The sequence below is a fragment of the Bufo bufo genome, chromosome 11 (assembly GCF_905171765.1).
Source record: "Bufo bufo chromosome 11, aBufBuf1.1, whole genome shotgun sequence".
Taxonomy (NCBI): Eukaryota; Metazoa; Chordata; class Amphibia; order Anura; family Bufonidae; genus Bufo; species Bufo bufo.
Window position 1 is genome coordinate 78482717 of NC_053399.1, and position 72089 is coordinate 78554805.

At 45.6% G+C, this 72089-nt stretch overlaps 2 protein-coding genes across 2 annotated transcripts in view; both read left to right on the forward strand.

Annotated features, from left to right (window-relative positions):
* The first annotated feature begins 9137 nt into the window (after positions 1-9137).
* Positions 9138-24526, forward strand: LOC120981468 (zinc finger FYVE domain-containing protein 26-like). Its single transcript, XM_040411008.1, has 4 exons — positions 9138-9179; positions 21694-21876; positions 22469-22513; positions 22793-24526. Exons 1-4 carry the CDS (start codon positions 9138-9140, stop codon positions 23000-23002), a joined length of 480 nt encoding a protein of 159 aa, XP_040266942.1. The 3' UTR covers positions 23003-24526.
* Positions 24527-66734: 42208 nt separating this feature from the next.
* LOC120981469 (galectin-related protein-like) overlaps positions 66735-72089 on the forward strand; it is a 6282-nt gene continuing 927 nt past the window's right edge. Inside the window, exons 1-2 of the mRNA XM_040411009.1 lie at positions 66735-66789; positions 70342-70430. Coding sequence (XP_040266943.1) covers positions 66769-66789; positions 70342-70430 — 110 coding nt within the window. The 5' untranslated portion in view covers positions 66735-66768. The remainder of the gene's footprint in view (positions 66790-70341; positions 70431-72089) is intronic.

Here is a 72089-nt window from a genome sequence, read left to right on the forward strand (position 1 = left end):
TATATATGTCAATAGCAGACATCTTATGTAATTATAGCTTATAATATAAATGGCATATAATATGAAAGATATGTCACATGAAATAAAAGATAAAACATTCCATATATCAGTGTTAAATTAAATTAAAATTAAATATAACCATTGAGTACTAATATTATGCAATATATCAAAAGCTACTAATATAAAAACGCTATTTGCGTAACATGTAAATAATACGGCACAACCCTTGCGAAGATATAAATACAAGTGGTTAAAAAAAAATTTTTTTTTTATAAAACATATACTTCCGCATTGGTCTCTTACTTTTTCGTTTTTTATTTATTTTTCAGTTATTATTTCAATAGTTATTTTAAGTAAATGTTTTTCTATGAGTCATCCGAATATTTATCCAATGACTTTTTTGAGAGCTATTTCTGAGGAAAAAGCCCAGAGGAGAATAAGGTTGGGAGCCTTGCTCCCAACGAAAAAGTCATTGGATAAATATTCGGATGACTCATAGAAAAACATTTACTTAAAATAACTATTGAAATAATAACTGAAAAATATAATCGAAAATTTCAGTTTGGACAATCATCCGAAAATTTTCATATTTATTCGAATATATATCTTCTTATAGTCGAAAATTTATTCTCATAGTGTCGAATAATCCATTATCGATCCTCTTGTTTTTTCCAATTAGGACACATCCTTTTTATTCAAGTTGTATATGTTACCCTTTTGTATACCACCGCAATCATAAAATTTTATGCTTTTTATCTGAACAACAATTTTAATATTATTCTTAATGTGTAATTTTATTGTGGAATTTGTTTCATTGTGATTTTGTTTTTAGATCTATATATTGGTGTAATAAATCTAATAATTTTTGAATAGTCTTTGTGTGGTCCATTGGGAGAGTGCTCAGCCTCTCTGTATACAATAGGAACATTTATCTACCGACTCCACAGGCCTGCTCAAAACGTCAGTGTTTATTCACAGTTGAGGCAATTGCACAAAACATCACAAAACTTTGCAGTCTGGGTGTTAATTCACACACAATGGAAAGTTCATATAACACAAGTCACCTTGCTGGCAGTTCTGCCTCCATAGTCCACAGCAGGCTTTAGGTGGCCTGTTTCCCCAGCGTGCAGCTCTGTCACCAGGCGGAACTTTCTCCCCAACAAATAGTAGCGGAGAGACTCGAGTGCCTACTTGATAGCCAGGCACTCTCTCTCCACTATACTGTACCTGGTTTCGGCTGGGGTGAGCTTAGGAAGACAATGGGATGCTCTTCCCCATTGATTTCTGAGACAATACAGCACCGAGGCCTACTTCGGAGGCATCCGTTTGTACCACAAACTCGCTCTTGAAGTCGGGCGTCACCAAAACCGGTGACCCACACAGGGCCAACTTCAAAGCAGCAAAACCTTCTTCCGCCTGATCATCCCAGCGAACCATCACTGATTTTCGTCCATGCAATAGTCCTGTCAAGGGCACAGCTAAAGTAGCAAAGTGGGGAACAAACCTCATGTAATAGCCAATCATTCCCAGGAATGACTTTATTTGCCCAGTGGTGACAAGTCGGGGCCAATTCCGTATCGCCTCTATTTTGTTCACTTGGGGTTTTATGACTCCGCGCCCAATGAAATACCCCAGGTACTTAGTCTCTTCTAACCCTATCGCACATTTTTTTGGGTTAGCGGTTAGGCCAGGTTACCGAAGGGAGTCCACTACAGCCTGCACTTTGGGTAGGTGACTTTCCAAGTCGGTACTGTGGATGACAATATCGTCCAGGAAGCCGAAGCGTACCGACGATGTGGACGAAGCACAATGTCCATTAGTCGCTGAAAAATGGAGGGGGCGCCATGCAGACCAAAGGGTAAGACCTTATATTGATACAGCCCCTCAGGCGTGATGAAGGCAGTTTTCTTTTTGGCAGCCTCCATTAAGGGCACCTGCCAGTACCCTTTTGTGAAGTCCAAAACAGAAAAATACCGGGCTTGTCCTAACCTCTTGATGAGCCGGGGCATAGGATACGCATTGAATTTGGAAACCTCATTAAGTTTTCAAAAGTCGTTATAAAACCGCAACGTCCCATCCGGCTTGGGTATCAATACTATAGGACTGGCCCACTCACTTTTTGACTCCTCAATGACGTCTAGCTGCAACATTAGCTACACCTCCTCTAATATGGCCAGTCGCCGAGCCTCGGGTACCTGGTATGGTTTTAATCAGACTTTTGCCTGAGGCTCAGTGACAATGTCATGCTGGACTATGGAAGTGCATCCAGGGAGGTCCGAGAACACATCCGTGTTCTGACTAATGAACTCCCTAGACTCCTGAGTCTGTTTAGAGGAGAGGCTGTCAGCAATTTTAACTGTGGCAGCCGCCTTTCTTGCATCAGTCAGAGGGGCCGGTACCCGAGCCTGCCGATTATAGACCCGACTCTGGGATTGCTGAGGTGCCTCCATATGCTCCCTAACAAGAGGCAACACTGTCTCTATCCGATCTTGCATCTGGGTAACGTACTCAATGACACTTATGTGTAGTGGGTTGTTGTTCCCACGCCTCTTTGGCCACGTCCAAGAGACAGCGAGAGTGTCTGCCATATAGCAGTTTGAAGGGCGAGAACCCAGAAGAGGCCTGGGGTACCTCTCGCACTGTGAACATGAGATAGGGCAGAAGGAGGTCCCAGTCCTTCCCATCTTTAGACACTACCTTTTTCAACATTTTATTTTAATGTTTAGTTAAACCGTTCTACCAGACCGTCCGTTTGCGGATGGTAAACGGACGTCCGTAGTTGTTTTATGTGCAGCAACTTATAGAGTTCTCTCATCACCTTGGACATAAAAGGGGTCCCTTGCTCGGTCAAAACCTCTTTTGGCAGTCCTACTCGGGAAAACATCTCCATTAACTTCTAAGCTATGAGTTTGGCCGAGGTATGTCGCAGTGGCACCGCCTCCGGTACCGAGTGGCGTAGTCTAGAATGACTAAGATGTGTTGATGCCCTCTGGCGGACTTCGGTACTAGGCCTATGAGGTCCATAGCTATTTGGTCAAACGGTACTTCGATAATCAGGAGAGGTACTAGGGGACTACGGAAATGTGGCTGTGGCTAGTTATCTGGCAGGTCGGGCAAGACTTACAAAACTCTTCCACTTCTTTGACTATGCTGAGCCAGAAAACCGCTGTAGAATACGAGTTTTCTGCAGCCCCAGGTGACCCCCGAGAATGTGTTGGTGGGCTAGATCTAACACAAGGTTGTGACAAGCCTTGGGGACCACCAACTGTTCAACAGGCTCATCCCATAGTTGGTTTACCTAATGCAACATATCCTGATAAACCACAAAACAGGGAAACACTGATTCTGCCCCAGGTTGTTGTGGCTCACCATCTACTAATAACACATTTTCCCAGGCGCGGGATAGGGTTGGGTCCCGACATTGGGCGGTACCAAAATGATCCCCGAGACATTGAGGTATGCCAATTCAAGACCCGGCAGCAGGTCCTCCACGTGTCCCACCATCACACTTAGCGGGGTTGTCTCCCCCTCTTCCACCGAAGTGGCGGTCACTCCTACCGCTGGCCCTTCGGTCTCAGGTTCCCAGGGTTCTGGTCTCCCCCTGAGCCGGATCACTCTGCTAGGGTTACCCCTGTCTCATGGGTATCAGTCACTCTCATAGCAGGCCACAGTGCCGGGAAGCCTCTCTCTATTATAAGTTCGTAGTGTAAATTTGGGGCAACTGCCACTTCGTGAGTACATCTGTCAGCCCCTGTGGGTAGAGACACCAGGGCGGTGGGATAGTCTTTTAAGTCTCCATGGATGCACATGACCCCGTCTTTCTAGCCAGTATTCTCAGCGGACCGTACCAGGGGAGCCCTTACTAGGAACACCAGACTCCCTGAGTTCAGCAGAGCCTCCGCTGGAGTGTCTCCTACCTCCACCCGACACAGGTGGTTTAGAGTTTTTGGAGTACCTGCTGTACACAGCTTCCTGGCATATAGGGACTGACGGTAGCCATAGTTAGTATCCATGGGTTCCACCTGACGGGGACAGTCAGCTCTTACATGGCCCGGCTCCTGACACCGCCAGCAGACTATCAGAGCCAGGTCCGTAGATGGTACACCCCGGGTGGGTTTGGTTGGTACAAGTCGCCGGGTCTGGGATGGATATTTACGGGGGATGACTGCCCCCCCTCCCAAAAGAACCTCATATAAGATTCTTAGTAGCCTTGTAGCGCTTCATAATTTCTGGGGTGTTGCCAGGAGACACCTGGCCGATCCAGTGTTGGAGAGGAGGTGGCAGAGACCTCCAGAACATATCAGCCAATAGTCTATCCAGCATAGCTGTGGGACTCAGCACATCAGGCTGTAGCCACTTTTGCAAGAGGTGGAGTAAGTCATAATACTGGGTCCTCGCAGGCTCAGCCGACTTAAACCCCCACTGATGTACCCACTGGGCCCGGACCAACACATTCACCCCCAGTCTTGCCAAAATCTCACCCTTTTACTTTTTGGTAGTCGGCCGCCTTGATCGTCCGGCAAGTCGAAATGCACCCGCTGGGAATCGGATGCCAGGAACGGAGTGACGACCTCAGCCCACTGGTCACGGGATAGCTTTTCCCTGATGGTCACTTTCTCAAACATCGCCAGGTAGATTTCGATGTTGTCTGCGGGAGTCATCTTAGCAATCGCTTTACGGAGTGCTTTTCCGGGCATCGTGGACACTCGGGGTTGCTCCGCAGATACCAAAAACAGAGATTTCTCTGCTGAACCCAGCTGCCAGGTGCTGCCAAAACCCGGACCGACACTTAAACTCTGGTCGGGTATTTGACCCCACCTGGCTGGAAACCAGCACAGCCGCACATGCTGGGAGGAAAATACCTGCCTTGCCAGACACAACCCCCACTGTGTCACTAATATATATATATATATATATATCGTAATATGGAGGAAGATCGCTCCAATAAACCAGGTGCATGAGCCAGCCCAGGGTTAAAGAAAACAGATGTTTATTTTCCAAAACAAAAATAGGTACAGCTTCCAGCAGCTAAGGGGAAAACAAATCAAACTTAAAGTCTGCTTAGTTCAGCATAACGAACATTAGAACAGTCCGTTCAAAAATAAAGGTATTTTTACCCTGGGTTCTTTTTAGTCTGTGGTAGATTTCAGTCGGCTTTCCTGCCAAACTTTCCACATGTCCTCAGTTTCCAGCTCTGTTCACAGCCAGCCACAGCAGTGTGTCCACCACACCACACCCTCACTCACTTCCTTTTCCTCTTATCAGGAGAGTGAGTTAAATCTGTGGGTACCGGATCCTAGGTAGTGCTTTCTTAAAGGCACCACAACCCAAATAATGGTGATACATATCTGTCACTGAGGACCCAACCTTGGCGTCCTCTATATATCCCCCCCTCTGCCCTGACGCGGGGGCGGCGTAGGCACTTGTGGATAACATGCAATGCACCCGGGAGAGAGCATCAGCATTCTGATGTTGACTCCCTGACCTATGTTCAACCGCAAAGTTGAAATCCTGCAGAGAGAGGAACCATCCTGTGACCCTGGCATTGGTCTGTTTGTGCTGTCTCATCCAGGTCAATGGGGCATGGTCGGACACCAGGCGGAATTTCCTACCCAGCAGGAAATATCGCAGAGAGTCCAGAGCCCACTTGATGGCCAGACAGTCTCGCTCTACCACAGCGTAGTTCCTCTCTGCCACAGTCAGCTTCCTGCTGAGAAAGACCACGGTGTGTTCCTCCCCATTGACCACCTAAGACAGGACGGCACCTAGACCTGCACTTGAAGCGTCCGTCTGGACCACAAATTCTTTTGAGAAGTCCGATGTGACAAGCACCGGAGACTCGCATAAGGCCCTTTTAAGTTTCTGAAAAGCCTCCTCAGCCTCTCTACTCCATTTGATCATGACGGATTTCTTTCCTTTTGCTAAGTTCATCAAAGGGGCCGCAATAGTGGCAAAGTTAGGGACAAATCTCCTGTAGTAGCCCACTATCCCCAAGAACGCCCGAACCTGCTTCTTGGTAAAAGGACGAGGCCAGTTCTGTATGGCTTCTACCTTGCTCATATGTGGCTTTACTAGCCCTCTGCCTACGGTGTATCCCAGGTACTTTGCTTCCTCCATCCCAATGGCGGACTTTTCCGGGTTCACTGTAAACTCTGCCCCTTTCAAAGAGTCTAGGACTGCCTGGACCCGGGGGAGGTGGGATTCCCAATCGGTACTGAAAATGACAATGTCATCGAGGTAGACTGATGCGTACCGTCCATGGGGCCGCAATATCTTGTCAATAGCTCTTTGAAAAGTGGCAGGGGCAGAGTGTAAGCCGAAGGGCATCCTTTTGTATTGCCAGTGGCCCTCTGGAGTGGAGAATGCCGTCTTTTCTCTGGCTTCCCGGGTGAGAGGAATTTGCCAGTACCCTTTCGTGAGATGCAGCATAGTAATATATCGGACAGGCCCTAATCTCTCGATTAATTTGTCTACCCGGGGCATCGGGTAGGCATCAAACTTTGAAACCTCATTTAGTTTTCTGAAGTCATTGCAGAATCGCAGTGTGCCGTTGGGCTTCGGTACCAACAGAATCGGACTTGACCATTCACTCTGCGATTCTTCAATGACATCCAGCTCAAGCATTCTTTTTACTTCTTCAGATACCACTTTCCTCTGGGACTCTGGAACTCTGTATGGCTTCAGCCGGATTATCACATTGGGCTCTGTGACAATGTCATGTTTAACGACATTCGTGAGCCCTGGCAAACCTGAGAATTTATCTCTGTTTCTCTGAAGAAACTCCATTGTTTGTTGCCTTTGGGACTTGGACAGTGTGTCAGCCACAAATACCTGGTCGGCTCCTACAGGGTCCTCTACCATGACCCTTGCCATAGCGGTCACTTGCTCCCGATCATTCCAGAATTTCAACAGGTTTACGTGGTAGATCTGGTAGGGTTTCCTCTTCCCAGGCTGGTGTATCTTTATACTTCTCCCCACGTACCCTTTCTACCACCTCAAATGGACCCTGCCACCTGGCTAAGAACTTGCTTTCCACAGTGGGAATCAGAACCGCTACTCGGTCTCCTATTGAAAACTGCCTTAATATAGCTGACCGGTTATATACCCGCCTCTGGGCATCCTGGGCCTTCTGGAGATGTTCCTTAACCAGCGGCATCACTTTAGCCACTCTCTCTATCTCATTTGGGAGATGTGTTCTACCAGGGTCTGGTGCGGTGAGGACTCACCTTCCCAGGTTTCCTTTACCAAATCCAGAAGTCCACGGGGTCTCCGCCCATACAGGAGTTCAAATGGCGAGAATCCCGTAGAGGCCTGCGGGACCTCCCGTATGGCTAACAACAAGGCTGGTAGCCACATGTCCCAATCTTTTCCGTCCTTCTGGACTACTCTTTTTAACATGAGCTCTAATGTTTTGTTGAACTGCTCTACAAGGCCATCCGTCTGTGGGTGATAGACGGACGTCCGCAACTGTCGGATCTGAAACAGCTTGCAGAGGTCCGCCATGACCTTCGACATAAACGGGGTGCCCTGGTCCGTTAAGATCTCCTTGGGCAGCCCTGTGCGGGAGAACATCTGAAACAATTCCCGCGCTATGGCCTTAGAGGAGGTGTTCCTTAATGGGACCGCCTCTGGTACCTGGTTGCGTAATCTACCACAACTAGTATGTGCTGATGTGCCCGTGCTGATTTTACCAACGGCCCCACCAGGTCCATGGCAATCCGCTCAAACGGTACCTCGATTATGGGCAAAGGTACCAGGGGGTTCCGATAGTGTGACACTGGGGCTGTTAGCTGGCACGTGGGGCAGGACGCACAATACTTCTTCACCTCTGCCTTTACTCCAGGCCAGTAGAACCTGTCTGTTATCCTGGCCTCTGTCTTCTCTGCTCCCAGGTGTCCTCCTAATGCATCATTATGCGCCAAATCGAGGATATGTCTCCGATACGAGTGGGGCACCAGTAGTTCAGTAATTTCCCCTCGGATTTCCGCCACTCGGTACAGCAAGTCCCCGTTTAGCGCAAAACGAGGGAACCTGAGTTCTGCCTCGGGAATCTGTGAGACTCCGTTTATAACCACCACCTGCTCTCTAGCATGTGTTAAGGAGGGATCCTGTAACTGGGCGGAGCCAAACGCACCGTTGGGTACATTCAGGTCTGGGTACGTTGGTTCGGGTAAGGTCTCCCCCTTGTCTTCTTCAAATGGGGTCTGTGGTGGGGAGAATTCCTCCTCATCCTCCCTCAACATCACTTGCAACAGGGAGCCTCCCCCCCCCCTCAGTGGTCAGCTCAGCTCTGGACCCTAAATCATGCACATCCTTAACATTACTCCCATTAAAAATGTTACATTACCATTCTTATTGCCACTAGGCATGTCCTTATTGGGGAGAAGTGTCCTGGGCAGTTCGGGACCACTACCCTCCTGATTTGACCCATCAGACGTCAAAGTCTCTAGTCTCTTTGACTGTTCAGGGAACCTACTTTGCACCTGTTTCCACAGGTCTATAAATATCGGTCAGTCTCGCCCCACAAAATAACATCAAGGATAAGGTTGTTCACTATCCCACGGTCACGGAAGTACAGCCATGGGCAATAGTATTAAGGGGAGTATTAAGGGGTATTCCCTAGTGTCCCCATGAATACAAACAACACGAAGAGTCTTACTTACGGGGCCGAGTTTCCCGATCATTGTGGCGTGGACTAGCGTCACCATGCTGCCGGAGTCCAAGAGGGCTTTGGCCGGGAGATGGTTCACCCAAATTTCACACTCAAACTGATTGGCAGTTAGGTCAAGATGTGTGACGCATGCTCGCTGTGCCTACAGGGAGACTCTCCGTCCTGTCCCGCATTCCATGGGCTCGTCCTAAAGAGGGCATTGGGTCCGGGTATGGCCATAGGCTCGACAACACCAACACTGTATGTCCCCATCTTTCTTTCTTACAGTAGTTAGCCTCTGCGGTTCGGAGGGCACTGTTGTAGGGACCTCTGGTCCAGAATCCGGGATGGCTCCCCTCCTGGGTGCGGTAACTGGTCGTACTGCTCTCGACGTGGGTTCCCGGTGGTTGGCAGATCCGAGCAAGTCCTCCATTACAGTGTACCACTCTACCAGTTCCACCAACTGATTCGCCGTTGCAGGGTCCCCATGGCTTACCCAGCACTGCAGGTCATGCGGCAGCGAGTGCAGGTACCGGTCCATGGCCACCCGTTCCACAATTTGCGTGCCAGTACAATTTCTCAGGCTGCAGCCACTTTTTTACTAGTTGCACCAGGTCATGCATTTGGGCTCTTGGTGGACAGCCAGCCTGGTAACCCCAGTGGTGCACTCTTTGGGCCCGAACATCCGTAGTTACCCCCAGTCGAGCCAGGATCTCCGCCTTTAGCTGCTCACAGTTTTTAACGAGTTCGACTAGGCCTGTTAAGGGTCACCCGTAAGAAAGGGCGCGATGATGCTGGCCCATTGGTCCTGAGGCCACTCTTCTCTCTCTGCTACTCTCTCGAAAGTCAACAGGAAGGCCTCGACGTCATCACCGGATGTCAGTTTTTGTAATAGGTGGCAACTTGGGGCCCAGGGGCATTGTTCGCTTGCACTTGTCCTTGAGCCAACTGTTGTACAGCATCTTTTAACGCAGCTACCTGAGCTTGTGTAGCTTCCTGATGTGCCGTAAGCTGAGCAATCAGCACACGGTTTGTCTCTTGCTGCTCCGCCATTGCTTCCTAATGGCGGCAGATTGCCTCTGCTGTGGCCATTGTGGGGGTTTGCTCTGGTAGGCAGATGGTAGCGGTGGCAGTACAGAGGCTCAGGAGACAGGCTTTGTGTCCAAACCATGCTTTTTTATTCACTCCAGTGCATCACATCAAAACGGTGCAATTCATACCACAGCAATGTTTATAAACCCCACCTCCCACAATGGATCCCCAAACACTGCAGGCGTCTTGGTGCCTGTTCACACAGTGTCTCACATCCGTGATCAGTACTACACCTTGTCGTGAGGCGGGTTTTTCCAAGTTCGTGCAAGTTAGACAGGCCACGTGTCGGCCTGGACAAGGGATCGGCTCCGGCCACCGGATCCCTTCTTTTGGTCCTTCGCTGAGCTTGCAGCAATAGGGCAGTCTTTGTTAGACGAGCGGACTACAGAGCTCAGCCCGACCGTGCGATCAGCCTCCCGTACAGCTTCCTGCAGTGAGACAGGAGACCACACTTCATCAGCCCCACAGTCAGTGAGCATCAAACCTATATTCACATCCCTGGGTGTAGCAGGCAGACCACACCCACCGAGCATAGTGAAGGATTAACTCCTTCCCTACCCAACTAAGGCCAGAGATAACCAACCTGCCAGGATCAGTGTAGACTGACACCAACAACCGAAACCCGTCCACCCGTGGTGGTCCGTGGGGAACAGACAACCCCCCTGTTCTTTGCCTGTTCCCAGTAAGAGCCGGCCCGGACCGCTGTGTGACAGCACTCACTGCTGACAAAACCCAAAAGACCCGGCTCTTACTCCACCAGGGCCACGACCCCCGTTGGCACGTATCTTCTATCCACTACCACTCCAGACACACTCTTACACCTGCTGCTCAGCCACTGAAGCTTGCTGCTGAGTTGCAGTGGCTTGCAGCAGGGCTTTCATAACCTCCTCCATGTCTTTTCCTGCAGCTTGCAGAGATTTCACCCAAGACATGCCAAACAGGGTACTGTCTCTTTAAATGTCACTTTTTATGATTTAAAAGGCTTTTGTGGCTTTCTTGCCCTGCCCGCATCCGACACCAATTGTAATATGGGGGAAGATCGCTCCAATAAAGCAGGTGCATGAGCCAGCCCAGGGTTAAAGAAAACAAAAACGAAAATAGGTACAGCTTCCAGCAGCCAAGGGGAAAACAAACCAAACTTAGTCTGCTTAGTTTAGCATAACATACACATTAGAACAGTCCATTTAAAAATAAAGGTATTTTTACCCTGGGTTCTTTTTAGTCCGTGGTAGATTTCAGTCGGCTTTCCTGCCAAACTTTCCACATGTCCTCAGTTTCCAGCTCTGTTCACAGCCAGCCACAGCAGTGTGTCCACCACACCACACCACCTCACTCACTTCTTTTTCCTCTTATCAGGAGAGTAAATTTACCCTGTGGGTACCGGATCCCAGGAAGCGCTTTCTTAAAGGCGCCACAACCCAAATAATGGTGATACATATCTGTCACTGAGGACCCAACCTTGGCGTCCTCTACAATATATACACTCACCTAAAGAATTATTAGGAACACCTGTTCTATTTCTCATTAATGCAATTATCTAGTCAACCAATCACATGGCAGTTGCTTCAATGCATTTAGGGGGGTGGTCCTGGTCAAGACAATCTCCTGAACTCCAAACTGAATGTCAGAATGGGAAAGAAAGGTGATTTAAGCAATTTTGAGCATGGCATGGTTGTTGGTGCCAGACGGGCCGGTCTGAGTATTTCACAATCTGCTCAATTACTGGGATTTTCACGCACAACCATTTCTAGGGTTTATAAAGAATGGTGTGAAAAGGGAAAAACATCCAGTATGCGGGAGTCCTGTGGGCAAAAATGCCTTGTGGATGCTAGAGGTCAGAGGAGAATGGGCCGACTGATTCAAGCTGATAGAAGAGCAACGTTGACTGAAATAACCACTCGTTACAACCGAGGTATGCAGCAAAGCATTTGTGAAGCCACAACACGCACAACCTTGAGGCGGATGGGCTACAACAGCAGAAGACACCACCGGGTACCACTTATCTCCACTACAAATAGGAAAAAGAGGCTACAATTTGCACGAGCTCACCAAAATTGGACTGTTAAAGACTGGAAAAATGTTGCCTGGTCTGATGAGTCTCCATTTCTGTTGAGACATTCAAATGGTAGAGTCCGAATTTGGCGTAAACAGAATGAGAACATGTATCCATCCTCTGATGGCTACTTCCAGCAGGATAATGCACCATGTCACAAAGCTCAAATCATTTCAAATTGGTTTCTTGAACATGACAATGAGTTCACTGTACTAAAATGGCCCCCACAGTCACCAGATCTCAACCCAATAGAGCATCTGTGGGATGTGGTGGAACGGGAGCTTCGTGCCCTGGATGTGCATTCCTCAAATCTCCATCAACTGCAAGATGCTATCCTATCAATATGGGCCAACATTTCTAAAGAATGCTATCAGCACCTTGTTGAATCAATGCCACGTAGAATTAAGGCAGTTCTGAAGGCAAAAGGGGGTCCAACACCGTATTAGTATGGTGTTCCTAATAATTCTTTAGGTGAGTGTATATATAATATACTAGCAGAAGGACCCGGCTTCGCACGGGTATATTTTATCTATTTCATTTTATGCTTCTTGTGTCGTAAAAAGATATCGACAGTTTCTCCCATAACAGTGACCTCTACAGTACCCGCCCCTTTAACAATGACCTCCACAGTGCCCGCTCCTTTAACATTAACCTCCACAGTGGCTGCCCCTATAACATTGACCTCCACAGTGCCCGCCCCTTTAACAATGACCTTCACAGTGCCCGCCCCTTTAACAGTGACTTTAACAGTGCCCCCCCTTTAACAGTGAATTTCACAGTCATCGCCCCTTTAACAGTGACCTCCCCTTTAACAGTGACTTTCACAATGACTGCCCCTTTAACAGTGACTTTCACAATGACTGCCCCTTTAACAGTGACTTTCACAGTGACTGCCCCTTTAACAGTAACGGCCCATTTAACAGTGACTTTCACAGTGACCGCCCCTTAACCTCTTCCGGACACATGACGTACCAGTACGGCATGTTGTCCCGGTACTTAAGGACACATGACGTAGCGGTACGTCATGTGTATTTCCGATCACCGCCGCTCAGCGGGCGGTGATCAAAACCCGGTGCCTGCTCAAATCATTGAGCAGGCACCTTGGCTAAATGTGCGGGGGGTCCCGTGACCCCACCATGTCGGCAATCGCCGCAAACCGCAGGTCAATTCAGACCTGCGGTTTGCGGCTTTTCATGTTGCGGGCGGCGGCGGGCAGCGGTGCCATCGGGTCCCCGAGGGGCTGTAGGGGGGACCCGATGACATGGAAGGCAGCGCGATGCCTTCCTGTGACGAGCCTGTGAGATACAGCCCCCTGGATCTCACAGGCCGGAAGCTGTATGAGTAATACTCACTGTATTACTCATATAGCCAATGCATTACAATACAGAAGGATTGGAATGCATTGTAAAGGATTAGACCCCCAAAAGTTGAAGTCCCAAAGTGGGACAAAAATAAAGTAAAAAAAAAAAGTGAAAAAAAAGTTTTCCCCCAAAAAATTTAAAGTTTCAAGTAAAAATAAACAAAAACATCATTTTCCCCAAATAAAGTAAAAATAGTAAAAAATAGGGGGGAAAAAAATATTAGGTATCGCCGCGTCCGTATCGACCGGCTCTATAAACATAACACATGACCTAACCCCTCAGAGGAACACCGTAAAAAATTGAAAAATAAAAACTGTGCTAAATAAACCATTTTTTTTGTCACCTTACATCACAAAAAGTACAACAGCAAGCGATCAAAATAGCGCATGTCCACCAAAATAGTACCAATCTAACCGTCACCTCATCCTGCAAAAAATGAGCCCCTACCTGAGACAATCGCCCAAAAAAAAAAAAAACTATGGCTCAGAATATGGAGACACTAAAACATCTTTTTTTTTGTTTTAAAAAAGCTGTTATTGTGTAAAACTTATATGCACCCCAAAATAGTGCCAATCAAACCGTCCTCTCATCCTGCAAAAAATGAGACCCTACATAAGATAATCGCCCAAAAACTGAAAAACTATGGCTCTCAGAATATGGAGACACTAAAACATGATTTTTTTTTTTGTTTCAAAAATGATATTATTCTGTAAAACTTACATAAATAAATAAAAAGTATACATATTGGGTATCGCCACGTCCGTATCGACCAGCTCTATAAAAATATCACATGACCTAACCCCTCAGATGAACACCGTAAAATGTTTTAAATAAAAACGGTGTATAATAAAGAATTAAAACTGTGCTAAATAAACCATTTTTTGTCACCTTACATCACAAAAAGTGTAATAGCAAGTGATCAAAAAGTCATACGCACCCCAAAATAGTGCCAATCAAACCGTCATCTCATCCCGCAAAAATCATACCCTACTCAAGATAATCGCCTAAAAACTGGAAAAAACTATGGCTCTCAGACTATGGAAACACTAAAACATGATTTTTTTTGTTTCAAAAATGAAAAACGTACATAAATTTAAAAAAAGTATACATATTAGGTATCGCCGCGTCTGTGACAACCTGGTCTATAAAAATACTACATGATCTAACCTGTCAGATGAATGTTGTAAATAACAAAAAATAAAAACGGTGCCAAAACAGCTATTTCTTGTTACCTTGCCTTGCAAAAAGTGTAATATAGACAGTGGCGGATTACAATAGGGACGTTTGGGTCGGCAGCCCCGGGCCCAGCACTGCTGGGGGGCCCAACGCCGACCCGAACGCCCACATACTGCGGCGGGGCACGGGAGCGCATAGTTCCCTGCCCCTCCGCCGTCGGCCGATCACCGCCATAGGCTTCAGGCCTAGTAGGCCTATGCGGTAGTGAAATCGCAGCGCAGGCAGGCGTGATGACATCATGGCACGCCTGTGCCAGGATGCAGCACTGTGACGTGTGCGCACAAGTCTCATCCTGCCTTCCTCTGTGAGCAAGCGCCTGGCCCTGGACATAGGTGATTATTTAGCTTTTAATTTTTTATTTCATGTGCCTACTTTGAAGTGGGGACACACAGGAGGACATATTAAGAGACATGGAGTACATCGGAGGGGAAATTACTATATTGGGGCTTCTGTATGGGGGCAAATTACTATGTGGGGAAAAATTATTATGGACGGATTACTATGTGGGGGCTGTGTGGGGCCAAATTATTATGGGAGGGTTTACTATATGGGGGCAAATTACTATGTGAGGCAGTGTGGGGGCAAATTACTATGTGGGGGCAGTGTGGGGGAAATTACTGTGTGGGGGCAGTGTGGGGGAAATTACTAGTAATTACTAGTAATTAAAAGTAATGGGACAGAATAATAATCATTAAATGCAAGTGTTTAGAGAGGGCTCACCTGAATACTCAAAAATGGAAATGGGTGCTCCTACAAAGAGGATTCACCCAATCCTCTAAAAAAATTGGAATCAAAAAGGAGTATAGTAGGGCACACCAATATCTGGTTCCACACGGACAATTAGTATAATAATATTTATTTTAGCAATATACACTATTAAATACACATACATAAAATATCACACTATAAAATAGTAAAATACATAAAATACATGCAGTAAAAACCATATATCTATATAAATATATAAATATTTCTATTAATTTCTATAGGTTTTCTGCATTTTTAGTACAGTAGTGTCCTTCCAACTAATTGCCACACTCAATGTCCCAAAAATATAGTTATAGAGATGGGAATGACTGTTTAAGTTTTTGAATGCGGTTTTTGAAGTAGTCACTTGTATTGTTGCGACTTAATAGTCGTTGCGTATATATTGTCGCTCCAATCTCGCTGTCTGTTAATAAAGATAAGCCGAAGCTGTTTTACTCACAGTTTGAAGTAGTATCGGCTTTTAGTAAATCACTGGTGGCGTCCCACGTGTGATGAACTTTTTACAGGCTGCGGTTTGTAGAGATGGTGTAACTTCGGGATCCTCGGTGATCATAGGCGGCGGTGCTGTCTTGGAGATCAGTCGGTAATATACTCCTTCTGCGTTTTGGATGTATATCGCAGGAGTGGACTTTGCCAAAAAAACGACTCTCCAGGAAAACAGATGTCCGGCTTGACTTTACTTTTAAAGATAAAGGTTCACCGATCCCTCACTTTTTTCTTTTCTTTCAGCGCTTTCGATCCTCCGGTAATAAACTGTGTTCCATGCGGTAGTTACCAAACGCGTTTCGGAGTGGGCTACGACTCCTTCTTCAGTGGCTAGTTTACCCATGGAATTGACTAACTTTTATACCCCTCAAACAGGTGCGGGCTAATTCATTTAATTTTGAATAGGAAGTGACGTGCATTCCTCTTCAATTAAGGATAGCAACCAGATATTGGTGTGCCCTACTATACTCCTTTTTGAGAATAATAATCATAAATCAAACTTTCACTTTTTAATACTTGGTTGCAAATCCTTTGCAGTCAATTACAGCCTGAAGTCTGGAAGACATAGACATCACCAGACGCTGGGTTTCATCCCTGGTGATGCTCTGCCAGGCCTCTACTGCAACTGTCTTCACTTCAGTTCCTGCTTGTTCTTGGGGCATTTTCCCTTCAGTTTTGTCTTCAGCAAGTGAAATGCATGCTCAATCGGATTCAGGTCGGGTGATTGACTTGGTCATTGCAGAACATTCCACTTCTTTCCCTTAAAAACCTCTTTGGTTGCTTTTGCAGTATGCTTTGGGTCATTGTCCATCTGCACTGTGAAGCGCCGTCCAATGAGTTCTGAATCATTTGGCTGAATATGAGCAGATAATATTGCCCGAAACACTTCAGAATTCATCCTGCTGCTTTTGTCAGCAGTCACCTCATCAATAAATACAAGAGAACCAGTTCCATTGGCAGCCATACATGCCCACGCCATGACACTAACACCACCATGCTTCACTGATGAGGTGGTATGCTTAGGATCATAAGCAGTTCCTTTCCTTCTCCATACTCTTCTCTTCCCATCACTCTGGTACAAGTTGATCTTGGTCTCATCTGTCCATAGGATGTTGTTCCAGAACTGTGAAGGCTTTTTTTTATGTCGTTTGGCAAACTCTAATCTGGCCTTCCTGTTTTTGAGGATCACCAATGGTTTACATCTTGTGGTGAACCCTTTGTATTCACTCTGATGAAGTCTTCTCTTGATTGTTGACTTTGACACACATACACCTACCTCCTGGAGAGTGTTCTTGATCTGGCCAACTGTCGTGAAAGGTGTTTTCTTCACCAGGGAAAGAATTATTTGGTCATCCACCACAGTTGTTTTCCATGGTCTTATGGGTCTTTTGGTGTTGCTGAGCTCACCGATGCGTTCCTTCTTTTTAAGAATGTTCCAAACAGGTTTTTTTTGGCCACGCCTAATGTTTTTGCTATCTCTCTGATGGCTTGCTTCACTGATAGTGACAGCTCTTTGGATCTCATCTTGAGAGTTGAAAGCAACAGATTCCAGATGCAAATAGCACACTTGAAATGAACTCTGGACCTTTTATCTGCTCATTGTAATTGGGATAATGAGGGAATAACACACACCTGTCCATGGAACAACTGAGAAGCCAATTGTCTCATTGCTTTTGGCTCCTTAACACGTGGGAGGCACATATGCAAACTGTTGTAATTCCTACACTGTTCACCTGATTTGGATGTAAATACCCTCAAATTAAAGCTGACAGTCTGCAGCTACAGCACATCTTGTTCGTTTCATTTCAAATCTATTGTGGTGGTGCATAGAGCCAAAAATGTTACAATTGTGTTGATGTCCCAATATTTATGGACCTGACTGTATGTGGTGCTGTATTCTCCTCAATGTCTTTTTTTATTATAATTATATGTATTTTAAATTTGGCGACATTTTTAAATTTGGGGTAATTTGGTGTATTTTTTTTAGTCTGAAGATGTCATATGGCCTAGGAAGAGACTGTGGCACTCATGAAGCATAGCAGCCTCTTCATACAAAAAAAAATAAAAATAAAATGGAGGGAGGGGCCCAAGCTGGGTAGACAGCCCCGGGCCTATCATGTACTTAATCAGCCCCTGAATATAGAGCAACCAAAAATCATATGTACCCTAGAATAGTACCAACAAAACTGCCACCCTATCCCGTAGTTTCTAAAATGGGGTCACTTTTTTGGAGTTTCTACTCTAGGGGCGCATCAGAGGGGCTTCAAATGGAACATTGTGTCAAAAAACCAGTCCAGCAAAATCTGCCTTCCAAAAACCATATGGCATTCCTTTCCTTCTGCGCCCTGCCGTGTGCCCGTACAGTGGTTTACGACCACATATGGAATCAGAGCCATAAATATTGAGTTTTGTTTGGCTGTTAACTCTTGCTTTGTAACTGGAAAAAAATTATTAAAATGGAAAATCTGCCAAAAAAGTGACATTTTTAAATTGTATCTCAATTTTCCATTAATTCTTGTGGAACACCTAAAGGGTTAACAAAGTTTGTAAAATCAGTTTTTAATACCTTGAGGGGTGTAGTTTCTAGAATGGGGTCACTTTTTTGGAGTTTCTACTCTCGGGGTGCATCAGGGGGGCTTCAAATAGGACATGATGTCAAAAAAACAGTCCAGCAAAATCTGCCTTCCAAAAACCGTATGGCATTCCTTTCCTTCTGCGCCCTGCCGTGTGCCTGTACAGTGATTTACGACCACATATGGGGTGTTTCTGTAAACTACAGAATCAGAGCCATAAATATTGAGTTTTGTTTGGCTGTAACGATTAATCAAAGTTATCGATAATATTCGATAACGGGATTCGTTGTCAACTAATCCCATTATCGAATAATCGGCCGATTCGTTGCTATGCGGGGCTGGAGCGGGCGGTCAGGGTCCTTAACCAGCAGTAACTTTTACTTAAACTTTAAATCAGCACATCTTTACTAACTTACAATGAAGCTCCGGTAACAGGCAGAGCGGGCGGCGGCGTTACGTCACTTACTCAAGTGACGCGCCTGCTCCGCCTGCTTCATTCATAAAGTGGGCGAAGCAGGCGCGTCACGTGAGTGAGTGACGTTACGCCGCCGCCTGCTCTGCCTGTTACTGGAGCTTCATTGTATTTTTAAGGTAATAAAGATCATAGAGCTGATTTAAAGTTCAAGTAAAAGAAACTGCCAGTTAAGGAATAGTCTGAATATTGATGTGGCCGGTGTATTGGGAGATCTGTGGATGGCACTGTTATGGAGGGGATCTGTGGATGGCACTGTTATGGGGAGGGGTATCTGTCACGTGGTAGAGTCGTGGGTATAAAGATTGAGCGGAGGTGCACCCTCTGATCTGCCACCCGGTCCCCTGTCCCTGCCTACTTGCACCACCCGCCCTAGGTGACGGGGCGCAGCTGAGCAACAGTCCCTGACCTGAGTAAGTGCAAGCCGAGAGATAGAGACAGCAGGGAAGTGGACAGCCAATGAGAGGTAGCACTAGAGCGGACAGAGAGGTGGATCAAGCAAGATACCACCAAAAACGGAAGGGCGAGGCGGGTCAACTAGCCGGGGTCAGTCCAGAAGGTCACGTCAGTACAAGAGAAGAGGCAAAGACAAAATCCAAAAGCAAGCCAAAGTCAAAATCCGAGAGGTAGCGTCAAGGTTCAGGGAGCAGACGGAAGAGGTGTCAGGAAGCAGATCAAGGGTCAAATCCAAAGGTAAGCTAAATAATAATAATACACAGCCTAAGGGACCAAAATCACAGGCAACCTGTAGCCAGCAGGTTGCCTGTATTTATAGTGGGGAGTGAGGGTCATGTGACGTGGCCAGCGTCACATGACCGACAGACAAACAAGTCGAGAACCGAGTGATCAGCTCGGCGCTCAAGGCAGACCTAGGAGCATGGAGCCTCCCAGCTAGCAAAAGCCGCCCTGGAAACGAGGCTGAACACAGATCCTCGCTCCCGAAGCTAAGCAGCAGGTCACTAGAGTTGAGCGAACCCGAACTGTAAAGTTCGGGTTCGTACTGAACTTTACGGTTTTCGGCACCCAGACCCAAACATTTACGTAAAAGTTCGGGTTCGGTGTTCGGCGATTTTTATGGCGCTTTTGAAAGGCTGCAAAGCAGCCAATCAACAAGCGTCATGCTACTTGCCCCAAAAGGCCATCACAGCCATGCCTACTATTGGCATGGCTGTGATTGGCCAACTGCAGCATGTGACCCAGCCTCTATTTAAGCTGGAGTCACGTAGCGCCGCCCGTCACTCTACTCGGATTAGTGTGGGGAGAGGCTGCAGATGCTGTGAGGGAGAGATCAGGGAGAAATCTTATCAACAACTGGTTTATGTACTCAGCGATCTACAGAAAAAGTGTTTTGTGGGTGCAGTGCACAATTTAGTATTCAATGTGTTCAAGGAGAAATTCATGACTTTCATTCAATACCTCTGTATCTCACGTGTCTACAGGTCCTTCTCAAAAAATTAGCATATTGTGATAAAGTTCATTATTTTCTGTAATGTACTGATAAACATTAGACTTTCATATATTTTAGATTCATTACACACAACTGAAGTAGTTCAAGCCTTTTCTTGTTTTAATATTGATGATTTTGGCATACAGCTCATGAAAACCCAAAATTCCTATCTCAAAAAATTAGCATATTTCATCCGACCAATAAAAGAAAAGTGTTTTTAATACAAAAAAAAGTCAACCTTCAAATAATTAAGTTCAGTTATGCACTCAATACTTGGTCGGGAATCCTTTTGCAGAAATGACTGCTTCAATGCGGCGTGGCATGGAGGCAATCAGCCTGTGGCACTGCTGAGGTGTTATGGAGGCCCAGGTTGTTTCGATAGCGGCCTTAAGCTCATCCAGAGTGTTGGGTCTTGCGTCTCTCAACTTTCTCTTCCCAATATCCCACAGATTCTCTATGGGGTTCAGGTCAGGAGAGTTGGCAGGCCAATTGAGCACAGTAATACCATGGTCAGTAAACCATTTACCAGTGGTTTTGGCACTGTGAGCAGGTGCCAGGTCGTGCTGAAAAATGAAATCTTCATCTCCATAAAGCTTTTCAGCAGATGGAAGCATGAAGTGCTCCAAAATCTCCTGATAGCTAGCTGCATTGACCCTGCCCTTGATAAAACACAGTGGACCATCACTGACTGTGGGTACTTGACACTGGACTTCAGGCATTTTGGCATTTCCCTCTCCCCAGTCTTCCTCCAGACTCTGGCACCTTGATTTCCGAATGACATGCAAAATTTGCTTTCATCCGAAAAAAGTACTTTGGACCACTGAGCAACAGTCCAGTGCTGCTTCTCTGTAGCCCAGGTCAGGCGCTTCTGCCGCTGTTTCTGGTTCAAAAGTGGCTTGACCTGGGGAATGCGGCACCTGTAGCCCATTTCCTGCACACGCCTGTACACGGTGGCTCTGGATGTTTCTACTCCAGACTCAGTCCACTGCTTCCGCAGGTCCCCCAAGGTCTGGAATCGGTCCTTCTCCACAATCTTCCTCAGGGTCCGGTCACCTCTTCTCGTTGTGCAGCGTTTTCTGCCACACTTTTTCCTTCCCACAGACTTCCCACTGAGGTGCCTTGATACAGCATTCTGGGAACAGCCTATTCGTTCAGAAATTTCTTTCTGTGTCTTACCCTCTTGCTTGAGGGTGTCAATGATGGCCTTCTGGACAGCAGTCAGGTCGGCAGTCTTACCCATGATTGCGGTTTTGAGTAATGAACCAGGCTGGGAGTTTTTAAAAGCCTCAGGAATCTTTTGCAGGTGTTTAGAGTTAATTAGTTGATTCAGATGATTAGGTTAATAGCTCGTTTAGAGAACCTTTTCATGATATGCTAATTTTTTGAGATAGGAATTTTGGGTTTTCATGAGCTGTATGATGAATCTAAAATATATGAAAGTCTAATGTTTATCAGTACATTACAGAAAATAATGAACTTTATCACAATATGCAAATTTTTTGAGAAGGACCTGTATATGTATAGTGAATGAACTTCTTTATATCATACATTTCAGGATTTCCAGCTTGACGCCTTCAAGGTGTACAGCAAAGTGTGCAAGCAGCTGGTGCAACAGGAGAATTACTCCGAAATCCTGCAGCTGGTCAAGTGCGTGAGCGAGTCTGGGATCGCGGCAGAGAAGGACTGTGATCAGATTTTACTCAGATGCGTTGAAGAAATGGCAGACATTCCTTCTGATGTAAGATGCTGGTTATTCTGTGGCCTAATCCTGATCAGAATAAGAGGAACAAAACATGGAAGAAATTGGCAGCCGTTCGGGTTTAAAGGGCAGCATCATCTGAAAATGTCAACAAATAGAAGCGTTACCAGATTATTGTGTTAAAGAGCACCTTTCAGCAGGATCAATCCTATGGTGCCTGGTAGAGTTGGCCCTGCTGATTAAAATGATACCTGTCTTGTGTAAATCGGTTGTGGAATTCCCGAGAAAATAGACTTTTATTGTTTACAGCTTCAGTGCTCCGAGGGGCGTGGCCATCAGTGGAAAGTGAGGGGCCAGGCCACGCCCTTCTGTACTGAAGCCCTCAATTGCACAGTGAATAAAATTCTTTTTGTTTTTCAGGACTGCCACAACGGATTTTCACAAGACATGTATCATTTTAATCAGCAGGATTAACCCTGCCAGTCAAGATGCTTAGTTTAATAGGGTTGATTTTACTGACAAGTGCCCTTTAAAATCGCTTGAAAAGATGGGCTGTCGTGTTAAGCTCTTTTCTAATATCTGAGTGTAATGGGTCAAAATACATTTCATTTGATCTCCATTTTGATTACAGGAACTGGAGAAGCTCATCCAAGGCATGAGAAGTGATGAAATCAAGGTAAGGGTTGAGGTGCTGTAACTGTAAATTACAGATTTTCAGGTTAAAAGTGACGATTATTGTGTCTGTAGCCTTTGATCAGGCTGTGGTGCGCCATATCTAATGACAGGTACATTTTAATATTAAACCAGAAACAGCGCCACACTTGCCTATGGGTGATATGTGGTACTGCACATAGTAACACATTGTTTTTCCCCTAACTACCTTATTGCTATAGTATAGCATTTCTTTTAGCATTGTGTGTTTCCTATTGACATCACTTTCTTCTCACCCTTGAAGATCAAAGCATTTCTGGCCTGCCGCATGATGCGCTCAGCCTACTTGACCGCCGTTAAGCAGGAGCACGAGAAAGCCATCCAACTAGTACAGGAAGTATGGCAAGCGGCGCACAACCTGAATGACAATGTGGTCCAAGGCATCTGCTCCAAGTGGCTTGTGGAGCACCCTCCAGTTTCGAAGCAGGCACAGCGCCATACATCTCGCAAGTGAGCCTGGTGCCTGGAGGAAGAAAAGAGGGGCCAAGATGGGTGACTTCTGTTTAGGAGATAGGAGGACCTTTAGTGATGTACCTGTATTGTGCAGACCAGTGGTCTCCAACCTGTGAGCCATAGATCGAAGCCACAGGTTGACGACCATTGGCCTAGATGTGTCTACCTCACTCCTTAACCGTAGATGCCTGACTTTTATACTGGTGTTTTATAATGTGTGTGATGGGCTATGTGCATACAGCCATGCTCCTGACCACTTACTATGTGCAGCGGTTTCATTAATTACTATTTGCTTCATTACTGAAATTTTACCTACAAACACCTCAATATGGCTTACATCAAATAACAAAAGTTACAGGGGTTTTTCTAGTAGTCGCCCCTTTAAGTGACGCATAGTCATTGACACATTGGGCACTAATGTAAGTTTTCCTATGAACTTTTGCTGTCATTAGGCGGGGGCTGTTTTGTGGCAGCCTGTGTCGCAGTAGTGTAGGCACAGTAGATGAGATTTGTCCTAAAAGGCTGCCACCCTTGTCCATGGGTTGTGTCTGGTATTGCATCTCGGGCCCATTCAAGTGAATCGGGCTGAGCTGCAGTGTCCAGTACGGCCCATGGGCAGGAAACTGACATTTTTTGATTGTTTTGCGTGATTTCAGCCAAATATGTCACCACAGAGGGGTCCAGATCAAAGAGGTCCTGACTCTGACCCTATGGAGAACAGATTCTTGTAAAGTTTACTTCTGAAAGGTTCTTGATATATGATCTGATTTGTGTTACTTTTATGGATATAGAACATGGCTGACTAATGTGTTTTATGTATACATAGAACCTTATATCTATCATTTATGGAAATCAGTCTTAACCTACCTTATAGGCACCATGAAGTACCAGCAACAGGTACTGCTCCCCACATCTAGGCTCTGTACAGGGTCGGACTGGCCCACCAGCGTTCCAGAAGATCCTCTGGTGGGCTCAGGCTCTGATACCTTAGGGGGCCCCAAAAATCCAGAAGAATTCCCATTTGACTTTCCTCTCGGGTCTATTTCTTTGATTCAAACCTATTAAACCTCATTGATGGTATAGGGGTTGGGCCTTGAGTAAAATGTTCTCTGGTGGGCCCCAATATCCCCAGTCTGATACTGCCCCTGTATGATGTTATTACTATTTAGTCCTTCAGGAAGTTTATTAGACAGGTAGGGGGTTTCTGTGTCCTACGTGAACAGTGCCGCTGCCGATTCAGGGGTAAAATGGGGGAGATACGGTATACTGGAGATCTCTCTTTATTGATGAATATTAAGAGGGTCTTCTGGCTTTGAAACTAATTTACGTGATAAAATGACAAACCCATACTCTTCTCTGAAAGGGATTGTCCAGCGAGAGAGCAAAAAAAAGTTTCCTGAAAAGGAGCAGAATGGGTTAAAAAATAAAATACCGGTTAGCATTACTCGCTGCATCGATCCTCTTCCACTGCTGAGTTGACTCACAGACTGGACCAGAAAGCAGATGCCAGCAGGGACCCTTCACCGGTAGCTCCTTAGATTTTTATTTTTTTTTATCCAATCTACCCCTTTTTAAAAAAAAAAAAAAAAAAATATTCCAGCTGAAGAAGCCCTTTAAATAGCACGTGATCAGTGCTGCAGTGTAAACAGTCCAGTGGAGGACCATGGGATCGGCAGCACTGCGGTGGTGGGCCGAGGGGGTTAACAGGTAAGTGTTCGTTTTTTTGTCAGCCTGGATATCCCATATTTTGGATATGATAAAATGATGAACATGATGTGTAGTTCCTGATACGTACAGTGTGCAGTGCTGCCTAGAAGTATCAGTATTGATTTAGTTAGTCATTGTCTGCACTGGGTGACAGCCGTATGGCACTGACCCAGGTGGCACTCTGGACACGTCTCATGTGCTTTACTTGTGATGTTGCTGGATGACATTGTGAAGGTTACATCTCTTCCTGATTATGAACATGATGCTGAGCATTATCTTACTTACTGGATCCAGCATATAGGATACGGGACTCTGTGCCAGACTTGGACTCCAGCGCCAGACTTGGACTCCAGCACTGCTGCTCGGCAATGCTCTGAAGATGGAGCGTTGTAGAACCCACAGGTTCTGGAAGTATCATCATCCACCCATCACTGGTTTAAAATTTTCGGTAGTTTTAGGGTACAGGTCCACCATAGGGACAGGCTACCGGACGGGGTCGCCTTTTCCAAGGCGAGTGCTCTGTGTAGACAGGTAGTAGTATAATAGCCCCTTTCACCTTGATAGGGATATATAGGACCCCTCCTACTGTCTGATCTACCCGACTACACAGCAGAAGCACCTTCATCCCGCACGGCATACACCCAGTGTCTCCTGCCTCCTGTCATCAAGGAACCTTACCCACTATCTACCAAGGGTCTGGTAAGACTGTTCGCGTCTTCACTGACGGAGCAGAATTTTTTATCTGTACCAGCTAGGCACCATTAAGTTGGTCCTATTCGTGTATGTATGTCTATATCATGTAGTGAGTCCTTTTTACTTTGTCATCTGCTGGCCTATATTGGTATAAACCAGTGCTGGGTATCAGAGCCTGCTTGAGGCTCCGGGCATCACAGGAATACTACAGCTTCCCCGATTTCAGAAGGGGAACGCTGTTACAGGCGCGTGAGCACTCGTCTGCACCGCTGAGATGTTGTGGTCACATTTGATCATGGTATCTGAGGGATTAAATGTATGATCAAATGTGACCACAGCATCTCAGCGGTACAGACGCGGGAGCCACGTTCCCCAGGTGAGACCGGGGAAGCTGTAGTATTTCATCCTTTGCCAACCAGGGCACTGTGTAGCACAGTAATGCAGAACTGTGAGAGAAGTTGGGGATTGAGTAAAAACTCAAGATGGATTTATGTCCTAATCCTAGTCTTAATCGTGCGGTATTGTAAAATATACCTTTTCATTGTATTAAGGTAAAAAATTCTACGTATATGATCCAGTCGCTGGCAACAGCTCAAGTCCTCAGATGCTACAAGACGACTGGCTTGGGGTGAAGCTTCCCATCACTGCTGCCCTCAGCTTGAAGAATGAGATGTATCTTATCAGCAAAAAGAAGTTCCAGAAGATCCTTCTGCTCACGTACTCCCAGAACCGGGTCTACGGCAACATTCACCAGGCCAAAAATCTAGAGCAGCTGATTGTTTGTGAAACGACCAAATGAAGTGCAGGCAGCAGCCACCCTCTACTAATAATCATTTCCTTGGTAATTTGTACAGTGCAATCTCTTTCCTACCAATGCCAGGGCATTCCGTGCAGAATATGCATCCTAACAAAGCGGTAAACAACAAGAATTAAAGGGGCAGCCGACCACTCCAATGGTCCTAGACTGTGCCCCATAAAAAATTAAAAAAAGTCACCTCTCTGCAGTCCCAACCAGGTACCGCGCACAACCAGGAAGGGGTTTGCTCTTGTGACTGCTGCAGCCCATCACTTGCCTCTGCAGTCACATGGGTTGATGTAACATTCAAGGCCTGTAATTTGCCAAAGCAGCCATGGGACCACTTTCTGGTCCTGGCAGCATGGGCATGGTAGGACTGCAGATGAGTTTCTTTTTTTTTCTTTTTTTTTAATGGGGCACAGTTTAGGACCATTGGGATTGTTGGCTTGTCAGTGGGACAACCCCTTTAAAGAAGATATGTCCGTTTTAGTAACTGCTTGCAGTCCCCACAAAATGACTATTTTTATTAGAGTGAGTGATCATCATGACCTCTTCATGATATACCAAGCCCGGTGCCGTCCATTGTATAGTGGCTGTGCCTCGTGCTCGATTCCATTCACACTGCAAATAGGCCTTGCGACTGATGGGCCAGGGATGCTCACAACCAGCCCTTCGGGTGTAGCAACACTATAACTCCCAGCATGCCATAATAGCTGTAGGCTGTCCAGGCATACTGGGAATTGTAGTTTTGCAACAGCTGGAGGACTGCAGGTTGGGCATCCCTGCTATAGGACAAGGAAGATGATGGTACAATCAGCCAAAAGCCAGGTCCCGTTTCCTGATCAACATGGGTGGCTGGAGGGGAACCCCCATCGATCAGACACTAATAACCTACCCTGACACTGAACATGGTATCTGCTATACGTTCTGTATCTGCAGCCTATAAATATGAATAAAAATATGTTTAATTGCAACATCTTCATCGTGTGTTTGGTGGTGAAGGGTCACATGGTTCCTCCTGTTTCAGCAGTTTTTGATACCGTAGCCCATTTATGACTACATTCAGCGACGGGGGAGCCTGCATCAGCAAGACAGCAATGAATGGCCAACAAAAAAAGGCTCTCATAGGGTAAATATGTTGGGGTACAAATTCCCTCAAGGGGATATATATTATGCTCACCTAAAGTTAGGCAGTGAGCTTCAGAGACGGAGGTCAGTGCGATCTGTGTTTTCAGAGCCAGTCAGCCTAAGGCCTCTTTCACACGGGCGTTGCGGGAACATGCACGATTTTTCCGTGCGAGTGCAAAACATTGTAATGCGTTTTGCACTCGCGCTAGAAAAATCGGCATGTTTGGTACCCAAACCCGAACTTCTTCACAGAAGTTCGGGCTTGGGATCGGTGTTCTGTAGATTGTATTATTTTCCCTGATAACATGGTTATAAGGGGAAATTATAGCATTCTGAATACACAATGCATAGGACAATAGCGCTGGAGGGGTTAAAAAAATAAAAAATTATTCAACTCACCTTAATCCACTTGCTCGCGCAGCCGGCATCTCTTCTGTCTTGTTCTTTGCTGTGTGCAGGAAAAGAACCTGTGGTGACGACACTACAGGTCCTGGTGATGGACCATGTGATGACCGGAGTGACGTCACCACAGGTCCTTTTCCTGCACACAGCAAAGAACAAGACAGAAGGAGATGCCGGGCTGCGTGATCAAGTGGATTAAGGTGAGTTAAATCATTTTTGATTTTTTTTTTTTAACCCCTTCAGCGCTATTGTACTATGCATTCTGTATTCAGAATGCTATTATTTTCCCTTTATAACCATGTTATAAGGGAAAATAATAATGATCGGGTCCCCATCCCGATCGTCTCCTAGCAACCGTGCGTGAAAATCGCACCGCATCCGCACTTGCTTGCGATTTTCACGCAGCCCCATTCACTTCTATGGGGCCTGCGTTACGTGAAAAACGCACAATATAGAGCTTGCTGCGATTTTCACGCAACGCACAAGTGATGCGTGAAAATCACCGCTCATGTGCACAGCCCCATAGAAATGAATGGGTCCTGATTCAGTGCGGGTGCAATGCGTTCAACTCACGCATCGCACCCGCGCGGAAATCTCGCCCATGTGAAAGGGGTCTTAGTGAAGTCCTGATATTTTAGCCAGGAGCTCCTGGTAAAAGCAGTTTTAGTAAAAAATGAGGGAGACAGCATGTTGGCCAATGTGCAGGACCGTCGGGGGACAATTCTGCACCCATCCTTGAGTGTATCATACAAGATACTATCCTCATATAGGATAGGGAGGCATTTGTAAACCGCCTGTTTAATGGAGCTGAATTGTTGACTGTATGTAAGTACCATGGTGGGTTTTGGAACTTATCAGAAATGCCTATGAGAGTCAAATCTAGGAAGGAAATGCTAGGAGAGTCTATGGAGTGGGTGAAACGTAAGTTGTATGAATTGGTATTTAAATACTCGACAAAGTCCGGTATGGCAGACACATCGCCACTCCAAATAAGGAGCAGAATGAGCCCAAGGAAAGAAATAGGTTGACTACTTGACTCCCACAAAAGAAAGATCTAAATCGGATTAATATTCCGTGTGGCCACCCATTACCTTCAAAGCAGCATCAATTATAGGTCCACTTGCACACAGCTTTTGAAGGAACTTACACTAACTACAGATCTTCTGTGGATGTAGGCTTCCTCAAATCCTTCTGTCTCTCTGTGTAATCTCAGACAGACTCCATAACGTTGATGTTGCTCTGAAGGGGCTATCGCCACTTCCAGGACTCCTTGTTCTTTACGCTGAAGATACGCTCTTCATGGCATTTGGCTGTATGTTTGTATTTTGTAAATTTCTTTCACCAGACCCTTTGTTTAAGAAGACCTCCTTCTTGTGCTTGGGATATATGAAGTTGTTCCCAGGACTGGATTATTGGAGGTGCAACTGAGCTATTGCCCCTCGGGTTTCCACCACCTAGTGCTCTCCATCTGGCCCACCTTGCCCCATCTTTACATCCAGATTCAGCTGTGTCACTATGGTGGGACTTCTGATGAGTTTAAGTTGGTTGCTGATTTGGGCCCTTTATGTTGGGGTTTTTAGGTAATACAGACGTGTGACACTGTTGTTTCACATAATATGGGGGTATTGTTTGGCAGTCCTTGCGTCATATGGCACTTTGATGTTGCAGCATTATTTAACAACATATGATACTATTATACAGTATTGTATGGTACTGTGATGTGGATGTCTATATCAAAGTTTGCAAAGTTGCTTCTGTCCCAAGGCTTGTTAAAAAGTTGGACTTCGACTCATAGGGAGCCACTTCCACAAGTTGGCGCTAGAAAGATGCTGAATATTTGAAGGTCATCGGTGGATGCAGAGTCTATGTGCCTTTTCTGGTCCTCATCAGTTACTCTGATGTTCGTTGTGTGTACCCTAAAAAAAAAAACACCCCGTCTCCAATTCTTGGCCCTACCTCGTCCACTGAAGATGACACTGTTCTGAGGTTCCGAATCAGTCTCGTACTCTGACGATGGCTGCTCCCTCTCAGTTTCAAGATTGGTGTTAGTGGTTCTTCTATTAAAATTAAAGATGTCAAGGAAGGGAGAATCTTTAGTAACCCTAATGAATTGATAGTGCTTTCTTTCAGATGACTTATGAATTTCTCAATTGCCTGGAGCGGGTTTACATTACACAGCTCTGCTCCTACTGCAGGATGGGCGAGAACTGTTACTGCAGTGTTTATGTGGCTGGACAGAGGAGAGGCGGTCTCGGTCAGGTCATCAATGCCTTTCTCCCCTAATACCAATGTTTGCTATGGCAGCTGGATAGGCTGACAATGTCCCTCAGGTCTGCTATAAAAACATGTCAGGGTTTCATGTAATTATACCACTGATGGGAATAATACACTGCAATACAGAAGGATTACACTGTATTAGGGTCCATTCACACGTCCGTTGTTTCTTTCCTGATCTGTTCCGTTTTTTGCTGAACTGATCTGGACCAGATCTGGACCCATTCATTTTCAATGGGTCCTGAAAAAAAATCAGACATTGAGCTGTCCGTTTTTTTTCAGGACCCATTGAAAATGAATGGGTCCAGATCTGGTCCAGATCTGTTCAGCAAAAAACGGAACAGATCAGGAAAGAAACAACAGACGTGTGAATAAGGCCTTATACTGTGATCAAGCCCCCCTTTAGGACTGAATTTTTTTTAAAAAGTGAATTTGTACCTATGACACGGGCTGACCTGTTACATGTGCACTTGGCAGCTGAAGGCATCTGTGTTGGTCCCATGTTCATATGTGTCCGCATTGCTGAGAAAAATAAAGTTTTGATATATGCAAATTAGCCTCGAGGAGCAACGGGGGCGTTACCATTACACCTAGAGGCTCTAATCTCTCTGCAACTGCCATGGACTCTGCACTTTGATTAACAGGGCGAGGCTGTGAAAATGTCATCACACCTGGTCCTGTCAGAGGGCAGTTCCTGAGCTAGCTGAGCCTCTAGGTGTAACGGCAACATCCCCGTTGCAGACACCCAGAGGTAATGTCGGTCATGGACATTTAACCCCTCAGGTGCCATCTTCAAAATGTGAATGTGGTGTCTGAAAGTCCAAACACCCGGATTGCGGGTGCCTCCCTGGCTGAGATCAGGGAAGGCGTTCCATTGCTGCAATAAGCCAGAGCTTGCACTAGGCATCTAGGATTATTACTTGGATATTGCAATTCAGGCCTGCAGGTGGCAGCACTGTATTAGAATATACCAATCATTACTTAATGATTGCATGTTGGGGGCCTACACCACAATCAACACCTTTTCCCTAAAATCAAATTAAACATTATAAGCATCATAGCGTCTGAAAATGCCCGTACTATTAAAGTATACACTTATAACATATGGTAATGGTAAAAGTGACTGAACTGAAGACATCCTGATGCATACTGAACTCTCCATTCAGAATGTATTAGGATAAAACTGAAGCGTTTTTTTCCCGGTATTGAGCCCCTAGGATGGAACTCGATACCGGAAAACTTTAACGCTATTGTGAAAGTACCCTTATGCAATCCGTATAATTACTATTACAACACCAGCACTGCATGGTACACGCCTGTCCTCTCCACCAGAGGGCAGCAGAGCAGTAAGGCTGGGGTCACACGTGACTGATAAGCTGTGGATGTTCGTGCGGTAAATCTGCAGTGTTGTACAGAACCAGCAAAATGAAAGCTTTCAGCAATTTTCAGCAGAAACTGACCTGTTCTGTGTTTTTTTTTTTTTTTTATACCCGCAGCATGTCAGTTTATACTGTGGATTTCATCGTTTTCAATGCAAAGAATAAAACTGTGCCTACATATCTTCTGCAACAAATCTGCAGTGTGTGAATGCAGCAGAAAATCTGTACTAATCAGTCAGTAGTGAACCCAGCTTTATGTCTGGCTGCAGATGTGGCACTAATTAGCTGCTCTAGGCTGGGGCCACAGGGCCATATGTGTCGCTGAAAAGCCACGTAACATTTTTTGTAATGATAGACAATGGGAACTCCCATCCTCTCTCTCAGCAGGTACCTCCAGTGATGAAGGGAACCCCCATCCTCTCTCTCAGCAGGTACCTCCAGTGATGAAGAGAACTCCCATCCTCTCTCTCAGCAGGTACCTCCAGTGATGAAGGGAACCCCCATCCTCTCTCTCAGCAGGTACCTCCAGTGATGAAGGGAACTCCCATCCTCTCTCTCAGCAGGTACCTCCAGTGATGAAGGGAACCCCCATCCTCTCTCTCAGCAGGTACCTCCAGTGATGAAGAGAACTCCCATCCTCTCTTTCAGCAGGTACCTCCAGTGATGAAGAGAACCCCCATCCTCTCTCTCAGCAGGTACCTCCAATGATGAAGGGAACTCCCATCCTCTCTCTCAGCAGGTACCTCCAGTGATAAAGGGAACTCCCATCCTCTCTCTCAGCAGGCACCTCCAGTGATGAAGAGAACTCCCATCCTCTCTCTCAGCAGGCACCTCCAGTGATGAAGAGAACTCCCATCCTCTCTCTCAGCAGGTACCTCCAGTGATGAAGGGAACTCCCATCCTCTCTCTCAGCAGGCACCTCCAGTGATGAAGAGAACTCCCATCCTCTCTCTCAGCAGGTACCTCCAGTGATGAAGGGAACCCCCATCCTCTATATCAGAAGGTACCTCCAATGATGAAGGGAACCCCCATCCTCTCTCGCAGCAGGTACCTCCGTTGATGAAAGAAACCCTCATCCTCTCTCTCAGCAGGTACCTCCAATGATGAAAGGAACCCCCATCCTCTATAGCAGAAGGTACCTCCAATGATGAAGGGAACCCCCATCCTCTCTCGCAGCAGGTACCTCCATTGATAAAAGAAACTCCCATCCTCTCTCTCAGCAGGTACCTCCAATGATGAAGGGAACCCCCATCCTCTCTCTCAGCAGGTACCTCCAATGATGAAGGGAACCCCCATCCTCTCTCTTAGCAGGTGCCTCCAATGATGAAGGGAACCCCCATCCTCTCTCTCAGCAGGTACCTCCGTTGATGAAAGAAACCCCCATCCTCTCTCTCAGCAGGTGCCTCCAGTGATGAAGGTAACCTCCATCCTCAATATTAGTAGGTACCTGTAAAATCTGCAGGTACTTCTCACTGAGCTCCTGTGTGATCTGCAGTGTTGTCATCTTGTAGGACGCTGGGAATGACCGGCATCCCTCGTGCTTAGTGCTAGCAGTGGAGGGCATTGGGATTCTCATTGCTCCTGGGTCTCCTGTGACATCCAGGATCTATAGCCCACTTAGCTGCGCTTTCTTCTCATCTGAAGAAGTACAGGAACATCTCAGTCAGTCTGGACATACACTTGAGGTCACACATTATTTTGCTTTCTAGAAATTATTTTCCCATGGTGCTGGATTCTCTCCAACCCTAGCTCTAGTGTTTCTCTCCTGGTCTGAGGAACCATCGATTGATTCTGAATGTCACCCTTTTCCGCTGAGTATTGGCTGGTCCAGACGTTCTCCTGATGACTTGCTCACCATATGGCGTGGTCCTAGAACCTCCCTGTATCTCAGTAAGGCTTCATGCACACGACCGTGCCATTTTTTGGGGTCCGCAAACCGCAGATCTACAAAAAATGGAAGCAGCCCGTGTGCCTTCCGCAATTTGCGAAACGGAACGGGCGGCCCATTGTAGACATACCTATTCTTGTCCGCAAAACGGACAAGAATAGGACATGCTATATTATTTTTGCGGGGCCTCGGAACGGAGCAACGGATGCGGACAGCACACAGAGTGCTGTCCACATCTTTTGCGGCCCCATTGATGCGGACCATAACTACGGTCGTGTGTATGAGGCCTAACAGTTTATTTTCTCTACCCTCCACTTCCCATTTGAAGGAAACCACATTTTTGGATCTAACTCTGATTAGTGTCAATTACAGTAATAAAAGTAGTTACCAAATTGTATCACAAATCTACCGCCCGTAACACTATCCTCACCGCTACCGGCTACCACCCTGAACACACAACATGCAGCACACCGGCGGGAGAACACATTACAGCATGTTCACAAGTGAATGCGATCGAATTAATGTCAGCCTTAAAGAACGTGGTTCTCCCTTGTGGACGATGAAACAAGCCACAAATATTGCTTTCTCCAGAGATGTGCAACGGTCGTGTTCAGCGTCTGGGGTATCCCTTGCACCTTGGGAGGTTTCTACAAAATATGTCAAGTAAACGTGACGCCAGTTGCAGTTAAGCAAAGGGGACATGGTGTCCCCCTTGTAGATGGTAGTGTGGGTACCCAGTGTAGGAAGGCCAGAGTGGTGTTAAATAGGCCACAATATCCCTGGAGATGTTGTGTAGCACTTTGTCACGGTGCTCCTACCTGAATATGGGTGGATCCCAGACGTGGATGTCCGAAGCAATGCAAAAGGGGTTGATAACTTAGATGGGGTAGAACAAAGTTGAGTCCAGACTTGGTAAACGGTTGAACAGTTGCTTTACTTTGCATAAACGGTAATCCATACAGTTTCCAGACTTTATCTTGGTTTCCAATAGGTTTCAGCAGGCACATGGCAGGCAAATACTTTCTCTGCAAACAAACTCCTCTCTTCTGTATCCTTAGTGTAGCTCTCTCAGCTCTGCTATGTTAGAAATAGTAGTCTGTCTCTTACTGTAGGCAATCCTAGGAACCTCTTGTCCTGGCATTTTAGTACATCAAGCTTTAGCTTGGAATTAGGAAATGCAAGCCCAGGAGGGGACAAGCAACCGTGTAGCCCTTTGCAGGCAGGACCTGCAGGCCCAGCAGAGCAGGCAGTGCTCTGCTGGCCTGCACACCACCGCTCTCTTAGGGCTTATGCACACAACCGTTGTTGTTTTGCGGTCCGTTTTTCACGGATCCGTTGTTCCGTATTTGAGGGGTTTTTTTCTCTGATTTAAGTCCTCTTCCATTCCATTATTCCACAAAACATATCCGTATGGTTTCCGTATGAGATCCGTTTTTTGCGGATCGGAAATGGAAACAGTAACTTATTAATCACCAAACACATGAGCAATATGGGCTGGGCATAGCATTTCTACAGTATGGATCCGCAAAATATGGATGACATACGGATGTGTTCCGTGTGCGTTCCGTATTTTTCGCAGACCCTTTGACTTGAATGGGGCCTCGGACCGTGATTTACAGACAATAATAGGACATGCACTACTTTTTTTCGGAACGGAACTACGGAACGGAATACACACGGAGTACCTTCCGTTGTTTTTGCGGACCGATTGAAGTGAGTGGTCCGCAAAAAAAACGGAACAGAAGTGGAAAGAAAATACGTTTGTGTGCAAGAGCTCTTAGGAGGGTAGACTAGACACTGACTCACATTAGCTAAACTCCACCTCTCCTTCTCCCTCTAGAGGGCGAGAGAGAATGGACAATCCAGTCCATTCCCTGCAACTAGCACTGCCACCTACTGGTAGACCAGGCACATTACATAAAATATAACAGTTTCAAAAAAAAGGAATATGTACATTATTAGGAGATGACATAAAATACATTTGGATGTCATAAGTTAGCGTATAGAAAATGGTAGCAAGGTGCAAAAGAGTGGCAATGAGTCTGGGTCATTACAGATGGACAATTCCTCATGACTTGTAATCATCCTAAAATGTTCTCTGCTCATTTCTCCTCGGAGTCTGAGCACATCATTGCATTTATCAGAAAATACCTTCCAATCCTGGATGATGACCCCTACATAACCCCTTATAATGGCTGTAGATGTTACTGGGGGGAATTGTTGGCCCCTTCTATGTATCTATCAGCTGCTGACAATCCCACATATTGGTGTCCTCCAGGTTTTATACAGTTGTGTTCAAAATAATAGCAGTCAGACATCACTAACCTGATCAATCACTGTTTTTAGTAGAAATGATATTTCTACATGGCAAATAATTTACTAGCAGGTGTAGTAGAGTAATAGAAACCCAACAGTCATGACATGCATGCTGCTGATTCTCTGTAATTCAATCACTTATTGAAAGGGACATAGCAGTGTGGAGTTCAATGAGTGAGGTCATTCATTTTTTGAAAAACAGGTGGCAATTATTGCCCTTATTTAAGGAAGGAAGGCAGCAAATGTTGTACATGCTGGTTACAGTGCATTTCTCTCTGAAATTCTGAGGAAAATGGGTCGTTCCAGACATTGTTCAGAAGAACAGCGTACCTTGATTAAAAAGTTGATTGGAGAGGGGAAAACATATAAAGAAGTGCAGAAAATGATAGGCTCCTCAGCTAAAATGATCGCAAATGCTTTAAAATGGCAACCAAAACCTGAAAGACGTAGAAGAAAGCGAAAAACTACCATTCGAATGGATAGAAGAATAGCCAAAATGGCAAGGACTCAGGATCAGCTCCAGGAAGATCACAGAAGATGTAAAGTTACCTGTGAGAACTGTTACAATTAGAAGACGCCTACGTGAAGCCGAGCGATCTGCAAGAAGCCCCCGCAAAGTCCACTGTTGAAAAAACGACATGTGCTGAAGAGGTTACAATTGGCCAAAGAGCACATTGACGACCTAAAGAGACATTCTGTGGACTGATGGAAGTAAGATTGTTCTTTTTGGGTCTAGTGGCCGGAGACAGTTTGTCAGACGACCCCCAAACACTGAATTCAGCCCCAGCACACTGTGAAGACAGTGAAGCATGGTGGACAAGCATCATGATATGGGGATGTTCTCATACTACGGTGTTGGGCCTATTCATCACATACCAGGGATCATGGATCAGTGTGAATACATCAGAATACTTGAAGAGGTCATGCTGCCTTATGCTGAAGAGGAAATGCCCTTGAAATGGGTTCCAACAAGACAACGACCCCAAACACACCAGTAAACGGGCAACATCTTGGTTCCAGACCAACAAGATTGACGTTATGGAGCGGCCAGCCCAATCCCCGGATCTTAATCCAATAGAAAACTTCTGGGGAGACATCAAAAATGCAGTTTCTGAGGCAAAACCAAGAAATAGAGAAGAACTGTGGAATGTAGTCCAATCCTCCTGGGCTGGAATACCTGTTCACAGGGGCAGAAGTTGGTCGACTCCGAGCAACACAGACGTCCAGCAGTTCTCAGAGACAGCGGTTATACAACTAAATATTAGTGATTCAAAGGAAAGCAAAATCTTCAAACATTTTTCAGTTTATATAGCGAATGTTTGAGTTTGTAAAGAAGAATACAAACACTGCTATTTTTTTGAACAGTCTAATCACTTTTCTTCAATTTTTTTAGAGGAACAACACAATTTTATATATTTTTTTTATGTTTTGATTTGGAATAGAATGTGTAGTGTTCCCAATGCATTTGTGTGTATGGAAATCAAAGCTATTAAAAGGATTTTGAGCTTTATTCACTTTTTTAAACACACTGCTATTATTTTGAACACAACTGTTTGTGGCTCTGGTGGATGCTAAAGTGCAGATGTGTAACATCAGGGAAAGCGATTGTATCCACCCAGTGGCGTACATAGAGAAGTAAGGGCCCCATAGCATACCAGGCCCCCCACACCGGACAGCAGGATTTTTGCCTAAACCTTTTTCAATGACCCTTGGGCGATTTTTCCACTGCCTTATTTGCTAAAAGTTGTTCCTTTAGAGGGTAGAGTCCTGACCAAGTTTTCACCCCCAGTAGAAGAGGAGATAATCCCAACTAAGACTGGGCCCCCTCCTGCCCTGGGCCCCATAGCAGTCGCATGGTCTACCGCTATTGTAGTTACGCCCCTGTATCCACCAATAGTTTCAGACAAACCCCCCCCCCCCCCCCCCCCCCGCCAGCGGTAATAGCGCACATTGTACATGTCATTGGATGTGATCACATAGGGATTCGTTTTTTTATTTTTCGTTTTTCCCCCCCCCTTTTTTTTTCTCCATATAAGGGGTCTTCTGGTTGTGGTTTATCTCTGGATCATTTCTATCCATGAGAGCTCCTCCTTGTATTCCAGACCAGGTTTTACTGGATGCTATTCTCCCCACATGCCTTGTACGCTGTGTATTTAAACCTGTCATTTCTTTTATATACCATGCAATGACTGAGGGTGTTTTCACCTGAAACGCGTTTGCAACATTTTTTTTGTTCTGAGATAAAATAAAGGTTTTTTTGCAATTTGTGACGAGTGCTGAACATCCTAGACTCCTCATCTGTTACTCCCGGGAACCAGCGCCCCCATAATTGGAGGCGACGCCACCTTTTTGCAATTTTTGAACGGTTGGTCCCAACAAGCCCCCTTTTTGTTTTCCCCCATAAAATGGTGCGTTTTTAAACTTCTTCTCCCCCGATAAGGGACAATTATTGGAAGCTTTGTAATGTGAAGAAGCAGAACACACGTGTCGGCGCGGTGTGATATTAAACCCGCGGTATGTTAACGCTGTCACACACGTGTTTGTCAGTGTCACTCAGACATCGGTTACTATCGCTGTCATTGCGTTCCAGAGCTCAGGGAGGGTGGAGAAAAAATTCATAGGTAAGATCGTTTTGGCAAACCGAAGCAAAATCTGAAAAGGTCCCTCATCTCTAAGGCCTGGGCTACAATACGACTTTTTTCGTAGCGCGGCTGTTTGATTTTAACTATACTAAATGACAGCTGCGGTCCACAAGAATGCATTCAACTGAATGTATTTATTTTATTTATTATACTCACTTATATAGCGCTGACATATTCCGCACTCTTTACAGACATCACTAGTGTCCCCACTGTAGCTCACAATCTAAATTCGTCGGACATAATGAATGCATTAATTTGGACTGCAGCTGTAGTTCAACAGTTAAAATCAATCAGTCGCGCTACAAAAAGTCGCTATGTAGCATAGGCCTTATACCAGGGGTACTCAACTGGAGGACCGCGGTCTGAATCCGGACTGTGGTTGCCGGCTGTCCGGACCCCTGCATGCACCCGGGTGCCAGAGTCCTTCCCTCTCCTCCCCCGTGTTTTTCCCGGCTGGAGGTGGGGGCGTGGGTTTATGTGGTTTGGAGGCGTGGTTTGGGCGTTGTAGGCGTGGTTTGGGTGGGGCCGGTGAGGTCCGGCTTTCTAGGGTGAAGCCAGTGGCCACCCTACTGCAGGCACAGATCGCGCTGCCAGTTTGTGTGGGTGGAGCCTGCAGTCCAGAAATCTGCATAAGCTCCGCCCACACCGTGCTGCAGAGCGATCTGTGTCTGCAGGGGAGAGAGGACTGTGAGCTTCAGGAACGGGATAAGGTTTTGTTTTTTAACACAGAGGGGGCACAATGGGCATTTCTACTCTGGAGGGGGCACAATGGGCATTGCTAATGTGAAGAGAGCACAATGGGCATTTTTACTATGGAGGGGGGGCACAGTGCACGGAGGGCATTACTACTCTGAAGGGGGCACAGTGCACGGAGGGCATTACTACTCTGAAGGGGGCACAGAGGGCATTATTATGTGAAGGGGGCACAATGGGCATTACTATCACAGAGGGCCTTACTACTATTAAGGGGGCACAATGGGCATTATTACTGTGAAGGGGGCACAGTGGACATTACTACTATTAAGGGGCACAGTGGACATTACTACTATTAAGGGGCACAATGGGCATTTCTACTTTGGAGGGGGCACAATGGGCTTTGCTAATGTGAAGCGGGCACAATGGGCATTTTTTACTCTGGAGGGGGCACAATGGGCATTGCTAATGTGAAGGGGCAAAATGGATATTTCTACTATGGAGGGGGCACAGAAGGCATTATTACTGTGAGGGGGGCAAAGTGGGCATTACTATCACAGATGGCATTACTACTATTAAGGGGGCACAATGGGCATTATTACTGTGAAGGGGGTACAGTGGGCATTACTACTATTAAGGGGGCACGATGGGCATTATTACTTTGAAGGGGGCACAATGGCCATTACTACTATTAAGGGGCATTATTACTGTGAAGGAGGCATAATGGGCATTATTACTATAAAGAGGGCACAATGGGAATTATTACTGTGAAGGGGGCACAAAGAGAGCACAGAGAGGGCATTACTACTATGAGGGGGCACTTAGGGTATTCATACTCTGTGGGGAGGAACTAAGGAGGCATCGCAATGTGTCAGGGGCACTAAGGATCACCCTGCTGTGAGGGTGCACTTAGGGGTATCATACTCTGTGGAGCACTAAAGGGATATCATACTGTCTAAGGGGCATTAATGGGGCATCATTATTGTTAGGGGGCACTGAAAGGACATTCTTACTGTTCAGCAGAAAGCAGATTAGGTGGGCTTGGAGGTGTAGATTAATAATAATAATAATAATAATAATGCAGCACTAGATGCTGTTGAGTGCCCCTGCCTTAGGCCTCTTGCACACGACCATATGGCTTTTTCAGTATTTTGCAGTCCACAAAAAACAGATCCGCAAAAAATATGGATGACGTCCGTGTGCATTCCGTTTTTTGCGTAACGGAACAGCTGGCCCCTGATAGAACAGTCCTATCCTTGTCTGTTAGGCCTCTTTTTTTCCATTTATGTTCCATTTTTTGCGTTCCGTATACGGAACCATTCATTTCAATGGATCTTCAAAAAAAGAAAACGGAAGGTACTCCATATGCCTTTCGTTTCCATATTTCTGTTCCGTTGAAATATAGAACATGTCCTATTATTGTCCACATAATGGACAAGGATAGTACTGTTCTATCAGGGGCCAGCTGTTCCGTTCCAGAAAAACCAAGATGCACACGGACATCATCCGTATTTTTTGCAGACCGCAAAATACTGAAAAAGCCATACGGTCGTGTGCAAGAGGCCTTATGCGGACAATAATAGGACATGTTCTATCTTTGAACGGAAAATCGTAAATACGGAAATGGAAGGCATACGGAGTACCTTCCGTTTTTTTTTTTTTTAAGATCCATTGAAATGAATGGTTCCGTATACGGAACGCAAAAAATGGAACGTAAATGGAAAAAAAAGAGGCCTAACAGACAAGGATAGTACTGTTCTATCATGGGGCACACTGTGGCTAGCACTATATGGGGCACCCTGTGGCTAGCACTATATGGGGCACCCTGTGGCTAGCGCTATATGGGGCACCCTGTGGCTAGCGCTATATGGGGCACCCTGTGGCTAGCGCTATATGGGGCACCCTGTGGCTAGCGCTATATGGGGCACCCTGTGGCTAGCGCTATATTGGGCACCCTGTGGCTAGCTCTATATGGGGCACCCTGTGGCTAGCACTATATGGGGCACCCTGTGGCTAGCACTATATGGGGCACCCTGTGGCTAGCACTATATGGGGCACCCTGTGGCTAGCACTATATGGGGCACCCTGTGGCTAGCACTATATGGGGCACCCTGTGGCTAGCACTACATGGGGCACCCTGTGGCTAGCACTATATTGGGCACCCTGTGGCTAGTACTATACGGCAGCTCACTTTGCCAGTACTCAATCATCTTGAGTAATAAGTGGTTCTTCATCAGCTCCTCCTCCTCCTAATACTAATATATGGAGATGACTATAGATATTACTGTACTTTATAGTATATGGGGGGGGGGGGGGGTTCTCTTTATCTTCTCCTATTATCCAGCAGTTTCTGGATGTCATCTCCTACACAGAATCTGGAAAAGGGGATAACACCTGAGGTTCCTCTGGGTGCAGCTACCAGACGATGAATGACTTAGACAAGTGTGGAGAATAATAAAACCTTCCATGAAGAAGCTGCACATTATAAGACCCTTCAGGTCCTATCCGTTCCCAGTCCCAGAAGATACGGCTACTAATGGCCGCCAATAAGACTTGTCACCCTGCTTTCCACAGACGCTGAAGAGCATGTAAAGTGACATTGTGGTAGAGACGTCCCTTCTCCCTTACTTCAGCTCTTACTCCCGTCTGTCCTGGACACCTGCATGCTCAGTTCAGTCCACTGTGCATGTGTTCTCATTGGGGTTGAGGGGAATAAGCCCCTGCTCCATCACAGGTTAGGGAAGGTGAAATGATCCTTCCAGAGGGTTCACTTTCTGTTTACTGCAGCTGGTAATAGACATTGGCCATTTGCCTCTTGTGATGAAGCCTGTGCTACGTGTACCCGGGGCTACCATGCCTTTGGGGCCTCTTGCACATGACCACATGGCTTTTTCAGTATTTTGCGATCCGCAAAAAATACGGATGACGTCTGTGTGCATTCCGTTTTTTGCGGAACGGAACAGCTGGCATCTGATAGAACAGTATTATCCTTGTCTGTTATGCAGACAATAATAAGACATGTTCTATCTTTGAACGGAACGGAAAAATGAAAATATGGAAACGGAAGGCATATGGAGTACTTTCAGTTTTTTTTGCGGATCTATTGAAATGAATAGTTCCGTATACGGTCTGTATACGGAACGCCAAAAAATGGAAATAAAAGAGGCCTAATAGGGACAGTCCTGACAGTGTGCTCATTATAGGCAGCGCAGGGTATGATCATAGCCTTGGGTCATGTGACCAGGAGGTACTCGGCTTAGCAACATTGAGAAACACTGGAACTACATAGACAGCTCATCACCTGAAGGCTCTCCTCTCATGTCTGGCTCATGTCTGGCTCATGTCTGGCTCATGTCTGGCTCATGTCTGGCTCATGTCTGGCTCATGTCTGGCTCATGTCTGGCTCATGTCTGGCTCATGTCTGGCTCATGTCTGGCTCATGTCTGGCTCATGTCTGGCTCATGTCATCATTCACCTCCTGGAACTTTCTAGTTCTGAGCAGAATGGTGGCTCAGTGGTCAGCACTGGTGTCTTTGAGTAGTGAGGCTGTATGTTCAAGACCAACCTATGCTGTTATCTGATGGAGGTTCTGTGTTCTCCTGAAAGGTGCAGCAGGGTTATATAAGATGAATGAAAGTATACTTTGTGCTATTCAAGTATAATTAATGGAGGTCTCCTGTAGTGGAGACCAAGAAATAAGTTTTATTAAAAAGTCTAAATTTCTTAACCCTACTGCACACCCTCTATCATCTCTCACAACCAACCTCCAAACATATTTCCTTTCCCCACCAATTATCAGACAGCACACACTCGCCATGTAGTTCTCACCCTTGGTCAGATTTGAACCAAGGACCTCCCAAACTGTAAGAGACAAGCACCAACCACTGGAGCCACCACACTGCCCAACACAAGAACCCATTCAGAGGTGAGCAATGACATGAACCAGCAATGGCAGAAGTCTGCATTTTGTTATACTATTTTCTTCACCCCCCATAGAATTTGCAAAAGTGTGCTGATCTGGTGGCTCAGTGGATAGCACTGGGGTCTTACAGTGCTGGGATCCTTGGTTCAAATCCAATTTATTTTTGCACAACCATAGTCACCACTCACAGTCAAGTGTCAGAAGAAACCCAGGAAGAACCCACAATCTCCAGGCAGGTGTTGTACTTGATGAGATTCAAATTAAGTCCTGACAGTGTGCTCATGCTGTGCTTCTTATAGGAAGCACAGGGTATGATCATAGGCCTTGGTGTACTTGGGTCATGTATGTGACCAGGGGGTACTAGGCTTAGGAACATTGAGAAACACTGGAACTACATAGACATCTCATCACCTGAAGGCTTGCCTCCCGCTGCAGGTTCATGTCAACATTCACCTCCTTGGTCTTGCTAGTACTGAGCTGAGTGGTGGCTCAGTGGTCAGCACAGATGTCTTTCAGTTGTGAGGCTCCTGGTTCAAATCCACCCAATGCTGTTATCTGATGGAGGTTCTGTGTTCTCCTGAAAGATGCAGATTGGTGGTAAGAGATGAATGGAAGTATTCTTTGTGCTATACAAATATAATTAATGGTGGTCTCCCTGGGTGGAGACCAATAGTTTTAAAAACCAAGTCCAAAAGTTACTTTCTTTTAACTCACCACATATCTTTTCCTCCATGTCACAACCAATTATCAGAGAGAACTCACTGATCTCCAAACATATTCACTTTCTCCATCTCACAACCAGTTATCAGACAGAACTCACCCTTGGTCAGATTTGAACTAAGGACCTCACTGCTCTAAGACACCAGCACCAACTACTGGAGCCACCACACTACCCAACACAAGAAACCACTCGGAGGTGAGCAATGACATGATCCAGCAATGGGAGGAGACATCCAGTTTAAGATATTTCCATCAGCCCCATAGTGGTTTCAGAAATGTTGGTGGAGGCCAACAAATACTTAGTAATTTTTTAACTATTAAAAAACCTAAGTCCAAAACTCTTCTCTTTCCCACACCCATCATCACCACTCACATTCAAACTTCATAGAGAATTAGACCTTGCTCTCACGCAACCACTCTTGCTCACATTTGAACCAATGACTTCATCACTCTAAGATGGTAGCATGGTGAGCGCTGCTAACATAGGAAACCACTCTGAGGTAAATGAGGACATGACCCAACAAGGGGAGGAGGCCCTGAATTGGCTTTATTGTTATGTCCAAAACTCTTCTCTTTCCCACACCCATCATCACTGTGTTTTCAAAAATGCTTTTGTGTGTGTTGGGCAACATGGTGGCTTAGTGGATAGCACTGGGATGCTTGGTTCAAATCCAATTTGCTCTCCCATTTAATCTAGGGAGAACACACAAGCTTCATGCAAGTGATGCTCTTGATCAGATTTGAACCAAGGACCTCACTGCTCTAAGACATCAATCCTAACCACTGGAGCCACCACACTGCTTAACACAAGAGACCACTAGGAGGTGATCAATGGCACGATCGAGCAATGGGAGTAGGCTTCCAGTTTGTTAAGATATTTCCATCAGCCCCATAGTGGTTTCAGAAATGTTTTTTTAACTATTAAAAAACCTAAGTCCAAAACTCTTCTCTTTCCCACACCCATCATCACCACTCACATTCAAACTTCATAGAGAATTAGACCTTGCTCTCCTGCAACCACTCTTGCTCACATTTGAACCCAACATTCATACTGTGCTTTTTATAGGCAGCAATGACATTGAGAAACACTGGAACTACATAGACAGCTCATCACCTGAAAGTTCTTGGGAACATTGAGAAACACTGGAACTACATAGACAGCTCATCACCTGAAAGTTCTTATCTCAGTGCTGGTTCATGTCTCTAAACATAGTTCCTTTCCTCACCAATTATCAGACAGCACACACTCTCCAAGCAGCTCTCACCCTTGGTCAGATTTGAACCAAGAACCTCACTACTTTAAGACACCAGCACTTACCACTTGAGCCACAACAAATCCACAACAAATCCACAACAAATCCACAACAAAACCACAACAAAAGCACAACAAAACACACAGAGGTGAGCAATGACATGAACCAGCAATGGGAGGAGGCCACATTTTGTTATACTATTTTCTTCAACCCATAGAGTTTTCAAAAACACACATTCTCACCACTCACAAGCAACTATCAGACAACACACACAGTTCTCACCCATGGTCAGATTTGAATCAAGAACCTTACTGCTCTAAGACACCAGCACCAAACACTGGAGCCACCACACTGCCCAACAAAAGACACCATTCGGAGGTGAGCAATGACATGAACCAACAATGGGAGGCAACCCTGACCCCAACAAAAAAACTGAGGAAGAACCCACAATCTCCAGTTAGGTGATGTCTTTGATCAGATTTGAACCAAGAACCCCAGCATTAGCAATACACCAGTACTAACCACTGAGCCGCCATGCTACCCAACACATGAAAGTGCTTTTGAACACTATAAAATGGTTAAAATTTCATTGCCAAAAAAACCCCACTGCTTTTACCCTTTCCTGGCTCATGTCATCACTCACCACATTAGTACATGCTAATATTAAGCTGTGTGGCGCCTCAGTAGCTAGCACTGGTGTCTTGGGTTTGAATCCACCTGAGATTGATATCTGCATGGAGTGTGTACCTTTTCTGTGAGTGTCCTCCAGAAACATGCAGCTAGGCAATGGCCTTCATTGGGAACAGGGAGTGATGGTCCTCTTTGTACAGGGCTGCAGAGCAAATAGAAGTCTTGCTTGAGGAGACTAACAAATGGTCGGTTGGGTAATATTTATCTTCAAGTTACCACAGCAGCATTATATTACACAGCTTTGTTAGGAGCTGTAATATGTCACTGCTGTGTAAGCGAGAAACATAAATGGAGGTCCCATAGAGGAGACCAACAAACGTTCAGTCCCTGCCCCATTGGAGCTCACCACATAGCTGCATATTTTTTGAGGAGAACATAAAAACTACATGCAGATATTATCTTTGGTTGGATTCAAACCCAGGGCCCCCACACTACAAGACATCAATGCTAACTAATGAGCCACCATACAGATCAATACTAGCAACACCTAAAAAAATGGTGACACGAACAGCAATCGAGGGACGCCCAATACTTTGTTTTGACATTCCTTCTTCTTGATGTAAAATCCTTTACAGCCTTTTTAGGTGATGAGATGTCTATGTCCTTTTCTAGTGTTTCTCAACATTCCTACTCCTAGTACCCCCTAATTATATATATATATATGTATATATATATATATATATATATATATATATATATATTAGGGTTCATTCACACGTCCATAGTGTATTGTGGATCCGCAATACACCCGGCCGGCGCCCCCATAGAACTGCCTATTCTTGTCCGCAATTGCGTACAAAATAGAACATGTTCTATTTTTTTCAGGATCCGCAGACCGGAAGATCGGGGTCGTGCTCCGGAAATGCAGATGCGGAGAGCACATAGTGTGCTCTCTGCATCCATTTCGTCCCCATAGAGAAGGAATCGGTTCGCACCCGTTCCGCGGAACGGATGCGGACCACACTTGCGGACGTGTGAATGGATCCTTACCCAAGGTAATCTTTATACAGTGCTGTGGAATAGATTTTGCTGCTATATGAATGTAAGGTTCACTGGGAAAGTTAGTATTTGTTGGTCCCTTCTAGGGAGGCCCCATTTTACTTAAATTGAACTGCTCCTTACAGACACTGTCATCTCTAACAATGAAATGTATTGGGAGAGTGGGAGGAAACCCAAGGAGAACACACAGGGGGAGATTTATCAAAATTGTTGTAAAGGAAAACTGGCTTAGTTAACCATAGAAACCAATCAGATTCCACCTTACACTATAGAGAGCTCCTTTTGAAAATAAAAGGTGGAATCTGATTTGTTGCTAAGGGCAACCAAGCCAGTTTTCCTTTACACCAGTTTTGATAAATCTCCCCAACAGTCTCCTTACTGATGTCTTTTGGTCAGATTTGATCTAAAGACCCCAATGCTAGCAAAACTATAGTGCTAACCACTGAGCCACCCAAACTGCTAAGGTAAGTGGTGAAATAAACGGGCAGAGGACCCATCTTTTTCTATGATGTTTCCTCTCCTTGATGTACAACCCTTTACGGACCCTGTAAGTCATGAGATGTCTATGTGCTTTATTGCAGTTTCTGAACATTCCTAAGCCTAGTACCCCCTAGTAAAATACATTACACAATTTTTAATTTTGGCTACATCTGTAGCTCTAGAAATGGTGGCAAAGGGGACCATGCCTGTGTGGTGTACAAGAGCTTACGCAAAACTTTGTTATACAGCATGAGTGCTTTGCCAGGAGTAATCCATCTGAGACTCTATAATCCAATAGACTTTGGTTTGAGAAGAAAGCTAGAGAAGAATCTTGAGAAAAAATGCTCGACCAGACTCCCAGATTTGATGGTTAATGGAAAGGGGTCAGAGATAGACATGTGCCAGTCCCCACTGAGCATAGCTTCTGACTTCAAGCAGTTGACCGTGGCACCTTAAAGGGGTATTCCAGTTTGTTAAAGTTATCCCCTATCGACAGGATAGGTGATAACTATCAGATCTGTGGGGGTCCTACCAACGATCATGAGAATGGGGGCCCATACGCCCTGCAGTTCCCCAGAAATGACCGGAGCGTACAGTCGCACATGTGCATGGCCGTTCCATTATTTTCTATGGGCATTCCAGAGATAGCCAAGTGCTGTACTCGGCTACCTCCAGATATTTGTGGACAAGGGATAACTTTAACCAACTGAAATACCCCTATAAGCTTGTCTGAACTCCTCACATGTCTGGATGACTGCAGTCTCCGAATGTTGGCTAGTGTAGTAGACTGTCACGGCGTCCATGTAGAGTGAACACTTGAGCGTAATTTCCTGGTGCAGTGATCTCTCTAATCTCTCTTTTCTGCCAGACAGACTCTGCGAAGAGCTTATAGCATATACCAAAAGTAAAGGTGAAAGAGAGCGGCCTTGTCTGACCCCAGAAAGGTCAGCCATTCAACAACACTGCAAGGTGTTATCGCAATTCATGTGATTCTCTTCTTTGTGTGGTGCCAAATCAATTAGAAGTATAAGTATGAGTGCACCATACTGCTTTTATAATGAGACCAGACACACAAGTTGGTTTCATGAAAGCATCTTCTCATCCCCCTGAGCAAGAGAGCTTTATTCAAGTTACATTCACTTAAATAGCAGACATGACATCACAAAAGGGGTGATCCTTAAAAAAAGACTATTGACTCCTTAACTTGATAGGAGTGGTTTCAACAACTTCAACTTGAGTTTCATTGGCACATTCAAAAATGGCAACCTAACTCCCCCTCCCCCAGTGTCCTTAAGACAAAGAAATGCACACGAGGCTCACAAATCTGGTTTGCTGCCATCTAGTGAACAGAAAAGAGTAATACAATGCATATATATAGAGAAATAAAACCTATCTCTCACAATTCTCTCCTTTTGCGGTAAATAGACCAAAGGTGAACAGGCAAAGTGAGGTACTCTCCCAACGCCCTAAACAGCGAAAAGCTAGACTTTCCTTATTGCTTCACCAGGTCCCCTCAACTCCCTTTCAGGTTTGCCTTCACCTTGTCCTATTACCCTGCAACCATCAACAAGGTTTTATTTACTTCAGGATGGAATAATCTTTGTCTTTGACAGGGGCACAGAACATATACATAGTGTGGGCATGGATGTATTAAACATTTTTAAAAACAATTTTCCTAAAACTGAGAACTATAAAACTGTTAAAGCCAAATGCTAAAAACACTGTAGTCACTGAACATTATTCTGGCCATGATGTGATTCATTTCCGAATTTTTCCCGTCAGTTTAATGCCAATTATAGGTAAGGATGTAGGAGCCACAGATGCAACTGAACTTTGAGGTTTCTTCCTTACCAACATTCTAAATTCGCCTAAAACATGTATCCCCAAATCCTGTTGGATAGGATTTCTAATGGACAGGAACAGACGATTACACTCATTATGTTTACAACTGTTTGGTGGTGTTCCCTTCAGGACAGTCATCCTTTGCGACAAACCTTCACCTTTACTGACTCTAGAGGTAGCTTCCACTGGTTTATATTCCCAACACTTCAGACTAGTACTCCATTATGTTAATCCCCAATATCCACAGTTGGTATGGTCATATCTAAACATAATTACCATAGACTGGGTCAGTTCCAGTCACACAGATGTACTTATCAGACCAAAACCAAGTGTCCTATCTGTCATCTGTCTTACAGTCCACTATACTGCAAACGTAAACTTAGTTGTTCCTGACTCCTCTTGATAATATAACACCGTTGGAATTTGATTTGACTGTGATTTCCCCCTTGTACAATATGAAACAAACAATACGACATGCAAAAACATTATGGCTCTTTTAGTCCAGGCACTTGATTGCAATATGACACGTAGATCCAATCAGTCTCTCCTTCCAATTCGACAGCAGTGGTGGTGGGTATCAGGACCTGATGTAGATCTTCAAACCGTAGCTCTAGGACTTTCCGCACGTCTCTCGTTTCACCACTACCCATTCTCATGATTGTAAAGAATGAATTGCTTCTATACAGTCTGGATTCTAGAAGACAACTAAAACTTGGAAATACACATTAGACAATCAATTTGTGCAACATACATCATTTGGAAAACTACTATGCTGCATCTGGAGCCGTTGGGAAATAGAGACCTAATCTAGGGGCTATCTTCTGGTTAGGTGTGTACCGGATGTAGAAAAAACCCCAGGGGTAGGTACTCTAACCTCAGTCAGTATCTTTTAGCTGTAGCCTTTGCTGCAGGCCAAATCTCTTAATATCCTGGGAAGACATATTCACACTGTTCCACCTTTGTTCTGAATGTAGTCAATCCATAGTCTCTGAAATGGATAAGATGACCTTGGCATATGCCTTCCTGGAACTCCCATAGTTCTCCCATCATTATTACAGCATTATTACAGCATTCACATTCAACTAACCTAGTAGCAGCATTGTTGAACCCAGTAGCCATCCACCACAGAACCCAATCACACCTTCTCTCTTGATTTGCCCATGTTCTAAATCCATCCTCTTTAGTTAGAGTGCTCTTTGAAGGAAGAGTTTCTTACCAACCCTCCAGAGTCCATTCTCAATCATCACTTCTACCTTTATCCTTTGATGTTTCCTTTCAGCCTCTGTAGCCTGTATCTGAAAAATACAAACTTTTGGAAGTCTACTGGCCCTAAGCCATCCTGCATCACACAGACTTCCACTTAGCGTAGACCTCAGGTAATAGTTTAGCCTTTACCTTCTCAGGCAGCATCGGGCATCAAACATCTTTCATACACTCAGCATTCATTATTGATGGGCTTACCCATGGATCAAACAAAATCTCTGCTTCACCAGATTAGACCATAATAATAAGTGATACCGAAGGCATACCTGGATTAATATTGAGCAGTCTTACCCTCAGCCATCTTACAAACCTCAGCGAATGTCTTCAGCTCTGTCTCCTGCACTAACATTGCTGGATGGAGTGGTTCTTTCTTGACAACATCAGATTAGGTAGGAACAGCATATCCTGTCCGAGATGATCCATCTTCCAAGAACCTGAAATTATCTACCAAAAACTCAAAAATGTGGTTATTAATTGGAGACAGTCATGTGAATTTGAATTTTTATTTTTAGAGGTGGGAAGGCACTACTACTCCCTCCCCCCTCCAGAGGCAGCTGAGTAGTGGGATTTAAATTTGTGCACATTTAAGGTGGTGAGCAATTGGTGAGAGGAGTAGGAACTGCATTACTATCTACTCCTACACATGTGATACTACCCTTAGCCATAAGATATCAGGGAACATGTTTGCTATGAGGCAATGGTATTAGATCCTAAGGATTGTATAGATAATAGGCATCCAGAATTTGATTCGGGATTGTTAATTCCCTATGGGCGTTGCACTTGAAGGGCTGAACATTTGTAGCTCCTCCCACGGGCAAGGAAGTGGGCAAGAACATACAAAGTCTTCCTTCCCCCTTCTAGTGTAGAGGACTGATAGGCAGCCACACCTGCCTTAGGCCTTTGCTCAATTCAACTTCAACAAAATGGAGGGACAAAATGAAGGGCTATAGTGAACTTCACTCAGGCCTTGCTAATACTAGACCTTTCCAGATGATCCTTAAGACCATCCGCAAAGGCAGCACTTAAGATTTTCTCATGCATGTCTAAGGTATGCTCAAAGGCCAAATCCACCCAACTTTCCTGGAGTCTAGTGAAAACTTTCTCCACACTCTCTGGTCTGTCCTGATGCATATTCAGACAATGTGACAGGATAATCACCTAAATGCTTTCTCCCCACCCACTGTTTGTCGGGGATATAAAGTAAAAGGCTTTATATAAAAGAAAGGATCAAAGAAAAAAATTCTAATTATTTTGATCCTCGAGGTGGACATATATGACAACTCAAAAAGAGTTTGATTGTTTATTTAATTATATTGTGCAATCAGTAAAACAAGATACAAGCATCTATGCAAAAATATAAATGATTTATTATACAATAATTTATATACAATCAATAACAATGAATATAAGACCAATGATAGTTAGTAAAATATAATACCCAAAATCTGCCACAAGATGGCACCAACACAAATATCAGCGTATACACAGTACCTCTCAGACATAATAATATAATACAATCCGTCTTGACCACAATTTTAGATATAAAAACTCAATAACGTTAATAAAAGATACGAACCCTTGCTCTGCACCCAACTATGACAAATCTCGGATAATAGGGTAGCAATATAAATTATCAAGCCTGGTATTGACTATCGAATGAAATTATTCCAATGGGAGCGTTACCTCTGAAATCAATATTTAGGTCTTTTCTTCAGAAATATGCATCTTTGCTGAATATTAACAACATTGATGTAGCACTTTTAACAACTATACATCTGCCAACAGCGGGGAGTTTGCTAAATATTAGGCTGATTAATTTATATCAATACTACACGAAACAAAGTTAAGGGAGGTCAGCTCTAAAGTACGTTCTGGTCATCTGGATTTTTCTCCTGGGGTCTCTCCTTTCTTTCTTGTTGGTGGTGGTCCCCTTCCCTCGTGTGTGTGGTTTATGATCACAAACTTATCAGTTAGACACACCTTCCTAGTTTGAAACTTTCCAATCACTGTCGGATAGGCGTGTACATGTGATAAGGGTGGTGATGTCACTACATTACCCAGAATTCACTTCTGCTCCTGTTTTAATGTCACCTACTCATACCTAGGTGTCACTGTTGTATAAGCTATTAGCATCATACTATAAAGAGTTAACTACGTAAGTCTGACTTTATCTTGCATTCTATATATTTGACATCTGAACCTAAATCAAAGCCAGAGGGATTAATTCTGACACTTCTTGCCAATTAAGGACAGACTTCTAGGCGCCCCTTGAATGTTTCTCACACTCCTAAATTTATGTTATAGATAATAAAATGATGAGCTTGTTTTCTCACAGATATCTGTGCCTCCTCTGCTATACCAACGGTTAATTGAACACCACATGTTTACAGATACTCATTAACAAAGTCCATACCCAAACTGTCTTCATCATATAATAGGAATATATGCGTTCCTAAGAATATATATAGGATAGCAAATAAATAAATGTCCTTAATAAGACGTAACAATATAAAACAATACATATGTCTTATTGATTTTCTTATACAAAACTTAGTTTGATTATAAGTGTATATAGGTACCACAGATTTTCTGCCTCATTAATAATGTTGAGCACGAATATTCGAATAGCGAATTTCTATTGCGAATATCGGCACTTCGAGAATTCACGAATATTTAGAATATAGTGCTATACACTATACTCATTATATCGAATATTTGCCATTTTTTTCCATCTGAACACATGATTCCTCTCTGCTTCTTGCTTGTGGGCCAATGAGAAGGAAGCAATGTCAAGTTCACAACAATAGTTAGTGCACCAATCAGTAATCTGTAGTCAGACCTGCTAAAAGGTGAAGTAGCACATAGTGCGAAAAAATATTCTAATCACTGCCGATTAGCTCAATCGCGAATATATTGGAGCACTTAATTCTATCTGCATATAAAGCTATTGTAATGTTCTGCCATGCCAACCATTTTCTCCAGTCTCAGGAGAAACTCATGAAACTTCTAACAGCTTGAAAAATGTAGCCAAAGTGACCCACGCCTGTATTTCACGTTACAAATTCGCATTATGAGATTTTCACATTGCCAATTTTTCGCATTTGAATTCTTGAAATTCGCGAATATATGACGAATATTCTACAAAATAATAGTGAAATATCGCGAATTCGAATATAGCCCCTGCCGCTCATCACTACTCATTAATAGATACCAAACTGTAGAGTTAATTAGCACCAGCTGCTTCTAGAGCTTACTCTTAACCCAGCCATAAATTTATATGGAGACAAGAAGGCCTCTTTTCAGACTGGTACATCCATGAGAAGAAACATGAACTGTCCTTCCCATGAACTCTCTCTAAGCCATCATTATACATACAAATGGTGAATATAACAATATGGCCTCTTATAGATATATATAATCAAATCCACTATAACTAGGATATTTAGATAAATGTTTTATACACTTATGAAAAAGCACAACATGTTGAAGCTACAATCTTTAGAGAAAGAATCCCCAGCTCTACATTGGACTAAACCTTCTAAATCTCACTAATAACAGGAGAAAACTCTCCATTTTTTTTAAAACTAATTCTCTACAAAACAGCATAGGTAAGTCCTCTCAATTGGGAATTCTACTCATCGGGTATAATTGATGTCACTACTGGGGATACTGGGTACAGCAGATTTCATACATTATAAAAAGATGCTAGAAATCTCACATTTTCCTGTAACTGAAATTCACTCCTATCTGAAAAAGGACTTAGAATGGGTGCAACCTTAGATTGACTAGATTGGTCAGGGATACTTCCAGTTGGCATCATAGGAATAATCTCTGCAGGCACATTTTAAAGGGAACCTGTCATCAACTTTATGCTGCCCATACTAACGGCTGAATAAAGTAGAGACAAGTGAGTTGATTTCAGAGGTCTGTCATTTAAAAGTTAAAAGTAAAAGGTTGCCAGGAACCAACATCACAATCATTGCGCCTGGAAAAGAGTCACGGCCACCTGAGAAGAGTCCTGGTTATTCATAAATTCTTGCTCTCCCTGCCCACCTGCTGATGATTGACAGTCTTCTACCTAGTTTTCTCCTGTTCTCTGTAGGAGAGAACTGCCAGTCATCAGCAGATGGGCGGGAGAGCAGGAGATTATGAATAACCAGGACTCTTCTCAGGTAAATTTGACTCTTTTCAAGGCCTGGGCTGCAATGATTATGATGCTGATTCTCAGCAACCACTTACTTTTCACAGCGCTGACATCAGCATTTCTGTCACTATTTTATGCTGCCCTCAGGGAGGTCAGCATAAAGTTGATGACAGGTTCCCACATACAAACAGAACATTCTGCCCAAACACGGCTTGTTAAAAAAGTCTTGCCTCATGAAAGTCTCAATCAAAGGTTTTTTCCTGATCAAGAATGACCAGGGCCGCATGTACATGGCGGCCATTGATGTAGTGCACCGCTGAAACTATAATGTGAAGCCAGCCTGATCCATCAGAAAAAAAAAAAAATGGATCCTAAGCATCAGTTATGCACATTTCAGAGATCTGTTATTTTAGACAGAAAAAAAAGTCCTGCATGCATCCTCCACAGTGGGGAAGTTGATGTGGGATGAGACAACTGCCTGGACACATGGTTGTAGGACCTAGAATAGAGTAGAGCACATTCCTGTAACACAAAAGCTACAGAAACATGAGTACCAACTACTACCACCATCAGACGACCACACTCACACAATGCCCCTGCTGTCCCAGTTGCTGCATACATATAGTACCAGAACTAAGTGCAGTACATATTTATATAACCACGGTACCTTTCAAACAGTTGAGGATGTCCAGCAGCTGATGCATCCATACTAGTGTTGATCGAGCACCAAAGTGCTCGGGTGCTCTGGACGAACACATCGGGATGCTTGGGTGCTCTACCGAGCACCCGAGTATAATGGAAGTCAATGGGAGAATCCGAGCATTAAACCAGGCACCCCCTGCTCTGAAGAGGGGAGGGTGCCTGGTTAATAGGAAAAGGTTAGAAATTGATGGAAACACCACTGAAATGGTTCAGGAACAGCATGGGGGGGGATGTCTGGATGCATCTTGGACTCCCATGTCGCTGCTGGGAACGATGTTGTCCGAGTAGTACGCCACTTTCACAGACTGACAATAATACGCACAAAATCGAAGATAAAATAGATTTTAGACGTAGGAAAAATTGTTAGGAAACATTCTTTCCTGTATATTTACTTGTATATAAAGTCCCAGTGCTTAGCAAATGGACCATTCGCCAACGGAGACTAGAGATGTCCCGAACTATTCGCCGACGAACATCGCTTGTTCGCGTTCGCCGCGGCGGGCGAACATATGCGATGTTCGGTTCGCCCCCTATACGTCATCATTGAGCAAATTTGACCCTGTACCTCACAGTCAGCAGACACATTCCAGCCAATCAGCAGCAGACCCTCCCTCCCAGACCCTCCCATCTCCTATCAAAAAGCAAGGACAGCATCCATCTTAGATTCATTCTGAAGCTGCAGTGTTAGTGAGAGCAGGGACAGTGCTGCTGCTGGTGCTGAATTAATAGGGAAATCGTTAGCTAGGCCAGTGTTCTGTGTCCACTCCAGTCCTCAAAGACTCATCTGATCTCTGCTGTAAGGACAGCGTCCTGACAGCACCCCAAAAAGCCCTTTTTAGGGCTAGTACATCTGTCTGCTTTTTTTTAATTTTTTTTATATATATATATATATAATTGCAGTTGCCTGCCAGTGTGTGTCAGGCCCACAGAGTGTACTGTGCCCACTGCCAGTGCCCACCACTCATATCTGGTGGCACAGTAGCTTGCAGTTAAAAAAGTAATACATTTTTTTCTCTGTAATATAATTGCAGTTGCCTGCCAGTGTGTGTCAGGCCCACAGACTGTACTGTGCCCACTGCCCACCACTCATATCGGGTGGCACAGTACCTTGCACGCATAGTACCACTAATCTAAAAAAAAATGACAGGCAGAGGCAGGCCACCCCGCAGGGGCCGTCGTGGTCGTGGTGCTGTGATTTCCTTTGGCCCTAGAATAATGCCCAGTGTTCAGAGGCCACGTACCCTGAACTTGAAAAGTTCTGAGGACATAGTTGACTGGCTAACACAGGGCACCCAATCATTCTACAGCTTCCGCTCGGAAACTTGACGCACCATCCTCCTCCAGCTCAGCTTCAGGCACCTCTCAAGTTACCACTCGCCCGCCTGCCGCCACCACCACTAGCACCACAGCCGCTTCACTTGATCTGTCAGAGGAGTTATTTACACATCAGTTGGAAGAAATGAGTGATGCGCAACCATTATTGCCAGAGGATGTAGATAACAGGGATATGTCTCAGTCAGGCAGCATTACACACATGGACGTACGGTGTGATGATGATGATGTTGTACCCGCTGCTGCTTCCTTTGCTGAGTTGTCAGATACAAGTGAAGCGGTTGATGATGACGATGTGTCCGTGGATGTCACGTGGGTGCCCGCCCGAAGAGAAGAAGAACAGGGCGAAAGTTCCAATGGGGAGACAGACAGGAGGAGGAGACGAGTTGGAAGCAGGGGGAGGTCGATGCAAGGAGCTAGTGGCACAGTCAGACAGCATGTATCGGCACCCGGGGTCAGCCAGACAGCACGCCAATCAACGCATGCTGTTGCCACCACCCGAATGCCGTCATTGCAAAGCTCAGCAGTGTGGCATTTTTTGTGTGTGTGTCTGCCTCTGATAACAGCGATGCGATTTGCAACCTGTGCCAAAAGAAACTGAGTCGTGGGAAGTCCAACACCCACCTAGGTACAACTGCTTTGCAATGGCACATGATCTCACATCACAAACGCCTATGGGATCAACACATGAGTACAAGCAGCACAGAAACTCAAAGCCACCATCCTCCTCCTGGTCCAGCATCTTCAGCCAGGTCAACCACTGCTGTCCTCCTTGCCCCTCTCAACCACCCGCCACTCCGCCTCTCAACTTCAGCAGTTCCTGCTCATCTGCCTACAGTCAGGTGTCTGTCCAGGAAATGTTTGAGCGTAAGAAGCCAATGTCACAGAGTCACCCCCTTGCCCGGCGTCTAACAGCTGGCTTGTCGGAACTCTTAGCCCGCCAGCTTTTACCATACAAGCTGGTGGAGTCTGAGGCCTTCAAAAAATTTGTAGCTATTGGGACACCGCAGTGGAAGGTACCCGGCCGAAATTATTTTTCACAAAAGGCAATCCCCAACCTGTACTCTATTGTGGAAAAGGAAGTCATGGCATGTCTGGCACACAGTGTTGGGGCAAGGGTCCATCTGACCACTGATACCTGGTCTGCAAAGCACGGTCAGGGCAGGAATATCACGTACACTGCGCATTGGGTAAACCTGCTGACGGCTGCCAAGCATGGAATGCGTGGCTCTGCAGAGGAGTTGGTGACACAGGCCTGCTGCCACCTCCTCTACTCCTCCTACTCTATCCTCTTCGCTAACCTCCTCGGCTGAGTCCTCTTCTGCTGCTGCGTCTTGCTCCACATCAACTGCACCCCCCCCCCCCCAGCTCCCCAGGGGCTATTCCACATCCCGGATACGACAGTGTCACGCAGGGGAGGGCTGGCAGCCTTAGTCCTGGGGGGCAAATCCAGTCAAGTGGCCCATTTTAGCCCCGCCCATTATTAAAAGCCCCTCCTACATATAATAGGCCACTCCCAACAAACACTGTACAGCTGACATTCTATAGTTGAGGCCTGTCCTGGCTGCACTGCCTGCTTCACAATATACAATAGACAGCAGCCGGCTACAGCCAGGAAGCTCCTCCGCTCTCCTCCCTCCCCTGATCCTGCTCAAGGCCTGTGGTTCCCCCCACCATCTGCCACCCGCCCGTGGCCTGCTGCCCCCTTTCGTCGTCTTCACCCAGCTCTGAATCCTCCTTCTGCAAATGGCAGGGAATGGGGGGGGGAGCCGGAGCATCTCCTCTCCTACATAGCGCCACATACCTCTTACATCCAGTGATGTCACCTTTGTTGTAGACGTTCTCTTTCTTTATCTTCTCCATTCAGACCAGACCGCCATGATGATTTTTCTGCCATCTCCCGTCTCTGCAGAGATTGACAAACAGACATTAGTTTCCCACATTTCCATCATCTTCACTTCTTCTGAACACCCTTTCCTGCCACCCCAATACTGTGCCCACTGTGCCCCCAATACTATACTGCAGAAACAGTCCCCCTGGAAATACTGCTACCACATAGATAGTGCCCCCAATACTGTGCCCGCTGTGCCCCCAATACTATACTGCAGAAACAGTCCCCCTGGAAATACTGCTACCACACAGATAGTGCCCCCTTAAACAATTATTGGCACACAGTGCTCTAAAAAATAATTGTGCCCAGACACTAATAGTATAAAGATAATGTCCCCCAAAAATAATTGTGCTAAGCTGATACTATGCCAGGGTGCCCCCAAAGTAACAGTGCTCCCCAAAATCCCACCAATAGAAATAATTCTCTGCCAGAGCACACTTAGTAGTAATAATGCCCCTATAGTGCCCTAGTAATCATGTTCCTCATAGCCCCCCAGCAGTAGTAAAGCCCCCATAATACCCCCTAGTAGTAATAATTCTCCTTATAATATGACAGTACATAAAATACCCCGCTTAGTGCCCGCAGTTGAGCTAATGTCCCCATAATGTATGCCAGTATAAAATACCCCTATATAGTGCCCCAGTAAATGCCCTCATAGTGCTCCTCTCCCCCTTCCCCATAGTGTCCCCCATAATATGCAAGTAAAAAAATGCCCCTTATTAGTGCCCCCAGCAGATGCCCCTATAGTGCTCCTCTCCCCCACAATGTGCCAGTAAAGAAATGCCCCTTCTTAGTGCCACCATATGCCCCAATAGTGCTCCACTCCCCCATAGTGCCCCCAAATAATGCCCCATAGTGCCGCTCTCCCCATAGTGCCTCCCATAATGTGCCAGTAAAAAATGCCCCCTTAGTGCCACCAAATGCCATAGTGCCCCCCATAATGTTCCAATAGAAAAGGCCCCTTTAGAGCCCCCAATTCCCCATAGTGCCCCCAAATAATGCCCCTATAGTAACACCAGATGCCCCATAGTGCTGCTCTCCCCTATAGTGCCCCCCATAAAGTGCCAGTAAGAAATGCCCCCATAGTGCCCGCTCCTCCAATAGTGCCAGCTCCCCTCATAGTGCAAGCTCTCCCCCATAGTGCCAGCCCCCCCATAGTGTCAGCTCCCCCCCATAGCCATAGTGCCAGCTCCCCCCCCCCCCCCCCCCCCACAAAGAAAAACAAAACACTAATACTTACCTGGCTCCATCAGCAGCGATGCAGGCCTCTTCTGGCCTGTGTCCCTGCTGTGTGCTGCCCGGCTCAGGCGGCGCGATGATAATGACGTCATCGCGCTGCCTGAGCCGGTCTCTGAAAGGCTGCAGGCATTAGTGCCTGCGGCCTATCAGAAGAACAGGGGAGGGACACACCTCTCCCTCCCCTGCCCCACAGCACACAGCCGCCACCACCGCCGCTGCAATTACATCCAGCGGCGAAACAACATGCCAGTGAGGCGCTTGATTTGCGACAGCCCGACACGTTGGAATTCAACACTCCTAATGTTCGACCGCCTGCTCCAACAAGAAAAAGCCGTCAACGAGTATTTGTATGACCGGGGTGCTAGGACAGCCTCTGCAGAGCTGGGTATTTTTTGCCACTTTACTGGACGCTCATGCGCAATGCCTGTAGGCTCATGCGTCCTTTTGAGGAGGTGACAAACCTAGTCAGTCGCACCGAAGGCACCATCAGTGACATCATCCCATTTGTTTTCTTCCTGGAGCGTGCCCTGCGAAGAGTGCTGGATCAGGCCGTAGATGAGCGTGAAGAGGAAGAGTTGTGGTCACCATCACCACCAGAAACAGCCTTATCATCATCGCTTGCTGGACCTGTGGCAACGCTGGAAGAGGAGTCTGAGGAAGAGGAGTCAGAGGAGGAATGTGGCTTTGAGGAGGAGGAAGACCAACCACAGCAGGCATCCCAGGGTGCTCATTGTCACCTATCTGGTACCCGTGGTGTTGTACGTGGCTGGGGGGAAGAACAGACCTTCAATGAGATCAGTGAGGATGAGGAACGGGACATGAGAAGCTCAGCATCCAACCTTGTGCAAATGGGGTCTTTCATGCTGTCATGCCTGTTGAGGGACCCTCGTATAAAAAGGCTGAAGGAGAACGACCTGTACTGGGTGGCCACGCTACTAGACCCGCGGTATAAGCAGAATGTGGCTGAAATGTTACCGAATTACCGGAAGTCGGAAAGGATGCAGCAGTTCCAAAACAATACCTAATTTTTCAGGCATGTGTACATGCCTAATTTTTCTGGCCTCTGGTGCTGCACTGTGGCTGCAAAAACAAAAACAAAAAAAAAAGGCACATTTATGTGTCAATTCCCCTTTGTGATCGTTACCTTGTTGTGGTGAAGGGGCTTGCGTATCACAATGAAGCAATCACCTCTATGAGTGTGTTGGCAATGTTGGCACATCCCAGGTGATAAGGTCATTGCTTCATTGTGAACAGACCAAAAGCGATCGGCTGGATAATTTTGCATAAAAAAAACATTAATTTTCTTTGTGATCATCTAAGGTGATCATTAAAGCCTACTAGGCCAACAATGGGCCCACACGGCAGAATCATTGTTTTCTGGGTCACTTAACTGTCACTGAACTACCTCAGCACGACCATAGGCTTTGAAAAACCGCCATCGCCTGCAATCTCCCAAACATGCGCACGAGCACAGTCATCACTACACCAAGATTGACGCATAGAGGAATAAAATTTATATCAACTATTGACAACTCTGCGGTTGTCTAAAATCTATTCGATACACGTCTTCTGATAGGGGACGTAACAGGGATTAAACTGATAAGAATAGTACTACTTAACACACCACTCATATCGGGTGGCACAGTACATTGCACGGCGCACGCGCAGTGCCCCAAATTGGAAGTAAGAGGACCGACCAACCATCTTTTTTCATCTCCTGGTTCCTAAAATCTATTCCATACACCAGCCCCTGATAGGGGACAAAACAGAGATTAACCGCCTCCGGACCGCCTAACGCAGGATCGCGTTCCGGAGGCGGCAGCCCTGCGCAGACGCGAGATTTCCTGTGAACGCGCACACACAGGCGCGCACGTTCACAGGATCGGAAGGTAAGCGAGTGGATCTCCAGCCTTCCAGCGGCGATCGTTCGCTGGCAGGCTGGAGATGCGATTTTTTTAACCCCTAACAGGTATATTAGACGCTGTTTTGATAACAGCGTCTAATATACCTGCTACCTGGTCCTCTGGTGGTCCCCTTTGTTTGGATCGACCACCAGAGGACACAGGCAGCTCTGTAATAAGTAGCACCAAACACCACTACACTACACCCCCCACCCCTGTCACTTATTAACCCCTTATTCACCCCTGATCACCCCATATAGACTCCCTGATCACCCCCCTGTCATTGATCACCCCCCTGTAAGGCTCCATTCAGACGTCCGTATGTTTTTTACGGATACATGGATCGGATCCGCGAAACACATACGGACATCTGAATGGAGCCTTACAGGGGGGTGATCAATGACAGGGGGGTGATCACCCCATATAGACTCCCTGATCACCCCCCTGTCATTGCTCACCCCCCTGCAAGGCTCTATTCAGACGTCCGTATGTTTTTTACGGATCCACGGATACATGGATCGGATCAGCAAAACACATACGGACATCTGAATGGAGCCTTACAGGGGGTGATCAATAACAGGGGGGTGATCACCCCATATAGACTCCCTGATCACCCCCCTGTCATTGATCACCCCCCTGTCATTGGTCACCCCTCTGTAAGGCTCTATTCAGACGTCCGTATGTTTTTTACGGATCCACGGATACATGGATCGGATCCGTAAAACACTGAAAGTGAAAAATGTCATTTTTTTGCAAAAAAATCGTTAAATTTCGATTAATAACAAAAAAAGTAAAAATGTCAGCAGCAATGAAATACCACCAAATGAAAGCTCTATTAGTGAGAAGAAAAGGAGGTAAAATTCATTTGGGTGGTAAGTTGCATGACCGAGCAATAAACGGTTAAAGTAGTGTAGTGCAGAAGTGTAAAAAGTGGCCTGGTCATTAAGGGTGTTTAAGCTAGGGGGGCTGAGGTGTTTAAAAGGTGAAAGTTTGATTTATGATTATTATTCTGTCCCATTACTTTTGGTCCCTTAACAAGTGGGAGGCACAGATGCAAACTGTTGTAATTCCTGCACCGTTCACCTGATTTGGATGTAAATACCCTCAAATTAAAGCTGACAGTCTGCAGGTAAAGCACATCTTGTTCGTTTCATTTCAGATCCATTGTGGTGGTGTATAGAGCCAAAAATGTTAGAATTGTGTCGATGTCCCAATATTTATGGACCTGACTGTATGTGATGTATGTGTTAGATCTATCTTCATCAAGTTTTTTCTTGCCATTTCTGAAGACACGGGGACACACTTTTTGCATAGGGGCTTTTAGCATTCAGAATTGCATACATTTCGCACCACACAATGTAGCGCGTAAGCGCTGGACTCATCATGGTCTATTTTTGGGGGCTTTTTCACCTCTGCCTTTTCGACACTGATCACCTGTTTATTTCCCAGTTCCCCATTGACTTTGCCGTATGAGGGTTGTTTTTTTTTCAGGATGGGATATATTTTTTAATACCATATTGGGGTACATATTATTGAAAAACTTTTATTTTCTTGCAGAGTAGGATATTTGGAAAGGAACTACAATTCCAGTCATATGGGGGTGTTGGGTTTTCCTCTTATATTCACCATGCTACAGCATATTTTACTACTTTTACACAGTAAAAAACATTTAAAAACACTGAGAACGATAACTTTTCATATTTTTTTTTTTAATAGGTTTACTTCATGGGCAGATATTGGGGATATATTTTAGGGCCCCTGGTTGCCAATGTAACCCGTCAGTATCAGGCGATTGTGTCACAGGAGCAGGGGTGACAGAAGGGGCCCCTTCTCTAATCACACAGATGCCTTGGTCGATAAGAGGTTAAACAGGGTGACAGCTGTATAATACAGCCACCTCTCACCCATGGCCAGTACATATGGCGGTGAGGAAAAGCTGTTGGGGGCGCTATCACTTCTCTCTCATCCCCTCAATAGAAAACATCAAACTGACTTTTTTTTTCAAATTATATCTGTCAACTGCAAAGGGCATGTGCACTACAACTCCCAGCATGCTCTTCTAGTGTCAGAAAGGACTCTATGACATGGGTAGATTGAGACTTTCATACTTAGTGTGGCAAACCTAGCCACTTACAGAATGTCTTTCTTGTCTGTACCTCTTCCCCTCCCCCTTTTCCTGTCCCATTGTTTCCCCAGCAGGGTGTTGTCTCAGGGACACTGGGAGACCAGTTTAAACCAGCTGCAGTGTCCCCCCTCAACCCCCCATCAGCCCTTGCTATTGTCTGACCCCACTTCTCCTTGTACCATAGTCATCTATGTATTGTATGTAAATGAGGCTGTTGGCGGTTTGACACCAGGTGCGCATGCCGCGTAAAGTCAGTTGACTCCCAAACTGTGTGTCGTCCAGTTACTGGGGGAATTGTCTCTTGGATATTGACCTGCTTCTTCAGCTACAAGGGGATTTAAGTGAAGATATTGAGGGTATACCTTGAATCTCCGCAACACTTAGTATACTAAGCCCCACCCCCCAAACCCATCTGTAAACACCCGCTTCTGGGCGACGCTTGTGTCATTTTCTACCCTGGTTTGCCAGGATTGTCACTAAAAATGAGGCCAAGTCCCTGCAAATTCTGGACTGTGAAGAATATAACATCTCCGTTGGCTCCTCATAGAACTGAGAAGATGGAAGAAAAACACATTGGATTCAACACTGTTAAAAATCTGCCCCTTATGTCAGTTTCCTGCCCTACACAGCTAGGGTGGGTTTGGTTGCCATGGGGGGCGACACCGTTGTTTAGCAACCTGTTGCCGAGCGCGGCTTTATGACATCACAGAAGCGTTGCCCTTGAGCCCTGGAACACTGGGTGAGATCGGTGAGTGTGAGGCGAGGATTGCGGAGAGAGGAGGCTGACCACTTTTAGCGAGCGATTTATTGTATTTCTTACCTTTTTATCCCGTTTTTTTTCCCCTTCATCCCCCCCGCCCCTTCCCCAGATACACCTTTATTGGTGTGTGGCGGAAGAGGCAGCCACATGGCTGCTACGGGGGCTGGAGGAAAACTCCAGCCTCGGAGACATATCTATCGTCCCCGGAGGACCCCGTACGGCCAGAAGCCAACAACATCTGGCTTCACAACGCGCCATCTGACAGCAGGATTGGAAGGTATCGTGCCGTTTATAACATCACCGTCTGAAACACCTAGACAGGAAACTGGCCGATACCTTCGACTGCAGGGAGGAGCACCATTACCGCCGGCAACACCACCTGCCGAGACCATCATAGCAGCACAGGAAGAGAAAGAACATCAGGTACCGGAGCCCACCAGAACACCAGGTGAGGTGCAGACCCATCCCCACATGCCCAGGTTACCATCTATCTGGAGGTTTCTGAGACTGTTATCAGGGACAGTAACATCTACAGTCCGCAGTGCGCCTTACGCCCTACCACCGCGCGTTCAGGTCACTGCGAGACCGCGCTATGACACCAGACTAAGCGCCCCTATCAGTTACGAGGCTCGGGAGATCATGAAAGCCATTCCATCCAGAAACTTTGTGAGGGATGAGGGAGAAAACATCTCATCTATGATCCGAGTACCTTTTATCAAGGTAATATATCCTGGTGCTGCATAGTAATGTAGTGGTGAAGCTCCCTGCAGCGTGCGAGTACCATCTTAGCACACTGCTGTTATTCGGATTGATTTTCTCAGTTTTGACCTCGGCCTGACTAACGGACTATGTTTTTTGACTGCTGCCTGCCCCGACCCCGGACTGTTTTTTGACTATTCTTGTTTGCCGCCTGCCCTGACCACGGCATGTATTTTGACTATGATTGTTTGCCGCCTGCCCTGACCTCGGCCTGTTTTTAGAATACGATTGTTTGCCGCCTGCCCTGACCTTTGCTTGCTCGACCATTCTTCTGCCTGCCGATTTGGTACCCTATTGTAAATGCCTGTAGCATGGACAGTCCTCTCTCCGAGCCTCACCTCTGGGCAGATCCCATTTACTCTTTCACAAATAATCATTTGGCATCTTTCACGCCATCACTCTCATGGAGAGAACTATTGTGAACTCCTCACTCCCACACAGTACATGCCCTGAACAAATTTCTGGTTGACCTTTTAGTCAGGGGCCAACCACCATGGTAAAGCTACAGCTGCACTGATATTTCCAGTACTGCCTTATCAGTGCAGTTTTCTTGGCCAGAGGGAGTGAAGGACCTGTGGTGACATCAAGTTCTCTTGACCACAGTTCCTGCAACCCAGGAGTTTCAGGGGGTGTTGGGATAAAATACATGACCAGGAGAGAGAAGCCTGGATAGCTCTCCTGACACTCTCTCCCTTCCACCTCCAGCAACATTTGGGCTCCTGGGGGTGGGAATGGGGAATGTTGCTGCCAGTAGGTAGGAAGGGAGAAAATCTACTGTCAGTGGAGGAGGGGAAGAAAGAAGGACAATACTGCTGTCAGTAGGGGAGAGATGGGAAGGGGGGGCAATGCTGCAGTTATTGTGGGAGGGATGGAAAGCGGGAAATTCTCTGCTAGTGGGGGAGGGGTGGAAAGAGGGAAATGCTCTGCTAGTGGGGGCGGGAATGGGGAAATGCTCTGCTAGTGGGGGAGGGGTGGAAAAAGGGAAATGCTCTGCTAGTGGGGGAGAGGTGGGAAGGGTAAAATGCTGCCAATGAGGGAGGGGTGGGTACTATATTACTGCCTTGTGCCATTTGGGGAGGTACTTTGTGCCACAATGTGCTGTTTGTCTGGCACTTCTGGGAAGGTATGTTGGGTTGCACTGGCTGCATGTGAATCCCAGTCCGGTCCGTGATGTAAAGTGTGCACAGAGCAAGTGTCAGGACATCCACATTCCCTGTCTGGACAGTCACAGTCGGTAGAGAACTCTTCAGAAACGTCCAAAATAAGAACCTGGTGGCCAACCTGAGCGGGCGCATCATCTCCTCCACGATACCACTACATCCACTGGACCTGATAAAGATCCGCTAAGCAGGTAAAACCACAGCGCTTGTACCATCCATCATGGAGGTGAAGGACATCGAGCACATCACCACTGCCTCTATGTAGTGTTTCTGTAAACCTGTGGTGGGCATGCTGGGAGTTGTAATCCTCTCTAACAGTTTAATGGTGTTATGTCACAGGGAAATAATAGTAATTACAATATTTGGGGGCACCCTGCTATGCAGAACGCGCAGTAACGGAGAGATGGGGCACTGGAAATGAATGTTTCATAAGTGACTGCCTGTAAGCCGTGCGCCCTGTCATGGCAGCAGTTTAGCGTTTCCATGGTTACGCCGCACTTTGTGGTTGTGCCTCAGCTGATCATCCCCCAGTATTAGGACTGCACGGCACAGATAAGTCTCCCCGCGCTCCTCTCTCATCCTCCTCACTGTTTATTTCTGAAGGGCGAGCAAAAACTTCCCATCCGACATCCGCGCTGATCAGCGTCGCCAGCACCAGCCACTCGTCATGACCGACATCTGCACAAACGTGAGTAGGGGACAATGGCGGCATCAGATCATTGACCAAAACCCAATGAAAAGTTCTGCTACGCTCTATTTTCAAGATCTCTGCTTGGTGTCAGCGACTGAGAAGATTCTTGTCTACATCTAGGAGGCTAAAAACCCATATAGACATAACACTTCTCAGAGCTGATGATTTGCTACAATTGCATCTAATCTAGATATTTCCAACAACTACATCTATAGGTCTGCGTTCACATATGCCTATACATTGGGATACGTCCCAGCCCTCTGTGGGAGATCCTCCTAAAATACATCTCAGGGTTCAGAAGTGGTGTGAACTGAGTCTTACCGGATGAAAGAGACATCTGTGCTTTGAATGGACTGCATTTAAAGGGGTTGTCCCATTTTGGACATTTGGGGCATATGGCTAGGATGTGCTCTAAATGTCTGATAGGTGCAGGTCCCACCTCTGGGACCCCCACCTATACTTAAAAAGGAGCCCGAAAAGTGCCGGGGGGTGCGCCGCACATTAGCGCCGCCCTCCATTCATCCCTATGGAAGCTCCAAAAATAGCCAAGCGCTGGCTCAGCTAGTTCTGTCAGCCCCATAAAGGTGAATGGAGCGGTGGCCGCGCTTCCCAATTATTTCAATGGAACTGCCAAAAATGGCTGAGCTATTTTCAGCGCTCCAATAGGAATGAATGGTAGGCGGCCGCGCATGCGCCGTTCGCCCTCCAGCACTTTGCGGGCTCCGTTCTAAGTGTAGAACGAGGTGGGACCCGCACCTATCAGACATTGGGAGGACATCCTAGATGTCCAAGATGGGACAACCCCTTTAAATGCAGTTCATTCACAGCACATTTCTTTCATTAGGTTATCATTTACTGAAAACAAGCAGAGATTTTGAAAATAGTGAGAAGAGAAATTCATCAAAACTGGGGCAAAGGAAAAATGGCTTAGTTGCCCATAGCAACCAATCAGATTCCACCTTTCATTATTCAGAGCTCCTTTGGAAAATGAAAGGTGGAATCTGATTGGTTGCTATGGGCAACTAAGCCAGTATACCAGGATTGTAATCAGGTTAAGCTGTTAATATCAGATTGGAGGGGGTCCGACACCATTTACTCCAGTGGGAGCAGTGCTGCAGTTACCAGCTCCGTCCACTACACAATGGAGGGAGCTGTAGTTCTGGTGCGGACTTCCAGCACTGGAGCTACTCTGAAACAGCTGATCAGCAGGGGAGCCTGGTGTCGGACCCCTGCCGATCAGTTATTGATGGCCTATCCTGAGGAATGGGTCCGCATCCGTGATATGGCCGCAATACAGGCACGGTCTGATCCCTTAGACTAAGCATATTGCTATTAGGCTGACCTCTGGTGGATCTTTATCTGTACGACAGGTTCATATTCACTAAGACTGGGCTAAATAGTAGGAGCATGAAAATGTTGCGCAAGTGAGTTGAAAATAGTCACATGTCTCCATGAAAGGGACGACCGTCTAAGAACTCATGCACACAACGTACGTATTTTTCAGTGCGCAAAAAACACGGATGACGGATCCAGTGTAACAATGCGTATCCTTGTCGGACATGTTCTATCTTTTTTTGCGGAACGGCCATATGGAAACGGAATGCGCACAGAGCCATTTCCGGCTTTTTTGCGGACCCATTAAAGTGAATGGTTCTGCATATGGGCTGCAAAAAAAACAAAAAACAGAACAAACATGGAAAACAAATACGTTAGTGTGCATGAGCCCCAAAACAGCATATATCGCAGACACGATAATAAATGTGTTTTTTGTCACACGTTCAAATATCATGTTTTTTTTGTTGTAGGAGCTTTTGAAAAAATATTTTTCTGTAATTGTCACAAGAAAGCATCAAAACCTGAGCAGTAAAACGTGGATAAACATTATGACAATCAGGTAACAGGACACTGCATATACTTCTTGTGTTCTTGGAGTCAAAGGCCGGTAGGCGGGAGATTTAAACGCCAGTCGTCCTTATCTGTGACCGCCATTAGGGTGGTTATCTTTGTCTCTAGGGCTTACCTCACTGTGTCCTCCCTAGCCTTTATTTCATAAGAACCTAAAAACTTAGCAAGCTAAGCCCAACATCTCACCCTTCGCTCTAAAGTCCTCGTCATAGAGGTCCAGGAAGCTGAGGTCTAGGCTGCTGTATACAGGATCCTTGCACTGAAGGACTGTGAGGTGGAAGTAAAATGTCACCACGGAATATCTTTTACTGGCCAACAGGATAATGAGACTCTATAGTTGTAATGAGACTCTATAATAGAAGAAATTGGTCTTTTTGTCACATGTTCAGAGAACATACACAAAAAAGCATCGAAAATGCTTGGTTTTATGTTTTTTTTAATGGAAATTTTTGGTGGCGCTTTTAATTTAGTATCATCTTGTACATGTATTTAATTCCGCTGGCCTATGGGAAAAGTGCAAAACTGTGCCATCAGCTTTTAGACAGAATTTTATTAAAGGGGGTTTTCCAGGAGGAAAATATTATGACCTATCCTCAGGATAGGCTATCAATAACTGATCGGTGGGCGAGAATGTCCTATATAGGCAAAGAAATAGGAGCAGTGATGGTCAGTTCGCAGTGTTCAGCGAACACATGCGGGCTGCCATCTTTAGTAAGGTAGACTCACCCGTCCGGCGATGCACAGGTAACCCATTGCGTGTGCCGGGAGTCGGTCTGAAATCAAATGCAGTCACCGGGAGCAGGCAGTTCCGAGAACAGCCGCCGGGGGCCTTCATCGGGCTGTTCTCGGAACTGCCTGCTCCCGGTGACTGCATTTGATTTCAGCCCAGCTCCCGGCACACGTAAGGGGTTACCTGTGCATCGCCGGATGGGTGAGTCTACCTTACTAAAGATGGCAGCACGCATGTGTTCGCTTCGAACTGACCATCACTGGTGAGGAGAAGTGGATTAAGATATGGGAGGCTTGGAAGCCCTAATCCTTCTTGCCCCCAAATTGTATGTTTCTACTATTGTTGTCTGAGTGGGATTATGGAGGGCCTTTAAAACGCATCGCAAGGGTAGGGTGGTTTGGGAAATGGGTGATTACGGGGAATTGAAAATAATAGTAATTTTATATTGTAATTTTCAATGAAAAATTTGAATGGTTTGTATATGTCTTTTTTTATTAATAAAGACTGCTAAAAAAAACTGTTCGGTGCGGTTCTGATTCCCGGCACTCGCGCCGATCAGCTGTTTGAAGAGTGTCGCGGCCTCTTTCTAGGCCAGTGATGTCACGATCATCGTTCACATGGCCTGGGTGCAGCTCAGTCCCATTCAAATGAATGGGCCTAGGCTGCAATACCAAGCACAGCCACTATACAATGTATGGCACTGTACTTAGTAAGCTGCGAGGAGGCTGCAGCCTCTTCAAGATCATGGGGGTAACGGGAGTCAGATATTGATGACCTACCTTGAGGATAGGCCATCAATATAAATCTCCCAGGCAACTAATTTAAGCCAAAGCACAAAATAAATTAACATGACACATACAATTACAATCATTCCCTCCTGATAAAGCTAATTCCTCAATGTATTCAAATTGAAGGGAGAAAAATATGTTGGTGATATCAAAGGAGGGATGAAACCAGCCATGAAGATCACCATCATGGGAGTTGTAGACGTCAGACCCAAGAGGTAAAAGAAAAGCAGTACATTTCATATGGTAACATCTGTCTGTATAGTTAGTACAATTTTTTTATTAGCTTGTTTTGGGCTATCCATATATGTTGTTCTTACAGGGGGTATACAAAAAGGCAGGGCAGTTTTATAGAAAATGGGGCCCCGGGTGACCAGACAAATTAGGGCTCCCTCGCCATTTTTAGACAGTTTGAAAGGGCTGACCAGGGTTAAAAAAACATGGCCGCTTCTTCCAACAACAGGACCACTGTGCCTGGGATTTCTCTGGTATTACAGTCCACTGAAGTGAATGGGGCTGAACTATAACACCTTGCACAACCTGTGGACAAACTGAGTGCTGTTTATAGTAGAAAGCAGCCATGTTTGTCTAACCCAGGTCACCCCTTTAAATGTAAGGGCCAAAACCGCAATATACAGCCCACTAATATAATAATTCAGTCCCTAAAAAATACCACTATAATAATACAGGCTGATTTTAGCTTGCACCCGGGGTTCCCATCTTCTAGATGCCACCCCTAAAATCAGCCCTGTAAAAGAAATAGGTTAAATGGGGATAGCAAAAATCAAAACTGGACCATCGTCCTATGTCTTGTAGGACAGCATATGTGGCAAAAGAGGGGGAGAGGCGCTCATAGGGTAATCATTTTTGGACAATTGGTTAAAAGAAGTGATTATGCTCACCTTTTGGTGTTGTGCAAGCATAGGCACAACACTAGTGTAGACGTGTATTTAAATAATGCTCGCTGCTGCCGGTATCGTTCGCTCCTCACTTGTGGAGTTGCCAATCCTCCAGAGGAGTGATGAGATACAATAAAAGGGGTGCGGAGTAATGGGGGTCCACTGTTTTCGATATTTCTTGGCGCAAAAATCATGACCTCGAATGATTGGAGACGGTTCTATTTTATTAACATATAGGTGACAACGCATTTCGGAGTTGAAAAGCACTACTTTTTCAAGTCTAAAAGGTGATCAGATTCCATAAATTAGGACAAATAATATTATGTATAAAAAAGGGACAGAAACAGTAAGATAAGGTGCACACGGATATATATATACATACACACACGTGTGCACCTTACTATTTCTGTCCCTTTTTTATACATAATACGTGCTGTCACCTATATGTTAATAAAATAGAACAGTCTCCAATCCTTCGAGGTCTTGTGAGCCAAGAGGTATCGAAAACAGTGGACCCCCATTACGCCACACCCCTTTTATTATGTCTTTTAGGAGAAAATTATGGAAGGATTGGCCAGTAGGTGGGTTCTATTTTTGCTAATGTTGAGTTGCCTGTTCAGAAAGAAGTACTAAAAGGTGCACACCACCCACGAGGAGCCACCAGCTGAAGCAACCTTTCTAAAGTTGGTTGCTTCCTCTGGTAGAAACAACTTTGATGGATTCTTCCATCAGCCCATCACTGTCCCATTCGTAAGACTTACTAGGGTATAAAACGTGATAGTGGGGGCTCCAGGGCTCAAATCTTCATTGCAAACGTTCTACAGCAGAGTTTCCTAACCAATTTCTGGAATTTCATTGGAACCTGCTTAGGGGTTCTCTGAAAGGCAACCAGCAGTTATAAGTAGTTTGGGGGTTCCTCAAAAATTGACCATAGGATGTCCTGCTTGCATGACCACAAGTGAGCAGCTGTAATATTTA

Bases quoted from the DNA above. Each gene is read 5' to 3' on its own strand.
- LOC120981468 (XM_040411008.1), top strand. From the start codon at position 9,138: ATGGCTTACCCAGCACTGCAGGTCATGCGGCAGCGAGTGCAG. The intron at 21,877-22,468 runs GTAAGATGCTGG...TTTTGATTACAG, and splicing joins TGGCAGACATTCCTTCTGAT to GAACTGGAGAAGCTCATCCA. The intron at 22,514-22,792 runs GTAAGGGTTGAG...TCACCCTTGAAG, and splicing joins TGAGAAGTGATGAAATCAAG to ATCAAAGCATTTCTGGCCTG.